Here is a 72,089-nt window from a genome sequence, read left to right as displayed (position 1 = left end):
TTTGTAGTTGTTTCTCAAGATTAAGGGCATGTTTTTCAAAAGTTGCTTTACTCGAACAGTTATGTTGTATCCTGAGGAACTGGCCATAAGGTAAATTATTCCTCAATGACCGCGGATGACAGCTCTCATAACTGAGAAGCGAATTGCGGGCCATCGGCTTCTTGTATAATAATGACGCTGAACATCCTGTGATTCTGGGCAAATCACTTAATCTCCCTGTGCTCAACAAAAACAGATGTGTCCTTGTGTAATGTAACTGTTGCTCATGTAAAACACTCTAATACCTGATACCGTCGGGTCAAGTTCGCGTTATATAAAACTCCAAAAATAAATAAATAAATAAAATTCACACTTACATAACAAATGAAAATAATAAATTGTGCGGCAGGTTCTTCCACCCTCTCGAGTGGAAGCTGCAAGTGACTCACCTCAACAATTTCACAAATCTGCATAAAATGAGATATGATGTCATAGAGGTCCATGTAGCTGCACTACGCGTTTCCCTGGCACTACTGAATAAAGGGCAGGATGACGATTTTGTGATGGTGGTTGTTGCGCTTAACATACATTTCTATCCCCCAAATACCATGAGCGATTACTGCTGCAAGAGGGCGGACAAGAGTTGGGGGGGCATCAAGGCGCTTCATGGGCACAAAATAACGAAGCCCTTGTAATGAGGTCCTCCACGGGTGACACCGGGAACTCGGTTACGCCGCCAATATGGCGGTTGTGCCGGTCCCCGGTGTACTTTCCCGGTGAGGTAGGGGTAGTCGGGGCCCGCGCTGGTGACGTGCGGAGGTCCCGCTCTCGGCCATTGGCTGAGAGGGTTTTGCCCTGGAAGCAGTTCAAGTGCTTCCAGGGCAAACGTAAGGCAAATGGGTACCGTGTCTCACCAGGATCTGTTTCAATTGGGTTGGGGGTAGGACCCCGTTAAGAGCACCATCTGAGCGGCGAGAGAGCCTCTTCCTTCTACCCACTCTGCCAGTAATCACCGCCCACCCGACTGCTCATGGAGGACTCCAGGAAGCCTCTGTGTGTTTTTTTTTCTTTCCCCACCCACCATACCCCGAGGCAGCAATGTTTAGAAAATGTTATGTCCGGCTTGTGTAAAGGCTTTGCTTATCAGATCTCAAGCGAAAAGGGTTAGTCATGTTTCCACAGAATGTCATCTATTATGCTTCCGTTACAGGAAATATCGATTTTGTTGTGTTTGTGTCTCTGAGCATCCTTGGTCTGCGGTAAGATCACGATTGCTAGAACATATTTACTTCCCCTAATGGGCATCCCATTGTTTAACGGGAAACCTGGGGGGACAGTGGTCCCTCATCACCCTCCAGGGGCCCTTACGGCTGGTAAGCTGAAGGGTACGGCTGGTAGGAAGTCCCGCTTCCGGTTGGCCGCTTGGGCCAACCTCTGCGCAGGCGCATTGGGAGACAACCTGGCACAACACCAGCCCCTGGGAGGTACGATGGAAGGGCGAGGAGGGCACCCGCAGAATCTGGTGGGCACACAGGCCTCCTGCGCAAGGTCACTCCAGTAAAGGGGGACCTGGCAACTAGTTGGGAACAGTCATGACCTTACACGTCAGCTCATCCAGGATACGCAGAAAACAAACTGTACATATTCCAGTTTTAGGTTAGGTAAGGCTTTGTATTAGACTCTTGTTAAGGTTAGCCATAAAAACGTATCAATCTCTGTTTTGCAAAATGGAATTGGATGGGTTTTGGGTTTTCTGCGTACATGTTAAAAAATCGTTAGAGTATGAATTTTTAATGATTTTTATTAATTTGTAATAAGTACGGCCGGGGATATATGACCCCTAATCCAAAGAACTGGTGTTGGATATTATTACTGATGCTGCCAGGGTGGCGGAGGTTTGGGGACAGAGTTTAACTGATCATGTCTAGGGAGGGGACTCAGCTATACCAGGCCATATCCACAGGCGACACTGGGATCTCGGTTACGCCGCTAATATGGCGGTTGTGCTGGTCCCCGGTGTACTTTCTTGGCGAGGTATGGGGAGGCGGGGCCCGCGCTGGTGACGCCCGGGGGTCCCGCCCTCCCTGCCCTTGCCCATTGGCTGAGAGGGGTATGCCCCGGAACCAGTTCAAGTGCTTCCGGGGCAAACGTACGGCAAACGGGTCCCGGATCTCGCCGGGACGTGTTTAAACTGGTTCAGGGAGTAGGACCCCTTTAAGAGCACCAGCAGAGCGGCGAGAGAGCCTCTTCCTTCTACCCGCTCTGCCAGTGATCACCGCCCACCCGACTGCTCATGGAGGGCTCCAGGAAGCCTCTGTTTGTTTTTTTCTTTCCCCACCCACCATACCCTGAGGCAGCAATGTTTTGAAAACGTTATGTCCGGCTTGCGTAAAGGTTTTGCTTATCAGATCTCAAGCGAAAAGGATTAGCCCCATTTCCACAGAATGTCATCTATTTTGCTTCCATTACGGGAAATATCGATTTTGTTGTGTTTATGTCTTCGAGTATCTTTGGTTTGCAGGTAAAGTCATGATTGCTAGAAAATATTTGCTTCTCTTAGTAGGCATCCCATTGTTTAACGGGGAGGCCTGTGGGGGGAACAGTGGTCCCTCATCTCACTCCAGGGGGCACTTACAGCCGGTAGGCTGAAGCGTACGGGGTAGGAAGTCCCGCTTCCGGTAGGCCGCTTCAGCCAACCCCTGCGCAGGTGCATTGGGCGACAACCTGGCACAACATCAGCCCCTGGGAGGTACGATGGCAGGGCGTGGGAGGCACCCACGGAATCTGGTGGGCACACGGGCCTCCTGCGCAAGGTCACTCCGGTAAAGAGGGACCTGGCAACTAGTTGGAAACAGTCATGACCTTGCACGGCGGCTCATCCAGGATACGCAGAAAACAAATTGTACACATTCCAGTTTTGGGTTAGGTATGGCTTTGTATTAGAGTCTTGTTAAGGTTAGCCATAAAAATGTATCAATCTCTGTATTGCAAAATGGAATTGGATGGGTTTTGGGTTTTCTGTGTACATGTTCAAAAATCTACCACCCTGAAAGCACCTGATCTCGTATATGTTCAAAAATCGTTTGAGTATGAATTGTTAATAATGTTTTTTATTAATTTGTAATAAATACGGCCGGGGATATACGACCCCTAATGCAAAGAACTGGTGTTGGATATTATTACTGAGGCTTCGTGAGGGGAGAGGGGGGGGGGCAGTGTTTAACTGATCGTGTCAAGGGAGGGGACTCGGCTATACCAGGCCATATCAGTGCGGGAGTGGTAGGGGTCCTTGACCTCTGATTCAGGGTGGTATCCCTGCTCCAAATAACGGGCATTACAAGGTCTCTGAAATGGGGAATAACACTCAGACCCTGGAATAACAGTTCCTTTTCGAATTATGACTCCCCATTCCATATGGGCCTGTTGCCGCAACCATTACCCACCTGCTTTGAAGCATGGCAGCAGGGGAGGCTGTGGGGAAGGCACCGGGGGTCCGGGCAAAGCTGGGGAGAGCGCTATCTGCAGTTTCCCAGAATGCCATCATCCCTAACCTAACCCGACTCTGCCCTCCTGACAACTCTGATGAGGCCCTTCTGCCGCACCGAGTATTATACCTAGACGAAATTTAAATTACACCAACATAATTCAGGTAATTTTCTGAAATCCACATTACACATAAAGAAGAATCCCCAAATTACGCCATTACTCCGCACTGCTTAATTGCGTCTCTGTTTGCAGAAAAATGACGGTGCGTGAATGCAGGACCAATGGAACCCACCAGAACATGAGCGGTTTATCTCAGCAGTTGTATTTCCTGTGCTCTTTTTTAGCATGAAATGCATTCTCACATCAAAAATTGACACGTGAAAGCATTTTGCAAATACATATAAAGCTAAATGACAGATTTGCATTTTGCATAATTATGCATCACTTTGATTACATTTTCCCACAAATTTAGCGTAATTACGTCTAAGCAAAGTGCGTAAGTTTTGCACACCACGGCTGATAATCCACTGGCACACGAAGAAGTGCCCTGTAGCCTCGGTACATGTACATGCAGCTCTCTGTGGCTGGCGAATTTCTGTCCTGAACTATCTATTTCGGATTGGAGCTTGTGTCCTGTATAACGGCTGCATTTACCCCCAAAGGTATCTTACTGGCACTCAAACAGACCTGCCGCATACAGCTGCCTTGGCCAGGTGCATTGACTTCTTCAGCTATCTTACTGGAGGTGGAGCATGTGACCTGGGGATCGCTTACAGCAGTGGTTCCCAAACTTTTTGACCCGTGGCTCCCCTGACCCACCGGGCATAGGCTGTGGCTCCCCACTGCGTCCATGATAGGTGGAGAGATGCAAGCCCGGCCCCAGGAGCACCTCCACCCCTCTCCCCGAAAACAGCTGGGATGAAGCTGATGAAGGTATCACAACCCTACAGCGTCCCTCCGGCCCACAGCCCTCACAGTGCCAGCAGTGTGCACATCCATGGATGCAGGCTCCAGGCCCTCCCCTCCAGTTCCCACTGGACACTGCGTGCTATCAGCGCTCTCACAGCATCTCACAGATGAGGCAGCCACCCTTGGCTTCACTGCAGAACGTCTGCAGGGCACGTGGGGCAGCAGTCACCCTGGGCCCACTCTTGCTTCTCCACCAAAGCTCATTCCTCAAGCAGCAGCACCCACTCTTTATCCCAGTGCAGAGGGACCCCACCCCTTGTCCGGCACTCTGTCTCCCCTCAAGGCCCATCGGTCAATCCAGGGAAGGAGGGGACCATGCTGGAACTGCTGCCCCATGCACACTCCATTCCTCACACAGTGCTGGCAGCACTCCTTCAATGCCGCAGCAAGAGGGGCCCACCCTGTGCCCACCCTGTGCCCGCTGCCACCTCCTCTCCCTGGCAGAAGACTGCAAGAGCCCCAGGCAAACGATAGGAATCTGTGTCCAGGAGCTGAACCTGGAAAACAGAATCCAAGGGAGTCCAGTGGCACCAAAAACACACAATCACAAATGCAAAGGCGCAAAACATTCAGACAGGTCTGGGCCTGCGACCTGGACGAACACCAGCACTTCTCTGTCTTTGTTCTTGCCCCCTCCCTGCTCTCCCTTACTCTGAGTTGGTCTTATTCGAGGGGCAGTGATACTCGGAGCGAAATGGACTGTGAGACAAGTTCACTATTGTATACTGTAGATGACGTTCTTTTTTTGGGTCAGGTTTGCTCTCAAACACATCTATTGCTACCAATATAATATATATAGAGACCCGTGACCCACTTTCCTTCCCACCCCTGACCAACCTAATTTTGGGTTGACTCAGACAGGACAGACAATTGTGACAGTAACAATTGGTCTCCAGACAGTATAGGAAATTATAGGCCTTCATGCATAACTCACTCCTCATTACCAGGTGGAACCAGAAACTTACATGGACTGTGCATGTATAAATGTGGTAATTTGAAAAGTATATGAAGTATGTCCATGTATCTGATTTAATTTATTTAAATTATAATTTGGGTTTATTTTAAACCTCTGATTACAGTTATGTAATTTGCCTAAGACCGTGTTTCTTTGAAGTCTGTCTTCTACCTCATTTGTAGTTCACATGAAATGTAGTCATGACTAAAATTGTGGTCCTACCTCAGTTTCATTTACCACTTTGAGCACTGTTTTAAGTATAAAATGGTGATTGTGTTTATGTGTGGGTGGCTATCGAAGAAGACCGTTTGGTCGAAACGCGTCGCCAATAAACGCAATTTGAACACGGACCCTGGTGTGCGAGTCGTTTGTGTGGTTCCTGGGAGGAAGAAACTCTGTTTGGGAGCCCTTTCAATCATATATATATATACTGTGGGGGGAAAGGGAAAGAATCTGTTGAAGCCAAAGACACACAGAATAAAGTTAGGGGGAATACTGTTATAGTGGCACCAGTAGAGCCTGATAGACCTAATATATTGGATGCCCCAGTGGTATCAGCCCCGCAGTCACAACCATCTATAACATCTCAAAACAGTAGAACCCTCAGACCCCCAAGGCACAATCGCTACTTAAACTTACCACCTGACTGTGCTCCATATGTGGCAGTGTTAACTAATGTCCCTCCTTGCGGCACGCATCCTGCATCTCCTTATGATGAATCCCACAATTCACTGAAAAACAAGACTGTAGCGTGGCTTAACAAAAATTGTGGTTTTCCGATAGCATATTCAGACCAGATAATGGTAGTCAGATGCGTAAATTGGGTGGGACCTTCTAAAAAATCTAGCTCTGGAGACTGTATAGTCATCAATTTCAAACACCCTCAGCATGTGGCAACTGTTCTCTTGAGAGCTTCTTCACTGGTCTATAATGAAAATAGTATCTGTGTACGCCCGCTAGGCTACTTTTATGCGCATCTCTGTAAACCTACACCACAACAGAGCTTAACCAGGCGGGCGTTTGAACCATATACCCCTGTTCAAGATTCTCAATTCTTATATAACATCATGAATCCTTGTAGGTCAGACGGACCCTTTGATGTTTATAACAGGAGTAATAGTGTTGGTCCTTATCGTTATGGCACGGATCTAATTACACAGAACAGGTATGAAGCATTATCTGGCCTTGAGATGTGCGTCTGACGGATGGCACCTGCGGCTCAGGATACTGTGGCTACAGGTGAACTTACAAATATAAATTCAGATATCCCGGAGGTTACTAACCCAGGATACCAGGCTGTTTCTTGGAATATTGCAGGTCTTGCGGTGAAAATGTGTGATGAAAATTGGGTGACTTATATCAAACAGTTTTCGATCATCTGTTTACAAGAAACCTGGGAGGTGGGCTGTAACCTTTTCCTGGAAGGTTACAAGGCTTTTTATGTACCCGCTTTGCCATATTTAAGGGGTAGGCCGAAGGGGGGCCTTGTAACTTTTATCTCCATATTAATACCTTGCGGAGTACGTAGAGTTGAAGCCAAGCGCACAGGTGTATTGGGCTTGGTCTTATCTGGAGGAAATGTCAGTGTGGGTTTGGTGAATTTCTACAATGCTACTTATGACAGTGAGCCCAGGAATGACATTTTTATTCTACATTCTTTTGTTTCTAATAATATGAAAGACCTAGGTCATAATTTGTTGATTATGGGGGATTTTAATTTGCATCCCTGTATAGATCCTTTACACAAATGCTTACCAGAAATGTCTTGTGAACGTGCATGTTATCTCCATATGGAACACACTAAGGAGGGGGAATTGTGTAACAATCTGATGGATGATCTTGACCTTTCATTGGCGATGTCTTTTAAAGACCCTTTGTATTGTTTTGATATCCCAACCTTTAAGTGACATGGTAGGGGTACCTTTATAGACCATATACTGGCCTCTCAGACGATGCAAATTTATTTAGACTCTTTTTGCATTGTCTCGAGCGAATTCAGTGACCATAATCCCTTAACAATCTGCTTGAAATGCCCTTGGGCAAAGAAGGGAAATAAGACCATTAGTCAAGGCAGTTTGGGAACAACTGACGGGAGGAGGAGGTTAAGATGGTCATTGGAATCTGCAGATATCCTCTATAAAAATATTGTTGAAAGCTGTACAGAGGACCTCAAAGTCTGCATGATTGAGGGGGGCGACCCCAGGCTAGTGTTAGAATCCTATCAAAATGTGTCGGAGAAGGTGTCAGCGATTCTTACTGTCCCTAATAAAAATCAGGCTAAAATAGGCCCGAAATGGTTCAGCCATGACTGTACCAAAGCTGCTCGCAATTTAAGGATCGCTTTGGCAGCCTCACCGAGGAATCAGGAGGAGGTAAAAGCCTGTAGGAAAGAATATAAGGCTATTACTGTCGCCCAAAAGGAGCTCCTTAGGAAGGAGGCTTGGCAGGAATTACTTGATCCCTCCACCCTGAAGAGCAGCACCAAGTTCTGGGCACTGGTTAAAAAACCTTTTTTGACCGATGACCCGTGTGATGGACTCGCTTGTTGTATAACAAAAGATGAATGGGAAAGTCACTTTAAAAGCTTGTATTTTTTAGAGGGTGTTGGAACTAGTGCTGCTGCCCCCCTTGTGGCAAGCAGTAATATAACATTTGAAATAAGCGAGGTTCGGGTTGCCATTATGGGCCTTGCAGCAAATAAAGCGCCCGGTCCTGATGGAATTCCGCCGGACCTTTACAAATATGATCCAGTTTTCTGGGCTCCAATTCTGGCTACCGTATTTAATGCTGCGGCCAGAGTAGGTTGTCCGGGAACGTGGGGATTATCAACCATAGTCCCTGTTTTTAAGAAAGGTGACAGGGGAAGTCCTCTTTGTTATCGACCAATATCCCTGATCGATTCAATGGTTAAAATTATGGGGAGAGTTTTACTTCAACGTTTAGTAAGCTGGGCGACTGATAATAATATTATGTCGACTTGCCAATATGGTTTCTGGGAAGGCCGCTCTACCATAACCCAATGCCTTAATTTGTTTCTTATTTTGAATAAATATACTGTTGTACAAAAAGGAGCAATTCACCTAGCCTTCATGGATCTGTCGTCAGCCTTCGACTGTGTCAACAGGGGGAGGCTGTGGCAGACCATGAGGGACAAAGGCGTTGACAGGGGGATTGTGGATTTCCTTGCGGACCTACATAATGACACAAGAGCCAATGTGAGGTTCTCAGCGAATGGGGAAACCACAGGCAAGTTTAGTACTAATAAAGGAGTACGGCAGGGGTGTATCTTGGCCCCATTTCTTTTTATCTTTTATATAAATGACCTAGAGTCTGAATTGCAAAAGATAAAATCAGATTGTCCTAGAGCTGGAGCGAGGGGCATTCCTTTACTTTTATACGCGGATGACGCGGTTTTAATATCACGAACAGAGAAGGGTCTCCAAGCACTGCTGAATGCTTTTAACAATTTTATGTTTGACAGGGACCTTATGGTCAATAATTCGAAATCTTACATTATGCATGTTGGCCGCCAACCAAAAAAGAAGTTCGTTTTTAAATTAAATGATGTTGTGATCCCTGTTACTAATACGTTCTCATATTTGGGTGTTTTATTTGATACTAAGCTCAGTTGGGCTCCGCATCTGGCCAGAAAGAAGGGTGAAATGACCAGAGTGAATGCCTCGATTTTTAATTTTGCCAGTAAACTGGGGAAAAAGCCGTTGGTGGCCATGATGCAACTATATAGCGCTAAATCCATATCCACCGTAGTTTATGGCAGCGAGATATGGGGTTACACAAATGGTGAACAAATACAAATAACCGAAAATAATTTCTTAAAGCGCCTGTTGTGTGTCCCAGGTAGTACTCCGAATTTAGCTGCACATGAAGAGCTTGGCTGTCAGTATGTTTCAGACATTGTTGGTTTGAAACCACTGTTATGCTGGATCAAATTATGGCTAAGCCAGGATATTCCCTTAACCCATCAGATACTGGAAGATCTTGTTTCAATGGATTATGCCATGTGTGTACCCTGGCTCAAATATCTGAAGTCACAATTTTTGAAGCTTGGGCGCCCAAACATGTTTGAAAATCCGGGGGATATAGTCAAGGGTGATGTTGCAGCAATTAAGAGGGCCTTTTTTATGAACCGTAGTGCCCTAAGAGATGAAGTTGAGCTTTTGAAACCAAATGTTAGAAAGTATATCATGTTGAGAACATGTGACACTATGGAATTGTACCTAACAGGCTCCTTTACTTCCCATGACAAGTTTTTGCTGACTCGATTTAGATTCAACATCTTCCATCACATTTTAATCAGACCTAAGCTGGACATTTTTAAAAAATCTGCAGCACCCTGTGGCTGCGACGGGAAGTCTCCACAGGACATGCTGCATTTTATATTTTTATGTACATTTTATGAGTACCCCCGTAGGCGGTATCTTGTTACTCTTTTAAGGAAATTAAATTTTAAACAAATTAGACCCGCCCTTGTATACTTACAGCTACTGCATTCTGATTGTGTTCTCCAGGTGTTAGAATATCTAAAATTATCTGTGAGAATAAGAAAATGCCTAGATGAATAACTGTGATTTTCTGCCTGAAGTATTTTTTTGCATTTTTGTATATGGGCTCGACTTGCACTTGCACTTTCTTCGTATCGATCTTGTCTACTCACTCTGTTAAGAAATTCATATGTCTTATGCACTTATTTTTTATTGACTGTGTAATTCTGTGATGTTTTTAAATGAAATGTATAATGTACTGTACTTTTATGGATTGCAATATATCCGAAATAAAGTCAATTTGATTTGATTTGATTTATATATATATATATATATATATATATATATAGGTCCACCATGTTTCACCTTTGCCTTTTCGACAACCAGCTTCCTTCAGCCATTGGCTACAAGACTTAGTCAATCAAGGCTTCGCTAAGCCGGTGGAGTATTCATCTCTCACCTAATGGTATTTGCTGTTTCTGCCTCTACTTCAGTGTTTGCTTTGCACTGCACAAGAGACGGTTTTACAACTACAGGCCTCTCTGTTGATTCCTGCTGGCTCCCACTCAAATGCCTCACTCTAATGTGCCGCATGTGTTAGACCTGTTGGATTTGCCAGTGCTTGTTTACACTACTTCGTACCTGCGCATATTTAACTTTGCTTGGAGTCAACGATATTAGAGGCTTGACCTAAATCACACGTCTCACTTCTTTTTTCTTGTCTGAGATCTGTTTAAACAGCTTAGTAAGATGCACCAGCTAAACTGGAGGGCTACAGAGTAGGATACAGGAAGTTATAAAACAAAATGTAATGAACTCACGCTGACTACATTCTTGTATATTATTGCAAACTGGCCCAGAGCTTGGGGAATTACTACATTATGAGGTCTGTTCATCATCAAAGCACTCGCACATCTGCAGTAAAAGGCCAGAAGCCCAATTGCTCCTTTCCACGACAGATATTTCTTCATTACAACTAATAGGAGTAGCCTATATCCAGATAAGCAGTGAGTACAAAAAGATTGTGCATGCAAATATTTTAATGAAAAACATAACTTTTCAATTCCACTTGTTAAGAAAACAGCTCTACGTGTGTTTTGAGAGCTGGGAAACAGAATAGAAATCCCACCAAACCTCAGCAGACTGTTTAAAGATAAAGAAAACACTACTTATTATTATACAAAGAATAACAGATACCAGATCTAAATGAAATGGAAGCCCTTTTGGTGAGGCGAGCGTTGTCCACGCCCGCTGTGAGACAGGTCTGGGCATGGGACGTGGACGAACAAGTCACCAGCACTTATCTACCTCCAGACCTCCCCAAGTGTCTCAACGATCGAGTGAAAACAATGCAGTGTGTATTCCAATCAACGAACAGCAACCTAATCTAGTGCTGCAGGGGGGAGCGCCTAGCAGTCCGTTCACAACAAACAACGGGTGCATGAATACGGACCACAGAAAACCGATCAGACACAGCGGGTCCCAAACTGGTGCACATCTATTGGCGGCGCCCCAGACAAGTTTTGATGGCGCACAGATTGGGAACCACTGGCTTACAGGAATGTACAGTAAGTGCACCAACCCCCTGAGCTATCTCAGGGCCTTTGGTTCTTATGAGCTGCTCGGTGCACACAGGCCTCCCTCTGTGGCAAGCGCCCAAACGCTGGAGGTGACCCGAGCCTCCCTGGAGCGCTGGAGGGGCCCGGCCCGGCCTGGGGGCAGAGAGGGGCCATCTCTCGCGGCCCCCGGGTTATTGAGTAACCGGTATTGAATTCACGGAGGGCCTTTGGACCCTCTCCCTCCAGGAAACAAAAGCTGGGAGGGGAGGGCTCTTCGGCCCTTTGTCAGGAGGGGGGGTGCAGGGGTTCTGGGCTCATGTTTCCCCTGCTCAGTCTCTGCTCGCGTGGGGTGGGGTTCAGACTCCTGTTCTCTTTGCCTTCTGGTGGCCCTGCTGACCATGAGGGGGCTCCATCTGTCCCTTCCTTGCCTCGGTCCTTACCGCGTGACAGGCTCCGGGAATGGATCCTGGACTGTGCGACAGGCTGGTGGGGCTGGGGCGAGCAGAGTGGGGTGGACAGGCGTGACACCTTCCAACACAGGGGTACGCACCAGGTGACCCCGCGTCACCAGGACACAACCTTTCCAAAGGGCCCTTTCCCGCCACAATCTTTCTCCTCCGGTGTGTTACCTGTGAACCCAATGGGTCCATTAACAGTAAACCAGGACTTCAGCTCTCAGAATAAACTGATTTGTTTAAGGAAACTTCGGGAATAGGACACCCGCGCACCTTTTAACGGCGAAGAGCCAGGCGGCCATCTACTTCGGCGCTGTTGCTTCTCTTCGGGTATTAATCTAGCGCCTCACGGGGCACCCAGGCGCTGCCTTTACCCAGCATAATTACAAAAAAACGATTTTTTAAAAATATATATAGTGCTCCATACCACACGTCTGCTGATTCTAAGCACTGTAGATAAGAAGTGTCATTAATGCCTAATTTAACAACCATTAGCAGTGCGACAATCAGCCTCGCTAATGTTTAATCTCATGACCTGCTGACCTCCCCAGCAGCAAACACTCACTCACTGGGCTGTCTCCGAGGGGGCGGGGGGGGGGGGGGGGGGCTGGTGTAAACACATCATCTGGCGACCTTTTCACCCTACGCACAACTTACTCCGCTTTGATCTACGTAATTTGCAGATTTTCTCTCAGCTGCTCCTGTTCAACTACTTCAAAAGTAGAAGAAAAACATCAGGCGCGGAAGTGTAATCGACCCTTCTCAAGAATGAACCGCTGGTTGTGGACTTTCGCTGCCTCTGAGCCGCCCTTGTTTCAATCTAGAGGGAAGTCGGGTTTTCGAAGATTTACCTGCTGAATCTGAAAGCGCCTTCTAGTGAGACACGTACTACATATCTATAAAGGCGCTATACTGGCGCCCTGCATGGAGGAGTCCTGTGCCCATGCCTGGCTCGACTCAGGTCGGGGTTTTCTTTACTTTCTCCGACTTTCAGCGCGGGTTACATAATGGGATAAACACGACTACAAGTCCCAGAATGCAGACGAAAAGACACGTGCGCAGCTCAGCTTCTTTACGTACGGACGTGTGATGCGTCACACGGCTGTGCGTGGCTGTTCCTTACTGGACACTGGTGCTTCCCGATGCCACATAGTATGCACACAGACAGGGCCGGTTCTAGGGCCGTGCGATCGGTGCCACTGCACCGGGCTCTGACTTTGGGGGGCACCATTTTTTTCAAGTACAATGTGGTAATAAAAGCACCTGCTGCTGGGTTCCTTGCCTCCAGCAATTTGTAGGCAACAATAAAAATGTAAGATAACTCTGGTGATTAATGACCCTGCTGCAGAGAGAGGCGAGTTTCGTCCAGTGGAAGTTTTGACTCATCATAAAGTTGCACAGGAGGATAACATGCCTGAAGCAAAGCACGTGTGCCATGCAGACCATAATGTGCACACAATGTACATAGGAGCATCTGTCAGAAAAACCCTTTTGTTACTTGAAGTTTAAAAGTTTAAATACTAATATAGGACAGTGAGCTAGTAACTGTCATCTAAGAGCTGCATGCAAACTGCAAAGTATAGGTTAGAGCAGTATGATTTTTCCTCCAGTTTTTTTATCCTAATGTTGCAGAAAAAGTTCACTTGGGTAGAAATCCATTCTTATGAGTAAAGCCAACCCCCAAACATGGTGTTACGATTGAAATTCTGAGTTTGTGCTTCTCCAGACCAAGCACTCTTAACCTATACTGTCTACATGTGACGCCTGTACCTTGTATTCCTCTGTCTTATGTAACATTTCCTATACATTGATTTACACACATGTGATTGATTGTCTCTCTAATGTGTATGACTGGTGCTATAAAAAAAATTTATAAGAAAAAGAGTGGTTAGGGAGACTTGAGGGGCGCTGTTAAAGGGCGGTGGTGGCCAACAAACATTGTCGCACCGGGCACCACCAGCGCTAAAGCCGGCCCTGCATACAGAACAAACCAGAAACTGGAGACAAGTTTTCGAGCATAACTGGACCTTTGGCGCGTCTCATAGGACTTGCTGTGAAATGCCAGTTTTGGTTCATTTTTCTCCTTTTTACCTTGACTTACATCCTTAGGAGGACACTGCCAGCCTCTCGCCCATCTGCGTAGCTAACCGCGTTGCAACATGTGCGGTGGCACCGGAGCCCACAGGCCCGAGGGGTCCCTCGATTCAAGGCCGGACTGGGCATCGGGCGTTTCCTCTGGAGCAGTGCTTTAAGTGGGCCAGTACTCACGGGTACTGACTACCGGCACTTCTCAGTGTTCTCCCATTGAGTGCCTGGACTTCGCCTTGTGTCAGGAGAGTACTGGTACTCACAGTGGCATGCTGGGCCCAGACTCTGGGGTATGGGTAGGTGCAGCGCAGGTGCTGGTGAATGCGCTGCGTCTGTGAGGCGCTCTGATAGTTAATTACAAGTGTCTCCCAGCGCTAGGTTGCTCCTGCAGCCTTACACTCAGAGGCGGCATTTGTTAAGATAGCGCCTTGGGTGGAAGGAAATTAGGCGCTCTGGCTGATGGTAGTGAATTAAATGAGGCAGCAGGGGGTCACTTTGAGTTCACGGGTCAGTACGTGGATGAGCAGGGAAGGGTCCCTAAACACAAACATCCCTGAACCTCCACAGCTCCCCTAAATCACCCCTAGCTGAGCTGCCTCACGATGATGATGTTTAAGGGTTTTGTGGGCGTGTGTCAGATGGGGTCAGCGGGTGAAGGGAGGGCAAGGAGGGAGCAGTGAAGTGCCCAAATTATGATCATGATGGATTAAAACTAACCCTGGGCAAAGAACTACGCTACGCTCACATAGTTTGCGAAGTTTGCGCTACTTTGCACTATGCGAATTGCACGTAGCACAGTGCAAACACACGTAGCGTAGCATAGTGCAGTGGTAATTTTTTTCTTGCTCGCGGTCCTCAACGGCAAGTTGGCGACAGCGAGGGTGCAAAATGACATCCCGGCGAGACTTTTTCCTTGTTCGCGATCGGCAACATCAAGTTGCCGATCAGGAGCGTGGAAAAAAAACTCCTGGCGAGATTCTGAACGCGGGAAGGTCAGGTTTCTTATTGCAAGTGGTCGTGTATGCTCGCGACCGCTCACGATGAGAAACTACCAGTCCGCGTTGAGAAAGCTGCCGCTCGAGTAGAAATCTACTTGAGCGGCAGAAAACGACCGCTTGCACTGTGAAAGATGCAGTTTGCATTGATTGCACAGTGCGGACAAGCATCCATCAGTGCGAACAGCATTTTGCACAGTGTACTACGCAGTTCGAGTAGTGCGAAGTGCACCGCGTGTAGCTACGCGTAGCGCTAGTACGCGAACTATGCCCAGGGTTCATTAAAACCACTTTAAACTGGCAAATCAGACAGAAGCAGGGACACGAACAAGGCTGTAGCCAGATGACAGGGGTTCTGCTGTTGGCATTGCCCGAATGCACACAACTCTGCATGCCCCTCAGAATATTGGTGCCCTGCTCACACTCTGACAGCGCAACAGGAATAATGAGATGCGACTTGATGCCTAGACATTGGAACTGTCACACTGTCAGTTATAGGACCCGTACCCTCCAGATATGCCCCCGCCTCCCCCTAATCTGACATAGACATGCAAGATCCCCACATTGAAATCACCAAGAGATTCAGGTGGGGTAAAAACAGCCATGTTTAATCACAACACTGTATAAACATGACAAGCAAATAACATGCATATCTGATATTTACAATTACACTTTAAAACATATCTTGCTCCTCTCACGTTCCCAGCCCTAAGGGAGGAGCCCCATCCGGCTTGCATCTCGCAACTGGGTATCCTACGCCAGGTGCCGCGCACCTGCCCCTTAGAGTGGTGGGCCCGCACCTCTGGTCCTTGTCCGCCATTACCAGGGCCCACCCCTCGACCACCAGGCTGCCCAGGGACGCCCAGGAGGCTCGAAATCTGTCGCCCTAGCCTCCCCAGCCAGTGGTCACTACCTCCCAGCAGAGAGCTTACCATATCCCCCCTCAGGCTGGCCTATGGAGTCCGCCAGGCGGCCTCCCATCCATTGTGTTAGTCACTGTTTACTGATCGCAGGTCTCTTTTCCGCAAAAACGCCCCTCAAACCATTATAACTAAGGGAAGGGTGGGTGGGAGTTTCAGAAGGCCGGCCTGGATCACGGTGAATGGCTTCGGTGCCGGCTTGTGCAGTCAGGTATCCTGGAGTGGTAGCGGGAACAGAGACCCCGGTCACAGGGAGTTGACCCTAAATAGCCCAAAGGTCTCTGCCCCCTACCACTCAGGATACGTGTCACTCCCTGACCCAGAAGTGGAGGCGGCCGGCTGCCGATTGGGCCACCCGGCCGCCCAACCACCAGTGACCAGGGGCGAGGTCCGGAGGAGCCGGGTCCTAAGTGCGCGCGTCCTGATTCTCTGCGCTTGTCATAGTGAAAGTTTGCAGCGCTGTAATACACTCGCAATTGTCTGTCAGAGCGGCTAATGCTCTTCGGCCAAGTTCGGCTTGTGTATGTTGAGCACAATTGGTGCTTTTATGTTATGTAGAGCGCAAACTTGGCAGGAGGGCATTAAAGTGCTTTTCATGAGAAGCACACATTCTACATGAAAGTATGCTTTTTGTTTTTATGGCACAGGGAGGTGAAATCCCAGCATCTGATCAACATCCTGTGATTCTGGGCAAATCTCTTAAATCTTCCCCATGCTGTAAAAACAAAAAGTGCCCTTTCACGTCAAACTTCTGCTTCTCATGTAAAGCGACTTAATGCCCTCGCGCCACGTTCACGCTATATAAAACTATAATAAAATACCAATTACGCCCAGCGCCGATGAGCTGAACTTGGCCGAAGGGCACCAGGGCACTTTCCATTGCAGAAGAAAATGCTGATACTGTACATGCCTGCTTTGAAGCCACGCCCCTTCCAGCCCCCCACCACTCATCCCCCCCCCAAACAATTTAGCGAGTACCGCACTGCCCGGGAGGTTGGAAGGGTGGCTGTCGGTTTTGTTACCGAGGGTCGGTTTTGTAGCAGTGCAGCAGTTTTAAAGTACACACCGCACTGTTCCTTGTAAATCCAGCAGTTTCCATGCATCAATAAAAGAGTTAAGATAACTCTAATGATCAATGTACCTGCGGGAGAGAGATAAAAGTTTTGTCTAGTGGCAGTTTTGACTCATGTACAGTAGCACCGAGGTTAATGTGCCTGCTGCAAAGAGCGTCAATCGTAATCTAGCACAGCGAGCTATGAACGGCCGTCAAAGAGCTGTATTCAAATTGCATGTTACAGGTTTAAAAAAGTTATGTTTTTCCCCATTTTTTCATTATCCTTATGTTGCTAGAAAGAGTTTGTGTAGAAATAAATTCTTATAAGCAAAGCCACCCCAAACCACTGTGTTACATTTATTTGAATCCTCAAATTGTGTTTCTACAGACCAAGGACTCTTAAAAAATGCCTCCCAGTAAGGATGACACGTAAACCCTACACCTTGTAGTCCCCTTTGTGACATGTAACTTTGTATACCCTGATTTAGACTCATATGATTCATTGTCTGTATGTGTGTGTGATGTAAAGTGCCTCGACACCCTACACTGGTATGAGAAGCGCTATAAAACAAATAAAATACATGTAAGAGGCATGTCTGTTGGAGGGCGATAGTGAGGGAATCATAGACGAGCCCCAATAAAGATTGTTGTACCCTGGGGCCCTGAAAAGCCACCATTTACTATGCTTTAAAAGCTAATACGATTGAATATATAGTGAAAAAAGTGTTATAGAACGCTCCATTTTGCCATTGTTTCCCCAATTTTCTTGATGGGAGACCCCCGCCCCGCCTCCCAATGGCCTTTGTCGTAGGCAGGCTCGCTTGTTATTCACTGTACGGTAACTGGTCTGACAAAAATAGCCAGGGCTGCTTTCTTTGGGTTTCCAGTCCGGCTCTGCCATGAATCCCTGAGTTTTTCTGTACTGTGCTACCAGGTTCAGAGCTTTAAGTGGGCCGGGTCCTGGCGGTGCTCAGCACCAGCAGTTCTAAAAAGCAGGTGCTGAGACGGGTCCCTCTCGGTGTCTCCCTGTCTGCCCTCACCCTCAGGGTTCTTAAAGTAAAAAGCTGACAGCGCCGTCTGAAGGTCCGCCCGCGGCCTCCCAGTATCAACATGAAAACAGAGAACAGGCAGCGCTCCAAACACGTGCTGATGTAGTGACGTAAGGTTTGTTTCAGTTGCAACAACCGGGAAATAATTTGCGTAAATAGTGAAATGACTGGGAAATAAATATAAACAGAGATCACGTTTGCATAATTATACACATTTCAATTACATAAAAAATGATGCGGTTACTTCATCTACAAAGAAATGCCCGACGAAATCTTTTTTGCTCTCATAAATTCTGAATTTCCAGATTGTACGTGGTTAGAGAAGGGAAGGTAGCAAGGCTCTGTGCGCGTGCGCGGTGCCATTCAATAAAAGGATGACTGAGGACTATATGCGAATATTTATGACCATCCATACAGAAGAATAGAATTGGCACAAAAGAGAATGCAGGAAAACCATACTGTCCATTTTACATCGTGTTCATGATGATTTCAGAAAGAAGCGTATAGGGAGACAATATGACATCACAAGGCAGCTTTTCATGGCGCAGCTCCAGCTGTATTCAGGTGCAATCTCCTGATGCACTATGGCGCGGTATTAATTTATTTTAGACATTTAAAAGATGCAGAGCTTTTATATTGGGCATTTAAAAGATGCAGAGCTTTTATCTTGGGCATTTAAAAGACGCAGATTGTTGCCTGGGGGGCACTTTAGAGAGTGAGTCTTTCAGTGTTACTTGATATATTATGTGCCTGGATGCAATGACAAAAGCAGCAAAATTCAGGGTATCACCACTCATCAGCCAGGCTAGCTTGAATCCAGTGACGCAGTGAGCACAAGACCCACGTCTGGGCATACCCTTTCCAAATGTGTCACCCGAGTGGGACGGGTGTGCCCAGACGTGGGTTTCGTGCTCTCCATGCCACTGGCTGATGAGTGGTGATACCCCCAAATCTGTTTCCATTCCAGGGAGGACCAGGCCTGGCAGTTCGGAGTAGGGTCGCGACTGATTTCTATATGGCTGGGGGTGAATGTTTGCATTGTTCAGCATTCCGTCCATCATTTGTTTTTTTTATCCCTTGGAACGGAAATATGGGCAAAGGTTGGAACATTTAGCAAATGGTTTGAATGTGGCGTCCGGGCTGCAACAGCGTGATGGGCGATGTTAATGGCTGAAAAAAACAAAAAAAACGATCTATTGAACATAAAGGCAGCATGTTCCTTTGTAAATGTAGGTCTACAAGTCCCACAATGCATCTGAGTTGACAACAGAGCTGATGGAACAACTCCGTCAAGACCTGCTCTGCTTTAGTGGCCCGCTGGGTGGCGCACAGCCCTGGAGCCTGCATTCCTCTAGCCCGGGTTCACATCTTGTCGCAGCAGAGGCCAGGCGCAAACAAGGACTCCACAGGTGTGCCAGGACCCGGGGGCGGGGCCTGGGCCTCGGCCACGCCCACCTCCTCACCTATGAGCCCCGCCTCTGCTGACTCACAGGGAGGTGCCCCACATACACAGCAACAGCCGAGCGCCCAGGAAGTGCCCGCACAGGCTCTGGCCTCCCAGAGCAGGAGGGTATAAAGGGGACCCCCTGGGAGCCGGGGGCGCATAACCCTCTGTGGATCTGTACCGTCGCCTTCCCTGGACTGTGAGCGCATCTGTCTGAACCCTGGCTCCGTGGTGGCTATCTCCAGGTGAGTGCAGCGGGGGGGGGTTGGATCTTGGGGTACCCCTCAGGCCTGTGGGTTACAGTTCTTCATGGCTGGACTGGCACCGGACACTGCGGGGTACGCACCCACCTCCGCAGCAGGCGCGTTAACCCGCCGGACAACATTCTTGTGGAGCTTACTGCACATCTAGAGGGTAGAGCCCTCGTGCCAGGCGCCTGCAGGTGCCAGGAGTGTGGGCCGCGGCTGGTGCCAGGGAAGCGGCTTTCAGTGGGAGATGACCCCGCCGGGCACGGGCCGGCCGCCGACTCACTGGAGACGACACGGCCAGGATTTTTGTAAAGCGCTTCTGGACAAAGGGAGTGTTAGGTGCTAGAGCGCCTTGGAATGCAGTGACGTGAGAGCCATTTCAAGCGCTACGGCTGACTTGAAGAATTGAGTGGCTTCAAAACTCAAGTGACGCGCTTTGCAATCTCGTATGCATGAGACGCGTGTAATGAAATGCGCTCCAATGTACTGTGTATTGAAGGTGTATGTAAAGTGATCTGGGGTGCAATGCATTCATGGTGTATGTAAAGTGATCTGGGGTACTGTGTTTACAAGGGCTTGTAAAGTGATCTGGGGTACTGTGTATACAAGGGCTTGTACAGTGCTTTGGGGTACTGTGTATACAAGGGGCTTGTACAGTGCTCTGGGGTTCGTTGTATACAAGGGGCTTGTACAGTGCTCTGGGGTACTGTGCATACAAGGGGCTTGCACAGTGCTTTGGGGTACTGTGTATGCAAGGGTTTGTAAAGGACTCTGGGGTACGGTGTATACAAGGGGCTTGTACAGTGCTCTGGGGTACTGTGTATGCAAGGGGCTTGTGCAGTGCTCTAGGGTACTGTGCATACAAGGGGCTTGTACAGTGATCTGAGGTACTGTGTATACAAGGGCTTGTAAAGTGATCTGGGGTACTGTGTATACAAGGGCGTGTACAGTGCTCTGGGGTACTGTGTATACAAGGGGCTTGTACAGTGCTCTGGGGTACTGTGTATGCAAGGGGCTTGTGCAGTGCTCTGGGGTACTGTGCATACAAGGGGCTTGTACAGTGCTCTGGGGTACTGTGCATACAAGGGGCTTGTACAGTGCTCTGGGGTACAGTGTATACAAGGGTTTGTAAAGGACTCTGGGGTACAGTGTATGCAAGGGGCTTGTAAAGTGCTCTGGGGTTCGTTGTATACAAGGGGCTTGTACAGTGCAAGGGGTTCGTTGTATACAAGGGGCTTGCACAGTGCTCTGGGGTACAGTGTATACAAGGGTTTGTTAAGTGCTCTGGGGTACTGTGCATACAAGGGGCTTGCACAGTGCTCTGGGGTACTGTGCATACAAGAGCTTGTACAGTGCTCTGGGATAACTGTGTATACAAGGGGCTTGCACAGTGCTTTGGGGAACTGTGTATGCAAGAGGCTTGTACAGTGATCTGGGGTTCGTTGTATACAAGGGGCTTGTACAGTGCTCTGGGGTACGGTGTATACAAGGGTTTGTAAAGTGCTCTGGGGTACTGTGTATACAAGGGTTTGTAAAGTGCTCTAGGGTACAGTGCATACAAGGGGCTTGCACAGTGCTCTGGGGTACGGTGTATACAAGGGGCTTGCACAGTGCTTTGGGGAACTGTGTATACAAGGGGCTTGCACAGTGCTTTGGGGAACTGTGTATACAAGGGGGTTGTACAGTGCTCTGGGGTACGGTGTATACAAGGGGCTTGCACAGTGCTTTGGGGAACTGTGTATACAAGGGGCTTGCACAGTGCTCTGGGGTACGGTGTATACAAGGGGGTTGCACAGTGCTTTGGGGAACTGTGTATACAAGGGGCTTGCACAGTGCTTTGGGGAACTGTGTATACAAGGGGGTTGTACAGTGCTCTGGGGTACTGTGTATACAAGGGGCTTGTACAGTGCTTTGGGGAACTGTGTATACAAGGGGGTTGTACAGTGCTCTGGGGTACTGTGTATACAAGGGGCTTGTGATGTGATATTTTTGCAAGGCGCTTTTGGACACAGGCTATGTTAGGCGCTCTTGGGGTGCAGTGATTGCGTGACAGGCTTGTGCCCTGCAGTGAGGTCAAGATATGATGAACCCGTCGCGTGCTCTCGCAGTCTGCACGAGTGACTGGGAAAGTGCTCTGGGCAGAAAGTGTGTAAGTGTCTTGCAAAGTGCTTGTTTGTACACTGCAAGGGGGGCTTGGAACCTGTTCTAAGGTGCTGTGAGAGAGTGTCTTGTAAAGTGCTCTGGGCACAGTGTATGTGAGTGCCATGTAAAGTGCTTTGTGGTACCCTGCATGGGGCGACGTAAAGTGCTGGGTTGTACACCGCAAGGGGCTTGTAAAGTGTTCTAGGGTGCTGTGTGTGAGTGTCTTGTAAAGTGCTTATGAGATTACTGTAGGAAAGTCCTGTAAAGTGCTCTGGTCTATAGTGCCTCGTTCTTGTTTGTTGAGCTCAGTGAGCTGCCACGGGGGGTGGGTTGAGTTCATATGGCGCACGGGGGGCTGTGACGCACTCTGCCATACAACGTCCCAGCTGTGTTGCCTTTAGAGTAGCGGCCCGTCTGCGGGGCGCTGTGTTTTAGGGCCTTGTTTTAGGTCAGGAGGGGACTCCCCGGAGAGGGTGGGGGCTCATGACCCTGATGTGTTTTTTGGGCGGGCCCCCCCATTGTCTCCTGCGGCCGGTGGTGGCTTTTCTCACTCGCTCACAATGTGTTTTATCTCCCGTTCACACGTCCTCCGTGGGTTAATTATCACCCTGAGATGAGCACCGCAGGGGTCCCAGCCGCCTCCGGCCTCCGCATACAACCAGTTGCGACCCCACCCCCCCAATCTGGCGTCTTCCTGAAGCTGCTAATGTCTAGGGGGAGGGGGGGGGGGGTGTTCACTGAGGGCACAGAGTGTACAAGACACAGCACAGCCTGGCCACTAGAATTATGCAATTGTCACTTGTGGTGCCATGGTATTTTTTGCATACTTATTAATTCGCCGCATCACCCGTCCTCTGCCGCTTGATCTGCAGATCTTAATTTAAAACATATTGTTTTTTTGCTCAAACGGACCAAAAGTTACTAAACGCGCAGTGCCGTGAGCCGCGCAGCGAGAGGCCCTTTGCAAGGGTTGGCTGGGCATATATCTGTGTCTAATTGCTGTATTTGGGAGATAAAGTGGTACTAGTGAGGCGAACCCTTTACTCAGACAGCACTAGGAAGTGTATAATTAACACTATGATGAAGTAATGCTATCCTAAATGTGCTGCATTACGCCGCATAATAACCCTTGCATAATTTAGCCAACCCTGCCACATAATTTGGTTATCCTTTGCCGCATAATTCCAGAAGCCTTGCCTATGCTAGGCACATCAGTTTCTGCACTTCGGGTACATAGTACATTAGAGACGGCAGAGCCTGTCCCTTTGGGCACAGGGTACAGGCACTGCATAGGCGTGTCATACTTATTGTGAAGTGCACAATCATGCGCGAAGATACCTTGGCGCTGTCACTGCGGGAGCAGGGTACAGAGGCAGAATGCAGCCTGTCTCTGTAAATACGTGCTTTATAAGAGACAGCACAGCCCGTCTCTGTAGATTCCTGCTGTGCAATAACCCCTGCACTCCCCCAAACCGTGGGGAAGTATCTACCCCAAGACCCATACCCCAGGCATCCCAATAACTTAGCCAACCAGGTCGTAGTTGTTGTGGTGGTTGTTGGCCGCAGTTTTATTGGGATCATAAATCATATCTCGGTCATATACATGTCAACCCAATATCCCATAAATTATATCTGGGTCATAAACATGTCATACAACATATCTGGTCATAAATCATACATGCCATTGCCGTGGTCATAAATCATATCTGGGTCATAAATCATACATGTCATCATCATTGTCATAAATCATATCTGGGTCATAAATCATACATGTCATCATCATTGTCATAAATCATATCTGGGTCATAAATCATACATGTCGTCATCATTTCCATAAATCATATCTGGGTCATAAATCATACATGTCGTTTTCATTGTCATAAATCATATCTGGGTCATAAACATGCCAATCATCATATTGTGCAGATCAATATCGTGGTACATTCAGTTCGTAGATGGCACGCCTACCAAACCAGTTCTTTCGTTGATCCTAGGTAGTCCTCATTGTCGTGTTACCTCTGGGACCACCATTTGGCTGGTCACCCACGCCCTTTGCGTGTAGGGAGGGGTAGCATCTCCAAGGAGTTAGGCCCAACTCGCTACCTTTTTGTGCCCTGCCGTCCGGCCGGGTCTGGGCCGCGAGCGCCGTCTCCGTTCGCTACTCCCCTCCTTGGCCCGGCCACCTCACCCTGCCGTGCGGCATCCCAAAATGAGTGGCCTACTTCTACACACCGCCCTGTTGGTGTGTCTCCTTAGCCATCCGTTGTAACCATTTCCGCCGATGCTTGTGTTGCTGTCCAGCACTGCGACAACTGCTGGTTCCTAGGTGCGGGTGGGTGGGTCCAAAAATTCAGGTGCGCCGCTTCCCCCGCTCCACGAAAATTAGGAGCTATCTGGGGGAAGGGGTGGCTTATATCCCCCCCATCTGCTCGTCCGTTCCGTGCAGCTGGTCCCCCATTGGGGGGTTTGTACCATGCTGTACCCCCTATTGGCTGGGGGTTCCTTGGTGCCAACAGGATGCTCCCCTGTGATGTGTTAAGTCTTCCTGCCGCTTCTGGGCGCCCAGAACCGGTTCTCCCACTGGGGCTCGGCGTGGGTTAAGGCGCCGGCCCTTGAGCCTCGCCCCCCGGACCCCCCCCCCGGTGCGGCGGCCTCTGCAAGAGACAGCACAGCCTGTCACCTTAGAGTGTGGGATAGTAGTTTATTGTACGGTTAATAAGAACCTTAACAAACAGACGTGAGGAACAAAGGCATTCCGCGTACACAGTTACAAGGACCCATAAGAAGGCGCGGGCCTGGGTTCGGAGAAGAAAGGTTCGGCTGAACCATTGTTACAGCGGAAGAACAGGATCGGCCGCATTTCGAAGGCTAAAAGGCACTGAGCACAATCACAGAAGCAGCACAGACAATACCGGCCCGTTTGGGCACACCGCGCGGGCAGTGGTGCCCTGGGCGACGGAATGTTGAACCTTTGACACGTAACATGCATCAGAAATGTTTGCACGCGCAGGCCAGCAGTATCCGCTGCACGGGTGACAACATTTTAAAGACAACATCCAGCGTGCAGGAGAGAATAGAAGGGGGGCTTAAGCCGCGCCCCTGGATGTTGGGTGGTTCGATGCACGGATGGGAGAAGCATGCAGAAACTTTACAGTTTTAACGTTTAATAAAGAGTTCACAGGGTCCGGGCTGGCTGTCACTGCCCATCAGCAGGGAGGCGAATAAAGTCGGCGCGGAGAAGGGTTTTCCTCTGCTGCAGCGAAAAAGGGCCGGTGCATAGGATATGGATTAAAGTTTGTTTTTCCTGACCACAGAGACATCATCTTATATCGTGGGGATGTGAGTGACGTCATGCTGGAAAGTGACCTCGCAAGTTCCGCTCACCCAGCCTTAATGCCACTGACGGCCTTACTCCACAGGGGGCATGTGCAAGGAATGCTGTTCTGCTGCTCACTAGAGGAGCCTGTCATTGTGGCGACGAGGCTAACCAGACACAGCACAGCCTGCCACTGGGTGTATCAGTCGCAGCACAGCCCGTCGCTGCAGACTGCTGCTACACCAGTCACAGTGCGCTTTATTGCTGCAGACACCTGGTACACAAGTTGCAGCACAGTCTGTCGCAGCAGACTCCTGGTGCACCAGTCGCGGCGCGGTCTGTCGCTGCAGACTTCTGGTGCACCAGTCGCGGCACGGTCTCTCGCTGCAGACTCCTGGTGCACCAGTCGCAGCACGGTCTGTCGCTGCAGACTCCTGGTGCACCAGTCGCAGCACGGTCTGTCGCTGCAGACTCCTGGTGCACCAGTCGCGGCACGGTCTGCTGCTGCAGACTCCTGGTGCACCAGTCGCAGCACGGTCTCTCGCTGCAGACTCCTGGTGCACCAGTCGCGGCGCTGTCTGTCGCTGCAGACTGCTGCTACACCAGTCGCGGCACGGTCTGTTGCTGCAGACTCCTGGTGCACCAGTCGCAGCACGGTCTGCCGCTGCAGACTGCTGCTACACCAGTCGCGGCACGGTCTGTCGCTGCAGACTCCTGGTGCACCAGTCGCAGCACGGTCTGTCGCTGCAGACTCCTGGTGCACCAGTCACAGCATGGTCTGTCGCTGCAGACTGCTGCTACACCAGTCGCAGCACGGTCTGTCGCTGCAGACTCCTGATGCACCAGTCGCAACACGGTCTGTCGCTGCAGACTCCTGGTAAACCAGTCGCGGCGCGGTATGTCACTGCAGACTGCTGTTACACCAGTCGCGGCACGGTCTGTTGCTGCAGACTCCTGGTGCCCCAGTCGCAGCACGGTCTGTCGCTGCAGACTGCTGCTACACCAGTCGCAGCACGGTCTGTCGCTGCAGACTCCTGGTGCACCAGTTGCAGCACGGTCTGTCGCTGCAGACTCCTGGTGCACCAGTCGCAGCACAGCCTGTCACCGCACAGTCTGTCACTGCTGACTCCTGGTGCACCAGTCGCAGCACAGCCTGTCGCTGCAGACTCCTGGTACACAAGTCCAGAGTACAGTACAGCCGGCACTTCAGTCTGCCAGTTCAGGCACAAGGGGTGCGGTCTGCTGCTGCAGAGACGGCAAACACAGAAAATACAGAGAGAGAGAGCAGAAAGAAAAACCATGTGCCGCGCCTGTAAAAGACACTGTCTCATGTAGAGTTTTAAGAGTCGCCTAGTGTCCGCCAGGCCTTTAAACTCCTCTCATGGATACAGACAGTGCCACGGAGAGGCATCAAGTGCCTTCAGCTGAAGTGCGTGTGCCGTGTGACGCACATTTAAAGGACTCTGGCACATAAATTGTGCTAGGAAACACTGTGCCAGAGTCCTGTAAAGTGCTGTGAGGCACGACTTCTCAGAAAGGTCAGAAAAGTGAATGCCTCTTTTCAGGCCACCCCTCCCAGCTCATCTGTAAAGGCGCAGCAAAGGGCATGTTTTCATGTTGTTGCTAGGGCGAGACTAAGCCAGCCTTCGAGGGTTGTTTTGTTTCATCTCCTGTACCGGCTGTGGCTTATAGAGGCTTGGATGGTGTTGGGGAGGTGGGATGCTCCATTCAGACTCGGCTGGTACTTGAGGCACCAGCAGGACTGCATTTGGCGATGCAGTGCGCGCAACGAAATTCGTTGCATTTATTTTTATGTTTACTTTCCTGTATTTGGCCGTATTCCGTAGTTTACTACCGCACACCCTGCCCCTCCTCCGCCCCACGTCAGCGCCCGGCAACATTCCCACCACTGACCGCTACTGGGCACAAGGTGAACTTAGCATGACCAAGAAGGAGGTTTTTCTTCTCCCGGAGACCCCTAAGTCTGCTCCCTTGGCTAAAACAAGTGATCCAGTGACTAAGCGTTTGTTTCAGTTCTGAGACCCGATGAAAGTATATTAGTCCTTTTATACGTGTTTTTAAACTTTCTTATTTTTATATTTTGTCGAGTTTCTCCGAGTTAAAGCGGTTCCATGCCATTTAGAAAGACTGAAAATATTGAATTCAATATTCATTGTGGGAGGTGAGCACAGGGCACACACAGGACTGTAGCAGATCTGGGGTGACGGGGCTTTCCTAGAACCCTTTCCCAGGCACTGGATCAAATTGCTCCTCCTAGATTTATCCGCCATAAGCAAGTGGGACTCTGGTCACCTCAAGCCGCCTGTAGGACATTGGAAAGATGGTGCATCTCAAATTCCCTCCCTGACAGAACCTCCTACAAATCAGCCTTGACTTCCTGTCATAAGAGTCTCAAAGGGGTCTGGAAACTACACCTCATTAACAGAATCGACAGCCCATGCGACCCGTCTAAAGAATTATATATGGTTCCTGAAGCCTTCGCTGCCTGCAGCTCACCAGGGCAGGCCTTCGAGGAGCTCTACAATTCACTGGCAGACCACTTTGAAGAATAAATCACTAGTGTATACAAAGATCTTACTCTGCCCACCCCTCTCTATCAATTCCAGTGCTGTTGTCCCCCCCCCCCCCCCCCCCCCCCCACCACCACCCCTCACCTCATGTGTACCCTGGAATACTTTGAACCCATCACCTCGGAACTTGTGCTGAAAACTATGAGTAGAATCAAATTGGGGATCTCCCTCGGACCCCGTTTTCCCTCATATCACGAGGTCCCTAGCTAGTACCCCCTCCCTGATATCACAGCATCGTTCAATCTTTCTTTCAACGCCGCAGCTGTACCTCATGCCTGGAAAACTGGACAGGTGAGGCCAGTACTAAAAACATGAATGCACAGCCTCTAAAACTTGTTATTGACAGGCCCGTTTCACTCCTTCCATTTGTCAGCAAAAATCTAGCCTGTCTAGTGAATCAACAACTGTCGAGTTACTTAGCCTCCAATTCCATCTAGATATTTCCCAGGGCGGCTTCAGAGCCTCTCCGAGCGGCCTTAGGTGGCATTAGACTCTCCCTCGGTGATGGCGACCCAGGCACCCAGGCCCACCTTGATCTGTCCGCCGCCTTTGACACCATCTCACACCCATAGTGGTCCAGAGACTGTCTGAGATTGATACCACCGGCAAAGCATTGGGGTGGCTACGTAGCGTCCTTAACCATGATACAGAGACCACACATGATCAACTTAGGATCACAGACGGTAAACTCAAGGCCATTTAAATCACCTGGCCTGTAGGTAGACAAAGGGGTAACTCAGGGCTCATCTTTGCGCCCCACGCTTTTTAACCTGTACATCACCCCCTTTGCCAGAGTCGTAAGATCCTGCAGTCTGGAGTTCATCGCCTACGCAGATGACACACAGCCGCACATATCAGTGGGTCCCAACCTGGATCTAACAAAAACTACATTTGGAGTCTCATGAGGAAACTTGGCTCCTGGGTGTCTCAGAACTGCCTGCAGCTAAATCAGGGAAAAACAGAGATTTCATTTTACTGCTTGACAATGCCTATTCCTCCTGGACAGACAATAGGTGGGCGCCCGAACAGGATGCACCCCTCAATCGAAAAAGGTTTAAAAATCCCTGGGCCTACAGATAGCTGATAACCTCTGGTGAAATGCGAACAAGCTTGAGAAGTGCCTGTCTCACTCAGAAAGCTCTGCATACGGGCAAACCTGCCTACCTGCCTCCAAACTCAACAATTGAAATTGACAGGAACCCCGTACACGGTGGAAATCTTTGGAGACTAAGGTAGGAAAGGAGATGGCTCCACGTAGCTTTCTTTAATACCGAGTAGAACGCATATGAGGTATTAAAACTATTGCGTTTTTTTGCCCAACAGATTGTTTCGCTTGAAGATAAGGTAAAAGCCCTTTCTTTCGTTGTCATTTACTTTATGACACATAGAATAGGTATCAACAGAAACGCCTCAGAATGTGTCTTACTTGTGACATATAGAACTTGTACGTGGTAATAATACCATTGCATCTTTTACCTAACAGATCGTTTCAATTTGAAGACAAGGTAGAGCATCACCTTATTTTGTAATTAACTCAATGGGATATAGGATAGTCATTTACTTGTTCTAATCCAACGCATTTCGTTTTTCGCAGCGAGCATAGATCATCTTTCACAGGTATGCTTTAACCTGGTATCCTTAATAACCAATTAAATACAAAGACATTTGTTGGAATTGCATAATCTAATGTGGGTCATTCACTGTTAACAGCTGAGAGTGAACACCTAACACAACGAGGGAGACGTAATCTAGTCATCTACAGACAGGTTAAAGATCAGGTACCACTTTTATATTTATCAACTTTCCCCCCATGAACTACACTGAACATAACTTCAGACCACAATTCTTACATATTTTCATATGTTTCATTTTTCAGACACGCCCCTGATGAAGGCACCGCAGAGGCGCCGAAATGCATAGGGCTCTTTTGTGAAAAAATGTTTGTATATTATTTGCAGTATTTATAAAGAACGAAGTAGAATTACTGAAAATGTTATCATGAACTGAAGTAAAATGATGAATTGAATCAAATGTTTTTTGTTATGATGAAAATGAATAACTTATGAAAGAAAAAATGAAAAAGTAACCAAGTTAAAAATTTAAAGAAATCAAAAATAAACACAAGCATAAAGTGAAAAAGTTGTTGAGAATATTTAAAGCGCGGAGCGCCACGTGAACAGTGCCCGATTTGACGTGCTTAAAAACTCGTCATAACCAACAGTAACACAACCAGGATTGACTACCCTGATAAATCGGAGCACCATTGGAATCAAGGATAATAAGGATAAATAACGGAGTGCTCCTTACAACCCTAATTTCTATTGTCCAAACTCAACAAGGCTGGTAAGACAAGGAATCTCAGGAGTACTAGCACTCTACTTCTCATCCCTCCGAAAACTCGAAAAAAAAACTTTTCCCCGCTCCATCTCAGGGAATGCACCCAAAGTCTGGAACGCCATCCCAGACTATATCAGGAGCAACCCCTCCTTCAAAAAATGTAAAAGCCGGCTCAAAGACCTCGACCTCAACCGGTCCTCTCCGAAGGGAGAGCTGTCGCCCAACGCAGTACCTGGCCCATTGGAGAATATAGTCCTGTCGAGATGAAGACTTTTACACCACCTACCTCTTGACTCGTGCCCCCCGCCCCTCATGGAACAGGACTCGTCACGAAGCGATTTCTCTCCCTCTGGATTCATCTTTGTACCCCGTCCCTGAGCCAGACTTGTTCACGATTTAATTTGTTTACTATTGTGTTTATATTGTTTTACGTTGGACTCGATTACTACATGACAATAAGGTTGTAAAGCGCTCCGATACCTCCGGGTCTGTTCAGCGCTATATAAAACCCTTTAAAATGAAAAAGAAAGAGGGGTTGAGTCTCTCCATCTTCGCGTCCTCGGCCTGCCTCTCCTCCCCTCATCCTTTTTCACACTCTCCATCTCCCTCCATTCTCTTTACCTCACTCGCCTTTCTTCACCGTAAATCGCGCACCCTGCCCCCCATTCTTGTCTCCCCTCTCTCATCTTTCCCACTTCCATATCTTCTCTTTAACACGCTGCCCCGCCCCTTCTCTCCATTGAAAGCCCTCCTTACTCCTCTCCCCTCACCCTCGCCTTTCTTTACCCCATACCTTACCCCCACTCCCCCATACTTTGCTCTCTCCCTCCCCTCCCTCCTTCCTGTCGCCTCTCAATCTTTCCTCTCACCACAGTCCGCCTTCCCCTCATCTTTACTTTCTCACTCTTGCCCCCGCCCCGTCTCTTTCCCGGTCTCTCCCTCTCCTCACTCTACCCTTTGCTCTCTCCCTTTTCTAAAACTGTATCCCCTGCCCTCCATCTTAAGGCTGTTGCGCCCCCTCCCGCTCCCTTTCTCTCCTTCTTTACTCCTTTCTCTCTCCCTTTTACTCCTTTCTCTATTCTTGTTTACCTCTTTCTCCTTTTTTAACTTTTCTCTCTCCCTTTTCACTCCTTTCTCCTTGTTTGCTGCTTTCTCTCACTTTTTTTTTTTACTTCTTTCTCTCCCCTCTTTATTTCTTTCTATCACTTTTGCTACCTTTCTTGCACTTTCACTCCTGTCTCTCGTCATCTGTTTTTCTCAGCGGGTTTCTTCGCCCCAGGGCCCTCCGCTTCTCCTCCCCCCTGACCTTTATCTGCGTTCCTCGGTGTCTCTGAACACGTCCCGTCCTCTGCCGGTCTCTTTCACTTTGAGCGCTCTCGCCTCTTGACTGCTCTTAACCCCCCCCCCCCCCCCCCCCCCCCCCAACACCACACACCTTACACACGGTGGTCCTCCCAGGACACCACCTCCGGCGGCCCCCTCTCATTCACCCTCCCTCCCACTTTTCTTTTTTTCTCGCGGTTTTCTCACTTTTCTTTCCGTGAAATATCGGTTTATTTATTTGCATATTCACCCCCCCCCACAGGCGTTTTACTCTCCTACCCACTCTGAGACTGCCCCGGGTCCCTCAAAACCTGTTCGCCCAGTTTGGAAAGCTTCTCTTCAGCGCTTCTCTCCTCTGCTTGCATCAACACGGGGGTGTCAGGGTGTCTGGTGGGGGGTGGGGGTGAGGCTGGGGAGAGGAGAGGTCTGCTTGTGACACCTACCAGGGCTGTCCACCAACGCCAAACAATAACACGCCCCTCTACCCCAAGGTCGCGTGATAGTTTAAAAAAAAAGATACGTTGGAAAATGCACTTTGAAACCCTGTGGAAGACGGTGGATTGAAACCCCCACACATGGATTGAAACCCCCCACAAAGGTGTCCCTTCCCCGTGGGCAGGTTTTGTGGCGCTGATACCCCGACCCCCCACCCCCCCCCCTCCCCTTCACTAAACTGCAAACCCCGGAGTAGGGGACTCCGATGAAGCGAGCGCCTTGACTCTGGCGTCCTGCTGTTCTGCTGTTCTTTTTAAGATTGTTAATGACGTTTCCAATCAATTTTATTTTTCGTTAATTCTTGTAAATAATTGTAGAAGTGATGGAGAGTTCTGCGCATGCGCCTTGCACTTCCTGCGCACTTGCCCTCGGCAGTAGTATGTTCCGTGTCTTGCCACACAGCACTGTCCCTTTTAGAATGAGAGTGCCCATGGCTGCCCTCGGATGGCACTTTAATCTCCCTGGCATCTGCAGTAACCGGCTCCCGGGCCTCCCCGTGCCACCCTGCCAAGGCGCATCACTCGGGCGTCTGCTGCCAAGCGTCGGGCAAGTCGGGGCATGGCAACAGGCGGGGGTTCATGGGGCTGGAGGCAGACCGTGCCGGTCGCTCCACTGAGGGCATAAACTGTGCCGGGGCTCCGTGCTGCCAGTACCCAGTACCCTACGGGTCTGCCACTCCTCGGGGTCACTCAGAGGGGCCAGGCAATTCATGGACTGAATGCAGAACCAATCAAAACATTCACCCAAGTCAAGAGATCTGGGTGAAATCTATCATTCTTTAGCTCACTTCGCCACCCCAGTTTAGACCCAGACATATGCAAATCAGTCTGACCCTGTGCCCCATGGGAACAGTCCAGCCCAAACTGCCAAGCCAGGTCCTCCCTGGACTGGAAACAAGCTTCCGAGGACCGGTTTCGGGGTTTCACCCCTCTTCAGCCAGGCCAGCTTGAATCCAGTGGCACGTGAGCCCGGGACCCACGTTTGGGCATTCCTGGCGCACTTAGGGCGAGGAAGGAAAGACACACAATTGATGGACAGAATACAGAACCAATCAAAACATTCACGCACACCAATGCCTGGGGTGCAGGGAGTTACAGGACACGTTGCTGTATGGGGTACACTGGGTTACCCCACTGGGTTTGATATGGCTCGAAAGTATGTGTGGGGTTTGTAAATCGCATAAAGCTGCCATGCTCTGTCCGTGAGGGTTGGGCGGCTTGGGAGGGGGAGGTGATAAAATGGTACTGCTGAAGAGGTGGTCTGGACAGAAGGGCGTGGTGTATTTGACTGGAAGGGCCGGGCCAGAGTACTGCTGGTACTGGTGGTTCTGACCCTTCTAATGTCAAGTGGACAACTGCGGTGGGGGTAGGTGGGGGGGATTTACAACCAAATGAGGTGTAGGGTAAATCAAGGGTTTGTTAAAGGGGCGGGTGACTCGCAAAACCAAAGACTTGATCTTTCTGGTGGTGGAGGGGGTCGAGCCCACCCCCCACTTTCTCCAGATCGATGTGTGCATGTGGACACTGTCCATACCAGCTGTGCGCTGTTGTTTCTATATGTAGTGGACGGGCACAGACCAGGTCTGCAGTTTCCAGAGTTATCAGTCATCGACGTTTCGGTCTCTAAGTGGTAAATCTCCATCAAACCTTCTTCAGAACTATATTTGTTCAGCATGGCCATCTTAGTGATTGGAGTCTCTATTCACTAGATTGTCTTTCTAGTCCAATATGGTCCTGAAGATGGTTTCACAGATGTTTTCTTGGAGACCAAATCATCAACAGTTTACAAGCATCAGCCTATATAAAGTAGAAATATTTGTATCGCAATCCTTTGTGTTTTTGCTCTTAAGATTTTTGGTTTTAGGCTGAGCTGTATCGTTAACCACATAGGACCGTTTGTGTCTTTAAATATGTCAGACACTTGTAAGTCTTATCTGGTGGATTTTTGTATATCTGTGACCTTTCATTTATTTGTTTGCACTTCCCGGTCTTGTATCGAATGTGTATATATCCATGTTTTTTAGTTGTAAGATATTCACAGAGATGACTATGACCATCTCATAGATGTGTGTTTAGTGGTTGGGGGCTGAGGCATCTACCCACCATGCGCTGCTGCCAGTATCTCACCGCCAGCTCTATCTCTCTTTGCCCCGTGCAGGCACCGGCATGATGCCCGAGGACAGCACCGAGTGGCTGCACCAGCTTCTGCGGGAGCTACAGTTGGACCAGTTCTACACCAAGATCCGCGATGACCTTAACGTCACACGCCTGTCTCACTTCGACTTCGTGCGGCCCCTGGACCTGGACCAGATTGGCATGGGCAAGCCGGGTAAGGAGGTTGCTGGCTAGACCGCCGGGGGCTTGGGTTTCACTCCTCTTCTTACTTTCCAACCTCTCCGGCCCAATGTGCTGTTGTGGATGGGTCTTGCCCTGGAGCGTTCTCACTCTCGTCCCCATTTTCCACAGTTTGAAACCCGACTTATTCAGTTTTGACCCTGGGTATTACCTGTATACACACTTAGCACCTGATTTAGAACTTGGCGGATGGGTTACTCCATCACAGTGGGGAGAGAATGTGGCCTAACGGCTAGAGCGGTCGACCTCGGAGCTGGGGAACCGGGTTCAAGTCTCGGCAGGGACGCTCCACATTCTTTGATTCTGGGCAAATCTCTACGTGCCTAACAAAAATGAATGTGTCCGTCTGTAATGCAACTGGTGCACATGTAAAGCGCTCTGATACCTTCCAGTCTAGGTAGCGCTATATACAACTCCACAAAAAAAATGGTGACCAACATGCTGTCCACTGAACAATAAATTCCATAGGATATAATGGGATTTATATTTCGGTGGATGGGATATCCATCACCGTTGGGCTGGAGTAAACCGTCCCCCGGGTTCTAAATCGGGCCCTTATGCATTTTATCATTTATCACAGTGTGTCCAACTCTTACATTTCTACGTAGGGTCATTTCTACAGCACTCTAATTCATTTCATCCAAGCTTGTGCAACAGAAACCACAGAAATAAACATTCAACAGGTGAAAACTAGGAGCGGGGCAGGATTGTTGTCTGTGATCCAGAGCTTAATTTGTACTGGTGTTTGCTGGTGCTCAGCACCAGCACTTATTTGCCAGAAGGTGGCGCGGTCTGTACATTTTTAGGCCGAGCACATCAGAAGAGTATATACAACTACAATAATATTACCTTGTCTGTACCATTCTTACAGGTTTGGGTCACATGGAATAGTCCAAATGGCCACATTTGTTGGAGTGTGGTTGTTAGTAGGTATCCGTGGCACTGGCATTGGGCAGCTGTAGCAGCGGCACTGGGTCGTGCAAGCTGCAGTGGCCTCCTGTGAAATACCCATTACAATTATAAATGGAATACTGCGTGGTCCACTTTCACCATCTGCCTTTTTCCTCCACTCCCTGCCACATGCCCCTCTCTTTGCCATCCATCGCTCCTGGGCACCAGGTCAACCTTCCCCCCAGGGAGGTGACTCGGTGGTACATTCCACCCGCCCTCACATGGACACGCATTTATTGTATTTTTTGCCACTTCCTTATAGGTATGTAAACAACTATTAATCTTCACCGTACAACCTGCCAATTTAATTCTGCGTCCCTCTGTCCTTCCAGCGCCTTTATAGCGCCCCACCCCATCCATGCACAGCCTCCCAGAGCACACACGAGTCTCCCGGGCTTTTTTAGCTGTGACCCAGACGGACAGAGAGGCCTGCCCCACCACTAAGGGGCCTCTGTGCTCCAGTTTTAAGGCTCCTGGCTCGTGCGCATGACGCAGCCGTCCACGTTCGTCACCTGGTGAGTGGCCCAGAGGACACCGAAACCGGCCTCGGTCACCGGCCTAGAATGTGGCTTGTGCTGGAATGTACTCCAAGGTGGCACTGTGCCAAGGCAGGCTGGCAGGGCAGGTATGCGGCTTCACCAGGGCACCTCAGGGCAGAGATGGCACTCGTTCATTTATTTATTAATTTAGAGGTTTATAGAACGCAAACTTGACTTGTTAGGGTATCGGAGCGCTTTACAGGAATCAAGCAGTGGTATACAAAAGACTTGGAATGGGGGAGGTGGGGGGGGGGGGCTGGATACAAAGGGATAAGAAGGGACAAAATACACTTTACATTTAACAAGAAACAAAGGTCCCCAGGTCCTTGTAGGGGTAATCCTCTTCAGCACTGGGTCCGGCAGGGGGCGCTGTCAGTAAACGTCAGCACTGGGTCCATCTCTACCAGTACATCTCAGGGTCCCGCAGGGGGCGCTGCCAGTACACCTCGGTACTGGGCCCGGCAGGGGGCGCTGATAGTACACCTGGGTACTGGATCCGGCAGGGGACTCTGACAGTACACCTGGGTACTGGGTCCGGCAGGGGGCGCTGATAGTACACCTCGGTACTGGATCCGGCAGGGGGCTCTGACAGTACACCTGGGTACCGGGTCCGGCAGGGGGCTCTGACAGTACACCTGGGTACTGGGTCCGGCAGGGGGCGCTGATAGTACACCTCGGTACTGGATCCGGCAGGGGGCTCTGACAGTACACCTGGGTACTGGGTCCGGCAGGGGGCGCTGATAGTACACCTGGGTACTGGGTCCGGCAGGGGGCGCTGCCAGTACACCTCGGTACTGGGTCCGGCAGGGGCTCTGCCAGTACACCTGGGTACTGGGTCCGTCAGGGGGCGCTGCCAGTACACCTCGGTACTGGGTCCGGCAGGGGGCTCTGCCAGTACACCTCGGTACTGGGTCCGGCAGGGGGCGCTGCCAGTACACGTCACTGCCCTGCAGAATGCACTGCTGTTCCACACCTGGAACCGCGCATCTCTGCTAGAGCCTCCATTCTTGATCCTTAGTCTGAGTTTTCGAGCGAGCAGAGACCCGCGCCCAGACGTCTCCGCGCTGTTTTCTTAAAAGAATCGTAAAAACACAGACTCATGATTGTTCTCTGCATTTTTTTCCGCAGCCCAGAGAAGATTGTTTGAAGCTATAAAACGCAGGAGACCGGCAGTGAAACCGAAGTCCTGGATGTACAAGGTGGGTGTCGCCTCTGAGGCCACAAAGACGTGTATGTAATGCTAGAGTGAGGCAGAACTACAACTCCCAGAATTCAGAGCACTGGCCTATGGATCCGACCCACTCTGCTCTCATGGATTCTGGGTTCGATAAGCACCCAGATGCTCTCTTCTGGCACGTGTAACATTTGAAATACCATACGAAACAAAAGCCATGGCCCGCTGGAGGGGGCATTCATTGGCACAGCCGAGTGTCTGGGTGTGGGCAGAGCTCGTTTCCCACCTACAGCGTCCATTCAAAGAGCTCTCATGTTGCTCAGACCCATGTATGTGTAGTCATCTATTCCAGGTTTGGCATTGCATTCTGGGAATTGTAGTTCATATTTGATAGCAGGGACTGTGAGTACCAGAAAGCACTGGATGAGCTTCTCACGCTTTGGCCCTGGAAACAGGAGGGCTGTGCACCCATTGGAGGGCACAGGCTGTCATGGAGTCCACGCCCACAAAAACAAGTCTAGGTGTTGTCATGGGAGGTGCTGGGACATTGTGTTCACCTAGTCTTTTAGGCACACCGGCCTCTGGAGGCACGTCCACAGGTGCACTCTGCCTGAAAATGTCCTGTTGATGGAGAAGGTGACAGTTTAACTTTTGGGCCCTAAAATGCATGGCCACGCCTGGACACAAGGAGAGAGTGAGGTGGGTCATATTTCTGCTTACCTTTAATTTGTACATTTTTTTCTCTTAACCAGATGTTTGTGGGGCGTGGCCCAGAGCAGACTGACTGCACCCTGTACCCTGAGGAGTCTCTGTCTACGTCGGTCGCCCGCACCGAAACGGAGTACCCGCTGAAGTGTCTGATCAACGAGCGGGACCTGGTGCTGAATGAAAAGCTGGGGGATGGCTGCTTTGGGGTGGTGCGACGCGGAGACTGGCGGGTGCCCAGCGGCAAAGTGGTGAGTGGCCTGAAGAGCCCTATGGGTGAGGTATAAAAACAGCACCAGCTGCACAATGCATCAACCTCACTTGTGTATATTGTGCAAGCCTGCCTCGCGCCCTGAACAATACCACCCGTCTCCTTCTGAACCACCCAGCCAACCCGGCTCATGAGGCCTCTTTTCATGCATTACTCTGCGTGAAAGGGGCGTTCCATGGGTGTTGCTATGGGTGCTCTGCGTGAAAGGGGCGTTCCATGGGTGTTGCTATGGGTGCTCTGCGTGAAAGGGGCGTTCCATGGGTGTTGCTATGGGTGCTCTGCGTGAAAGGGGCGTTCCATGGGTGTTGCTATGGGTGCTCTGCGTGAAAGGGGCGTTCCATGGGTGTTGCTAAGGGTGCTCTGCGTGAAAGGGGCGTTCCATGGGTGTTGCTATGGGTGCTCTGCGTGAAAGGGGCGTTCCATGGGTGTTGCTATGGGTGCTCTGCATGAAAGGGGCGTTCCATGGGTGTTGCTATGGGTGCTCTGCGTGAAAGGGGCGTTCCATGGGTGTTGCTATGCATGCTCTGCGTGAAAGGGGCGTTCCATGGGTGTTGCTATGGGTGCTCTGCGTGAAAGGGGCGTTCCATGGGTGTTGCTATGGGTGCTCTGCGTGAAAGGGGTGTTCCATTGGTGTTGCTATGGGTGCTCTGCGTGAAAGGGGCGTTCCATGGGTGTTGCTATGGGTGCTCTGCGTGAAAGGGTCGTTCCATGGGTGTTGCTATGGGTGCTCTGCATGAAAGGGGCGTTTCATGGGTGTTGCTATGGGTGCTCTGCGTGAAAGGGGCGTTCCATGGTTGTTGCTATGGGTGTTCCCAGGCAACATCCATGCAACCTGAAGCATTCCCAGATATACAAAGTTTTGTAAACCAGAGAATGCGTCAGAATCTTACTCCTCCCCACGGGAGCATAAGGGAGGGGCAACGAGGAGAAATACCTTCATTCCTCCGTGTTTTTCTTTTTATTCTGCAGCGCACATAGAAAGAGGAAAACACCTCTCATGAATTTTTGTGTGCAGGAAGGTGTCCCTTGCTGCACAGAAACAATCCCCACTACGACGCAGACACGGTTGCATCAGGGTTCCGATGTAGGTGCACGGCAGCCCGTTGTGCGCCAGTGCAGGGGAAAAGGACAGGAATGCACCATATCGTGTAGATGCGGCACATTCCGGCCCTTTTCTTTTAGCGCGCGGCAGAGCAGCAGGAAGGCTTGTGGCGCTGCCGTGCGTCAAAATATTGTAAATGAGGCCCTGGAGTATTTTAAAAGCCTCAATTTACATTGTTTATGCAATTTCAAATTATTTAGGCCATTTTGATTTTATCCCTTTTATTTTACTCTTGTTCCCACTTCAAAATACATGTTATTGTAAAATTTTAAGTTTAGTAACTTTAGAAAATCTGCAACGTTTACATGTTTTAAGCTGTCTTCACTCTACGTGAATCCCGAAGATAGCTGCTGGGTGTGCAGAATCTTGAGATTTATGGAACGAGGCATGCTTTAACCCCTTCGCTGCGGGGGTTATTCCCCTGCTGTGTTGGGGGGGGGGGGCGCACACAGCGCCTGCGTGCACATGACGAGCTGAGCTCGTCACAGGTGCATTGGCTCCCGTGGAACATTCAGCACAGCAGGAGAATTTTCCCTGCACCTGAGCGTTCCACGGCCCATGACGAGCTGAGCTCGTCATGAGCATGGGAGGGGTTAACTCTGGTCACTCCACTGACACCTCGTCTTATCTTGAGCACCTCGCTTTGTTAGCTGGCAGAGATTCACAAATGGATGAAAGCCTTGCGTTTGTCCCCTCTGACACTTGTCTCATCTGACACAACCTTTCCTCTCCCCTCCAGATCAGCGTAGCTGTGAAGTCTCTCCGCACGGACATGACGACGGACACCGAAGCCCTGAATGACTTCCTGCAGGAAGTGAACTCCATGTATGCCCTGGACCACCCCAACCTCATCCGACTCTACGGGGTGGTGCTGACCCAGCCGCTGAAAATGGTGAGTATGTGCCTGGAACCGTCTGGCGGGCTCGAGGCGCTACAAGACTGTTGGTGCTGGAAGGCGAAAAGCCTTTACAACGCAGTCGTTACAATTTGGTACATTTACATCACGTCATTACAATACAACGCAAGTCCTTACAACGACTTGCACTGGATGGCGCTATACACTAAGGAATAGTATGATTCACTATTCCAACACCTTCCCTACTGTTACGTAGGCTGGAATTGGAATAGTAAATCTTACTAGTCCCTAGTCCAGCACCCTCCAGCCCAAGTCGTTGTAACGACTAGTGTTGTAATAACTGCGATGTAACGTACCGCGTTGTAACGACCGCGTTGTAACAACACATATTCGTGCTGGAAAAGTTAGTCAATTCATAACTGTTGGTCTGTTCACCCTAAAATTCCCTCTTTTGCTTTGTAGGTGACCGAGCTGGCCCCAATGGGGGCTCTGCACGACTGCCTGCATGCGCGCTACGGGGCCTTCCCACTGCACCTCCTCTGGCAGTACTCCACACAGGTGGCAGCCGGCATGGCCTACCTGGAGTCCAAGAATTTCATCCACCGGGACCTTGCCACCCGCAACATCCTGCTGGCCTCCGAGGAGCAGGTGAAAATCGGAGACTTCGGCCTCATGAGGGCGCTCTCCAGCCACAACGACCACTACATCATGTCGGCGCATCGGAAGATGCCCTACGCATGGTGAGCAGGCGGGGGCTTAGGGGCAGCGGGGAGTGGGTGGACATGGGGATGTCTCAACAGGGAGAGGTGTATGGAGGGCTTGAGTTTTGGGGTACAGTAAACTGCGTGGGTGCTGGCGTGCCTGGGAGTGAAGGCTGGAAAACAAAGGATGCTTATTTTGTGGAAATACAGGCAGACCCAAGGGGGTTATGCAAATTTGTGGCATCTTTCACCTAATTATAGACTCGCCCTTTAACTCGTCATCTGCTGTATAATCTGCAGATTGTAACAAAATATAACATTTGTTTGTAGCTCAAACGGATGAAAAGTTACTAAATGAGGAAACACCTGTGGCTGCACAGTGGAGGGTTCTTCTCAAATATGGATTGATCGCCTTTCTGTTGCTTATTGCTGTGTTTGGGGGTCAGGCTGGTACTAATGAAGTGCAACTTTTGCCCCGATAGTGTGAACATCTGCAACAATGACAAAATAATAAAGTCATACAATCCCAAAGCGTGCCACATTATGCTGCATAATTTGTCTTTATTTTGCACATCATTTAGTAAGCCCTGCCTCCTATTTTGGTCTTCCCTACTATATAATTCCCTTGATATAGGTTGCAGCAGGTGAGTGGGGGAGGGGTGCGCCTGTAGGTAAAGTTGAGCCTGTGGGTGGGACTGACCAGGAGACACGTCTCCTCCAGTCGCATCCCTGTATGGAGCCTGCAGGGGGGCCATGATCTGGGGTTCAAAGCGGGCTGGGGTGGAGGATGAGGCGACAGTGACGCAGGGGTGACGTCTGGAGGTTCAGTAACAGGTATGCCTTGTCCTCCACAGGTGTGCTCCTGAGAGCCTGAAGATCGGGACCTTCTCGCACTCCTCGGACGTCTGGATGTTCGGGGTGACCCTCTGGGAGATGTTCTCCTACGGCCAGGAGCCCTGGCTGGGCCTGAGCGGGAGGCAGGTAAGGACCGGGGCAAACCAACCCCTGCTGCGGGGGGGAAGGGCAGCAGAGGCCTAACGAGGCGCAGGGATCCCTGGTGCTAGATGGGGGGTTTGGACCCCCAACACCTCCCAGGAGTGGGTAGGAAAGGCAGACATAGTTGGGGTGCAGTAGACTCCTAAAAGCCCCTGGTGGACTTGGTGCCACTAAACCTGTTGCCACCGTGCAAAAACAATAGTTGGACAGAATGCAGAACAATGTCATACATTCACCCCAGTACAGAGATCTGGGCCTAAAACCATCGTTTTTTTGCTCACCACACCACCCCAGTTCAGACATGGCCATATGCAAATCAGCCTTGACCCTGTGCCATCATGTCAGCTACCCCTCTAAAGGGTCAGACTGAGCCTGCTTGAAGCTTCATGGCAAGACTGGATGGTGGGTAGAGAGGCAGGAGAGCCGCCTCGCCATCTTTCGTCTACTTAGACTTATATTTTAATGGTTTTGGACCTGGTAAGACTAGAAACGGCAGCTCCAGTGCCCCCCTGGGAGCAGTCAGAATGCTTCTCATATGCTGGCTGGGCTGCAGTGTACAGTACCAGACAAAGCAATCTATGGCAGTGAAGCAATCTGACATCGTTGAAACAGCGCCACCAAGTGTTTTTTTGTAGTAAGGCAGGCTGAGTGCTTGGAAGGTGAAAGAAAGACTGTGGTTTCACAGTGCCATCTGGTGGAGTGTCAGGGTAAGGCTTCGTCTGAGACTTACATTCTGCAGGATATCTGAGTGTTTATTATAATTAAGGCTCCCTGTTTTCCCTTTTTACTGATTTTTTACAGATAAATACAGACAGAAAACATTTCCTTTCTTGCCTCTATTTATTTTTAAATGTAGATAAAAACGGAAATTGGGTGGCTTTTTGAGTAATTTTAAATACTGTGTCTCATCCCTGCCAGGCCAATATCTGTGTGGATTGATAGGTAAGCGGGTTAAAAAAGAAAGGAATTTTAGTAAAGAGGCTTTAACTGCAGTAGATGGGCACAAGGTTGATACTGAAATCTGCACATTTTCATATAAGTGCATTGATTTATCTTTTGCGGGTGTTCACAGCATTGAAACCTGTCAGGCAGTCAACCATGAGTGCATATTTTTCAGTTAAATAAATGTGGATACATACAGATAAAATTAGCAAAAAAAAAATATGGATAAATACAGACGGAAATATTAAAAAAATAAATGCAATAAAACCGGGAGCCTTAATTATAATTCATTGGTGTAGCAGAGAGAGTGCTGCTTGTCACAGTCGATCACATCGGTGCGCTAGCGCTTGGGTTTGTAGCTGTTCTCATCAGAGTGTCCCCTGATGCTGCTTTCGCTCATGGTACTTGTGTTTACCTTCAGATACTGATGAAGACGGACCGCAACGGAGATCGGTTGGAGCGCACGGAGGACTGCCCCAGGGCTATGTATAACATCATGCACAAGTGCTGGGCTCACCGGCCCGAAAACAGACCCTCCTTCGGGTCCCTGATATCACTGCTCTCGGAGGTGAGGCTCAATGCGAGGCAAGCTTCTACTATCTGCACTCCTATACAATGCCATAGGGAGACTTCACAGCCTGCGCTCCTGCACTGTTTACTACTGACTCTTCCAGTGCCAGCGCTCCTGCACTGTTCACTACTGCTTCTCCCAGAGCAAGCGCTCCTGCACTGTTCACTACTGACCCTCCTAGAGCCAGCGCCTCTGCACTACTCACTACTGACCCTCTTAGAGCCTGCGCTACTCACTACTGACCCTCCCAGAGCCTGCGCTCCTGCACTGTTCACTACTGAGCCTCTTAGAGCCTGCGCTACTCACTACTGACCCTCACAGAGCTTGCGCTCCTGCACTGTTCACTACTGAGCCTCTTAGAGCCTGCGCTACTCACTACTGACCCTCCCAGAGCCTGCACTCCTGCACTATTCACTACTGACCCTCCTAGAGCCAGAACCTCTGAACTACTCACTATTGACCCTCCTAGAGCCTGCGCTCCTGCACTATTCACTACTGAGCCTCTTAGAGCCTGCACTACTCACTATTGACCCTCCTAGAGCCTGCGCTCCTGCACTATTCATTACTGACCGTACTAAAGTTAGCAATTCTGCACTACTCACTACTGACCCTCTTAGAGCCAGCGCTCCTGCACTACTCACTTCTGACCCACCTAGAGCCAGTGCCTCTGCACTACTCACTACTTGCCCCCCCGAGCCTGCGCTACTCACATCTGACCCTCCCAGAATCAGCGCTCCTTCACTACTCACTACTGACCCCCTCCGAGCCTGCGCTCCTGCACTACTCACATCTGACCCTCCCAGAGTCAGCGCTCCTTCACTACTCACATCTGACCCTCCCAGAGTCAGTGCTCCTTCACTATTCACTACTGACCCTCCCAGAGTCAGCGCTCCTTCACTATTCACTTCTGACCCTCCCAGAGTCAGCGCTCCTTCTCTATTCACTACTGACCCTCCCAGGGATGGCGCTTCTGCATTATTCACCACTCACCCTCCCATTGTCGGTGCTCCTACACTATGCAATACCAATTCTCGCATGGCCAGCACTTCACCACAGCAGTACCACAGCCTGTTTATGGAGCTGCCACAGCTCGTGTGTGTGTGCACCACTGGGTGCAGAGATTGTACAGCCAGCTGCCCGCACCCTTTACCATCATCAGCACTCCTGCACCATCTCTACGGACTTTCTGTACTCTCTGTAGCCTTGGACACATCTAATACCCGTCTCCGCCCTTCTTTACCCGCAGGCCCGGCCTCAGGAGGTGAGATCCACTCAGGAGCTGAATGCACTGGGCTGGCTGCAGCTGGACGTGGGCGACCCCATCACGGTGATTGAAAGCAGGTGGGTGAGCAGCTGACACGGGACATAGTTTCAGGGCCCACCTGGGGAATAGTATGAGGAAAGGTTCTCCTTGCACCCCGATGCCGCGTGCCATGCGCTGAATGGGTGGTTAATACTACTAAACCCTACACAGATGGCATTAAATCTGTGCAATGAAATGAACATTCTTGGGCGAAGTGGTGCCCATAGGCCTATTAATAGGTCTCGCTGCCACAAGCCGCAGATGAAGGCCACTGAGGGCTACTGATTGCCTGTTATTTACGGTACCCTCTGAGGCAGGCCTCTCCTGGACCCAGGTGGGCCCGGAGAGCACCCACCCTCTGCAGATGTGGACTACAACCGTCCAAGGGCGCTTCTCACATAGCGCCTTAGGTCAGACATTTAACTTTTTGCCATTGTAGGTGATGCAGTCAGATTAACCTCTCAATTGTTTCTTTTTCTGGGGTCTTCAGCCTGGAGTCTCAAACCTGGCGAGGACAGAACAAAAAGACCCTGAAGGTGGGCCCGTTCCCGACATCTGTGTTGAGCGCCGAAGATGTCCCACTGGGAGCCCGGATCAGCTCACCTGTCCGCAGCACTCTGATGCACCTGAGCCATGGCGACTCGGATCCGGAGCGCAGCTGGGGCACCCCGGACTTGAGAAATGAGTAAGTCACACCGGCTGCTGTCCCTGTGTGTAGCTGGGACTGAAAGGCTGACTGGGGTGTTGGATACTTTGGGACAGGTGAACCCTACAAACAAACCAGAGTACTCAGCCATCTTGTAGGAGGTGAAAAAGGTCCTTGAAGACCAGCTCAAGCGGGCAGGTGTCTTCTATTGGTGTCCATAGGTCCAATGCATCATTTGCTATCCCCAAAGCTGTACAGATTAAATAACCTCTGGGTTGTTGGCGTCTCAGGAGCAAGTTTGAGTTTTGGAGGAGTAGGTGAAGAGTGGCAGGAAGGGGCCAGAAACCAATGTATAGGAAGGGCCACTAAAGTTGTGGTTGAGGGAACCATTGAGAATTGCTGAGGAGGATCCGGTATTGGAAATGGCAAGCACATGGTGACGTAGGGTGCAGACTCCAACATCTGTAGTTCGTGGGTAGAGGGTCCTAGAAGTTTGGGAGTAAGAGATTAAGGGTTCGAGGTATGCCAGGGTGGGCTGAGGGGCCAGGAGACTACTCTCTGGGCGGAGGAACCCTGAGGCTTGAGTTGTGGAGGGCCAGAAGCATGTGCTCGTTGTGCAGCGCAGTATGGCATTTTGTTCCAGTTTTGCATTTGCTCCTGTTTGTTGAGTTCATTCCATTTTTTTTCGGTCTGCTAATTCATACTGTTTCTCTTTCCAACTCCTTTCCCTCATTTTCTGTCTCTCCTTGATGCTCACCTTTATCGACCTGCTATAGAAGAAAAGCGCGTGCCCGTGAAGCGAATCGCAACAGAGCTGCAGGAAACCAGCTGCTGCGTATGGAAAGTAAGTATATGATGCTGAGGTTAGGGATGTCTGAAGAAAGCTGCATGATTAGGGTTACAAAAATTCTGAGTTGGCTGTCTGCGTTTATCACCATCACATTGAAGGTGTAGTGACATGGTTTCATGCTCACTTCATGGGTATCCGTGCACCAGGGTGATGCACCAAAATCAGTTGCTTCACGTGTAATGCTATAGATCCTTTGGCTGCTGCCCTGTGTGAGGTCTGGTTTCTAATTCTCCCATTTTATGCCACTTTAGGACTTTCGAAGAGCTTGGAGTCTATTTCTGAATTGGGTGTCATGGAGTCACCCCGCCGCCCGCAGGTGCGTGGTCAGGACCTAGAGAGCAGCGGTGTTCTTTCCTCCCGTCGAATGAGCGACCTGCCACCGGGGAACATCCTGGACAACATAAGGGAACGGACGAAGATACATGCACCCAACGCCTACGACGCGTCTAACTTCGTGAAACCGAAGCCGGTCCCGGGCCCCAGGGATCGCAACTCCGTACCAAGCACCGCTCCAGGACCATGGCTGGTCCCTCAGCAGCTGCCTAAAGTGGACTACCCTCCACTCCAGCGGCTGAACCCAGAGGACCGAGGACATGTCGGCGACGCGGGGCGCGTGAAGCGGATATCCGCCTCCACTCCCCAGCTGGGGCCTCCCGATGGTAGGAAGGAGCCGGGCCAGCTTAGGCCTCTCTCAGGACTTGTGGGCTCTACCGCAGACTTAATAAAGCCAGCATCGGGTGCACAGCGGATCGATGCAGCGATGATGCAGCGGAAGGTGAAGGAGGTACGGCCGCCATTTTGTTTTTTGATTGGACTGTTTTCTCTGCCACTGCTTTTTGGGGTTCAAAGCATTACTTATTTTGAGCCGGGTGGTTGCCGGGGGGGCACCACCAGAAAGTGCTTAATTAGTTTAAAAAAAAAAAGTTCTGGTGCCTGAAGCTGTCCTCGGAACTCCGGGAGGTACAATTAAATGTTGGAATTTCAAATATCAAGGCCAGTAGTTTTCAGTCCATGTCAGTCTCTTTAATCCACTGCCAGTCACTCCCTGCCCCTTCATCTCACTCTTGGAGGTTCCTGCTTTCTCCCTTTGTGACGGTTTCCCCATCTTTCTCTTTCTCCGTTTTTTTGATGAGTGGGTTTTTACCGCTGTTTCTCTTGGCGCGAAAAATTAAGTGCCGGTCCCCCAAAGTATATGCCCGTGCTTCCCGCCGGCTCAAATTAAGCACAACCGCCAGCAATCACATTTTCGGGCCGGGAAACTTTATATTTGGCCAGGGTATGGGAGTCCAGATTATAAAAGATTGTAAAGGGAAAAAGCTAATGATCTGGGTCTCTTATGAAAGCCTTGCACCATCTAGTGGCAGATTCAGATATTGCAACTTAGTATGTAAAAGAGGTAGAGTTGACACACGCCTTAACAATTAAACATTCATATAAATCTCCATATAATGTAACCGAAATGACGTCAGAAACAACTAAAGTACGCTTCGATCAAAATACCTGCAGGGTCCTAGGAATGAACGCCCACGTTGGGGCTGGAAGTTTGAACTCAGTACTGCTTTTTTCCTGCAAATGAGTTACCAGTTTAAAGGTTGTCTGAGCTGGTCTGGCCCTCCAAGGAGCCATAAGTTATTTCATAATATGATGGCATATTTTGACAGGTTTCCTTATTTCTTTTAGTATATTGTTTCGGTTTCACAAACAGTGGTATTAACCATCCTATATGCAGACACATGCTGGTTATGCTAAGGCAAAATTAGGGGAGTTACAGGCCAGCTTGGTGGGTTGGGGCAGGATCCGTCAAAAAGCTGCCCAGATATTGAGGTAGTCTAGTTCACCCTCGTGCAAACCTTTGCACGTGTGCAGGTCTCGTCTTTGCTTCTTCCAAGTTTTATTATTTTCTTGACAATACAAGTTCCATCTAGATTTTGCATGAGTTGCTTCTCCCTCCCTGTGAGACCTCTTTAGGTTTCCATGCTAATCAATCTGCGACCTAGTGGGCACACCGTTGTTTGCATTACATTATATATTTTTTTGCTGTGTGCTGATTATGAGTCGTAGAGAAGGGCAGCGGCGAACCACGCTGCTGATTAAATATGCGGTCCTGCAGTGCTTAATTTGAGCCAGTGGTTTCTGGCACTCTGCACCAGCACTTAATTCTCAGCACCGGCACTTGTGACAGTCTGCCACCAGGTGGTGCTGTTAGGCTAACTTAGAGATGACCACAACAACTTTTAATTAATAATTAATATACATTAAAAATGACTAATAAATGCCGCCCAAATCTTTCTTATATTTATTGGGGTTCTGGAATAGTCCCAATTGTCACACTTGTAGGAGTGTGATGGGTAGTAGTTGTGTTGTTACTATCATTGGCAGCGCTGGCAGGGGCAAGGTGTGGTGCAAAGTGTAGTGGCCCACTGATGATAACCCTATCACTTATATATTTTTTTTATACAAATTAAGCACTACTGTCCTGCATGCACTAACATCTTTCTTTCTTTCTGCTCTGGTTTCAGGTGGAGGAGCGCGTTCATGGAGTCACCACCGACGAGTGCCGGGAAGCTCTGCGCATGCATGGCTGGGACTTGATGAAATCGATCCACTACCTGAAGGTAAGGCCCCGTGCATCCCGGCGGTCTGTGAAATGGACTGACAAGTTACTGAACCTCACCCGCGTCCGAGGGCAGACGTCACGAAGCCGAGACTGAAAGAAAGGCAGGATCCCGGGGGTGGGCCCCCTTGACTTAAAGAAGCAGCCTCCTGGTCTTGTCAATGTCCTCAAGAGAGGCTAGTGCGGTGAGGTTGGCCACTGACCTCTCAAGCAAGGCCACCAGGCAGGGTTTCTTCTGCACGCGCACTCTTCACAGCCACATCTGCTTGGCTTGGATTGTGGTGGCTGCTTGCAACAGCAAGAAGGCTACTTGTTCCCTCAATGTGGCCAACTTGAATGTTAATCTGTGGTGGCCAGTGTTCGATGCAGAGTGTTTGCCACATATGTGAGACTTGACGGTACTGGCCGATGAACACAAGTCCAGGGTTCTGAGCCTCGACAGCGGCTGATACTGAAGGGTGAGTCTGTATCCTGTGCATAGACATCTGCACGTTGAGGTCTCTAGGCATGCACTCCATCACTTCCGAGGTATGGTCACTCCATAGGTGAAGATTATAAAAGAAGATGATTGTGGAACGCGTCACATGCTGATGAAATTCCTTCGACCATGGATCGGCCAGAAATTTGATCACAAGAAGTTCTTGAGGCCAACTCCAGAAAGTGTGCGGCTGACGACTGAAGCGAATTGGTGAGAAGAACACATGGGCTTTGCTGACACCACCTGCAGGACTTTGCAGACCGGTCAAAAGAAACTTTATGCAACTCTCCAGGTAGGCTTTGTGGAGAGCACCGAAGAGTATTTGTGGCGGCCACCAAAGGGTCTGCTGACACCAGCACTCCCCGAGCACCAGCTGCCACCAGACCCTGCACACTCGGAGGACCTCACATGCAAGTCTTCTTTGAGCCCCAGAGCAACAATGGTACTGAAAGATGGGACTTTGTTGATGTACCTGGGCCTTTCTCCGCCCCACCCGTACAAACACAAATTAACGAATATAAGACCGCAAGACCCCCTGGGACATTAAGGCTCGGATCAGAAGAGTCTGGAACTGAGGGAGTGTCCTGAACATTTCTGGAGGAGCGAGGGCATTCAGTCGCTCCAGGACTTGTTTGACGTCTGCTTTCATCTCTGTCGATGTGAACTCTTTAATTCCATGTATACTGTACTTGTATTGTACTTATATTTATTGTCAGTTTATTTATGGTCTATTTATTACCCGCATACATCATGAAAGATGCTGTGAAAATGTCATTTGTCAGATAAGATGCAGCTTCTTGGTGGGTGTGGAGACGTGTAGCCACATAATGAACTGTTGCAGGGTAAAATTGACACTGGGAGCAACCAATGGCAGAGCTGCTTTGGCCCCACCTGATTTGCTCTGTGGGCGGAGCATTTCTCCTATTGGTGCAAATACAAATAAGGCATAAATCGTAACTATTTATAAAGTTTTTTTTAAAAAACCAATAGACCTATAGCATTTTTGTGTTTTTACAGGATACTTTATACTTGAGGATATAGAGTGATGCTTTAGAATGTTATGTTAGCATTGTGGTGGTGAAGTAACATTATGTCAACTTATGCACCGGACTTGGCACGATTTGTGATTAGTATCGGTTCATTATTTTGCCATTTTTACAAATGTTATCACTGTCTGGGCAAAGGTTTCAACTCACTAGTCCCAGTTTTACACCCAAATTCAACAATAATAAGCCATTTAAAGGTTACCCGTCAATCTTTGTAAAAGGCACTCCACTGCGCCGCAATACAAGTTGTTGCTTTTTTAATGACTTTTAATGCTTTTCAGCTAGAAAATTATTTTTGCAAATTTTGTTACACACACGCATGCACACGTTCGTGATCAGGGCCTGCCCGCCAGTGGCTACGTTGTGAATTCACGTGATCTATGAATAAAATGAAATCTATTTATTCATCCACTATCTGTGTGTCTTTTTGGAGGGTTTTCTTTGCGACTGCTGGCTTTTCCATCCTACTCACTGTGCACGACTACTTGTGAACAAGAAAGCGGGAATGTTGAAAGTGATTGACCTGACATCAAGTCCTCGCTGGGGTGAGATGGTGAACGTTAGAGGGGGGCTCCAGGGCCCATGTGAGAGTGGTCTCTGGGTGGTGGGTGAGCATTATGAATGAATGTTTTGATGTTCACTCAGTTTAGGGATAGTTATGTCTACTTTTGCAAATACTAATACGGTGAACCGCTGCAGGAAATTGCCATGGTGATCTGTGCCTGCTCAGGGAGTGGTGTGATCGTGAAATGTGCTGGCTGTGATGGCTGTGGAACCAGTTCTTTTCACTTGACTGAATGTTGAAACTCATGGAAATCATGCTTCAAAGTCCTTTCCTCCCTAAAATTGGGAATGCTGGGAAACCAGATAAAATCCGTATTAAATGCAAAAAGACATTTGCATTCAACCAGTCATCCATTAAAACATGTCAGTCTAGAAGATTGTTTTTCTCCTGGGGGTCAGGGGGAATGTCCTGGTTTTCAGTTCCAGAATGTCTCTAAATCCCTGTTTTTGTTTTCCCTATCAGGTGGAGCAGCTCTACAACCTCAGCCGCCACTCGCGGGACGAGTGCCGACGCATCCTGGAGAAGTGCCATTGGAAGTTGGAAATGGCGTGCCGCTATGTCCTCCAGCGGCAGGTTCCCATGTGAGCGAAGCTTTGGTAGCCAGCATTCTTAACAGTGGGATCATGTGATCCGTCACATAAAGCTTATTGGTTTAAGGACTGACTAATCAGCCACTCAGAAGGTGCACTTCAGCTGAAGCCTTGAAGTGAAAAAGGGGAGGAGTTGACACCATTTGCAAGAGCCTATAGGAAGAGGCAGAGTTTCTTGGTGGCAAGGGATGGAGTTGGACACTTTCAAGGTGATGAGTTTGCAGAGTCGGCGTGCAAAGGTAGAACTGTGATGCATGCAGCATAACCAATCTGCACTCACCAACGGGTGATGGACGTTTGCGGCAGTCAAGAGAGCTTGAAAGACGTTATTGATGCGATGCCGCCATGATGGAACACTTACGCACAAATCTGCGGGTTTTACTGCACCATCCTTCTGCTTTCGTTGACTCTCTTTGAAAGAGCTGGTGCAGCACCGATGAAGGCAGTGTTAGGACACAAACGTTAGTGCAGACCTCGGTGCATCATAATAGTCTCCTGGGCATAAACTCGAAATCTTATCAGGAGAAAATTGATTGCAATAAGGGTTCACTAAAGTGTTTCCATTTACTTGGCATGGATTGGAGACCAGTTCCAGTCATGTCATAAGAGACACAATACCATGTAGAGTGTTCTTGGAGAAGGGAGCTTGACTCAGTTGATAAACAAATGATCCTCTTGAAACAGAAACTAGGGGATCCGGAAGCAGCGCCAAAGTGGTCAGATGGACAAGACCATGGCCAGGGTGCTCGGGACAAGCTGAAAAAGACTGAGCACCCAGGACTGCTATCAGTCTGTGAATGTGCGTACACGTCTAGGATTTTGTAAACAGTTATCAGAAGCACAACATTGATATGTAGCTAGGGGGGACGTTTGGAGAGATCCCAGAAGACTGGGGTCACCACACTGCAGCATCCATCTGGGTTATAGAAGATGGCTGCTAGGAACAGCCAGCTGGTTCGACCTGCTACCCTTGGGGTGCATTGATTTGTAGGTGGTGGGGGCTCTATATACCTAGCTCAGTGGGTGAAGAGACAGTCTACAGCTAATGGAAGCCTGCTGCCGGTCACCGCAAGGCTGGGTTTGCACACATTCATTGGGGCTATGGAAGGTGGGCCCTAGGAACAAGCAGCAGCTGCTTGCAGCTGCTGAATCCCCACCCATTCGTAGGTGGTTGGGTCTTGTACACATGTAGGTGGGTGAAGGGTTCGTCTCAGTCTTGCGGAGATCCTGCGGCGAGTTAGCAGGGGATTGGTACGCAGCTTCGAAGCAGGGGCCCAGGAAACAAACCCCAGGTGTAAGAGCCCCACAGAAGCCCTAGGTAACAACGTTGACCTACCTGTTGTAGGGCAACCACGGCAGCATGCCCACTGCAAAGAACTGGGCCGAAGAGATGGCGCTACAGGGAACAATATTACATGCATCTCAGGGTCCATAGCATCAAAAGGGTAATAACAAAATTATTGTATTCAGTGTTACATTAAACATGCTTCGGGTTTCTCTAATTGGCGCGTGGCCAGAGACACTCGTTTCCTCAGGACAGCTTCCTCGATTTTATTTTTTTATCAAATGTGTACAGGTATTTTTGTTTTTATGTATGAGGAATCCTGGGTCAGAGTATGGTTGCAGATGTCTTGGTGACTTTACATGCATCTTTTATCTGTACGAAGAAATAATGTATATAAAGGACTCAAAAATGTTCTGATTGGCTGGTTTCAATCTGTGTGTGTGTCTCTCTCTATGGCTTGTTATGAATGATGTGGTAAAGGGGGCAGATCACACATAGCTGACCATACAAGAACCACTGCAAAGAACAAGCAAGAAGAACAAACACCCATTGTTAAAGCCAACAACATTATTTGAACATATTTATTTTGCAGTGGTCATTAAAAGGGATAAAAAGTTAAATAGCCATGGTATAAAGGTGCCATTCATAAAATTAAGTAGAAAATGAACTTTTGCAAAGATAAATACATAAATAAAATGGGAAATAAAAGCAGAGCTTGGCCACAGCACAGAAGGAAATCACTTAGGGGAAGGTGCTCATACAAAATGCAGTCACTGATAGGAAAGGGAGCCAATCAATCAAATTGTCTTTGTTGGATTTTCCAAGGACCGATCATAAAAGATACACACAATAAAAACAAACTACATTGTCGACACGCATGTTAAAAAATGACAACCACATATTAAAAAAAGAAAGCGGGTCCTTGTGCAAGTACAGGTACAGGGGAAACAGTCCGAAGAAATGGAGTTCCAAGTGCGTCATGACTTGTAAGTTACAAACTACCACATTTTTAAACAAATTCCTTCTGTTGTTTTACATTGAATAAAGTGACCGTGCAAAAGTTCTAGATCCAAGGCGCCAAATAATGAAAAATTAGCATCAACAATGGACATTTAAAAAAATAATGCACGGGCAATGATTACTAAAAAACAATAAAATGCCTTTTTGTGAAAACCGCAAACTCCTTCTCTTAGCTAGAGAAACCTTCATAAAACGAGCAACTGCATAGCAAACGTTAGTCATTAAGTTGGGGTAAGTAGAGAGACGCTTTACACTTGGAGAATTTGTGTCTGCGCAATAGCGGTATTAAAAGTTTGCTAATTTACGGCAGATAAAATTGACAAAAAAAGACAAAGTGTAAAATAGTTTGACTAGACTGCTCATCACATGGACGAATGTCAACAGTGTCAGAGGAGTACTGTACAAGGGGAAAACTTATCATCCAGTGAAAAGAACCCAGCCTAAACCTTGCTAACAGATTTCTTTCATAAATGTTGGTAATGTATAACAAATAGGGAGCAATGGTTGGTGTCGCTTAAATAAGGCAATTATCTCTAACTGAGGGTTTGGCCACTTCGATAATTAGCTAGAGATTTGTTTATGCTTGCAAAAACTATCCCAGACCCACTTTCTGTCCTTTTTAGGTCGACGTAATATCCGGTCTGCCTAAGGCAGACCGGAAGTCCGAGAATTAATGTTTCTTAGTGGGACTACTAGTCCCGCCTCTGTTTTTGCCTCTCTCCCATTGGCTGGCTTCCTAAACGGAGGCCAGCCATTGGAGGAGAGAGCCATCCCTCCGAATAGGCTCCGTCTTTTTCGGATTTGGGGGCGTAAGTTTTGGTGTTCTTTAGACAGTGACGTCGTCCGTCACTCAGGACAGCAAAACCACTCCCCCCAAATCCCAAAAATTCAGAAGCTGGCGGGCGCCATTTTTTCTCGTCGCCCTGCGCTCTCGACTATTTCCATCCCTTCCCTCCAGTTCTCCTCAGTCCACCCCGCTATTTCGACCCCTCTTTCATTTGCGTTTCGTTGAAGACCGGGTGCGGCGTCTGATCTCAGGCCCTCAGCGCTCCCTCTCGTTTTCAGAGCTGACAGAGGTGCTGGAGGTGCCGAGAGGCTCTCGCGAGTGGTGTAGGCGCTGAGGCTCTCAGAGCGCGAAGCTCTGTATTCCTCCACCTGGAGCGGCTGCTCCGTTCCCGATCTATAATCTCGGTGTCTGTTCGTACAGTAAGTTCTTATGCTGTGCTGCTGCTGTTTCCCAAGGCCTTGTGTGCCGCCACACCCTGCGGCACGGGGTGTCCACTCCCGGCTAATTTTGGAAGCACCCATTATAACTCTGTGATATGAGCTGGAAGCACTGTGGCTATTTTTTAACCATTATTCACCACTTATTAAAAGCTGCATAAAAGTCACACATTGTTGTATTCTGGTATTGCTTCTAGACTTGCATATTGCAGTATGGGAACCCATGAGCATAGAGCTTTGCATATGGCAGAATGTCTGTGACTCACACTTGGATAATGCGGATCCGTCAGTCTGTGAATGCACACCATCATAAAAGGCTCGCGAGAAGCCACAGATGTTTTCGATACTCCTTAGACGAAACGCGCTCCGAGAAGGAAGCCAGCTTCGCATCCAGCGTACAAATGAAACCTCACGACATCGCCATTACTCCAACCGCCTTGTCGCCTTGGAAACAATATAGCGGCAGTGACATCAGCAACAATTATGTGCTTTAGTTTATTGCCTAGGTAACCAGAATGGGTCTCGCAGCTTGACATGTGTGTAATGTATTAGTCTTGTATAAATCTTGCCCCAGTGCAGCCTTTCCGCATCCTTGTGTGCGTGCGTGTCTGCAGAAACAGAGATAAGCTGCTCTCCTGGATGGGGAAGACGAGTCCGGAGTGGATGTGTCTCATTTCTTTTTTAAATTATGCACCTTTTGGCCTCGCCTCTAATATGAATTCTGCAAATCAATTTTAGGAGCAGCTGCAGGAACGTGTCGACGTCCATTGTTTTAAAACCAGCCAGTAGGAAAGGGAGAGGGGCGAGCGCTGGTTCATCTGACCGTAGCCTGCTGATATTATTCATTAAGTCCTTTAGAATACCCGGGGCCAGTAAGTTCTTATGCTGTGCTGCTGCTGTTTCCCGAGGCCTTGTGCGCCGCGACACCCTGCGGCACGGGGTGTCCACTCCCGGCTAATTTTGGAAGCATCCATTATAACTGTGATATGAACACGCTCATTTGGGGGCCAAACAATGCATACATTCCCGTCACGGTGTGCAGGTTGCACAAAAAGGCCTCCTTGCGCTGTGCAAAGGCACTGCATAGTTGTGAAATAATCAGAAAGCAGGCATAAAAAACATTCCCCTTCAGACATTTTCCGCAGTCTTTTCTTTCACCGAGTGCTGGGAGTAAAACGGACGCTCTGTTTTTGTTTTTTGGGGAGCGAGGGAGCGCACAGGGCCCTTTGTCAACGATCTCTGACTCAATTCTCGCCAAATGTATGTGGGTATTGTGAGTGCACTAGAGATCAGTGGGTGAATGCACCTTCAGCAGAGATGCGTGTGTGCTCTGCAGAGCAGCCTCACTCAGACTGTCATTGCTCCAAGAGAGACTCCATTGACGTCCAGTTGCTTATCGAGTGATTTTGTGCATAGTCTGGCTGCATATGTACTGCGCACATGTGTTTGGACTTGAGTACAGTCAAGATCCAGTCATAGCACCATTCCGCCCATCAAGCTATCCATTTCCTGGCCTTTCTCTTCTTAGATGGAATCCATCCTCATCACGTTTCAGAGGCCATATTTTTAGTCTAATCCATTTTTTGTATTGTAAATTTACTTTAACCCCTTCGCTGCTGATGACGAGCTCAGCTCGTCATCAGCCACGGTGGTCGTGTGCGGATGACGAGCTGAGCTCGTCATGTAAAGCTGCTTTTCGTAATTTGCTGCACACAGCGGGAAAAGCTGCCGCAGCGATGCGGTTAAGGCTACTATCAATGGTGTCCTCGAAGCACTTTGGGATGAGTACATATACAAGTTTCTGGGCCGCAGGGTGGTATTTTGTACAACTCAAGGATGGGTACCGGGTGTTGAAGAACCAGGTAGTCCACCAGCAGGGGAGTGACACACGAGGAATGCCCACCGTCCAGTATACCCCCAAAAAGATGGCAAAGCATTTAAAGAACAAGGCCCTGAAAGCCATATGGGAGAGCTCGCGCATACCCCAGAGTCTAACCATCCAGGACCGAAAGAGCCAACTGGGGTATCACAAAAGGAAAACAATAGCATTCATCAGATGTCAGGGAGAAGGAGTGACTCTTCAAAGACCTTCTGAGGTTAGTAAAGTCATTCATTTAATTTTGAAACTTTATTTTCGATTCATAAAAACAGAATCATAAAAGTATAACATAACATTGTACAATTTAAAAAATCCTACAATTGACTTCAGACCATTAAAAATGTTGTCAATACAGTAAATTACAAGTCAATTTAGGAAAAAACATGTATATAAAACACAATTTTCCAATACAAATACAATAAATAAATATTGGTGCCAATCTATGAGCTAATTACATTGATGAGGGTCAACAATCCATAACAGTAGTTAATTAATATCGGCTTCTAATACTGAGTGCTACTCTGATACAACTAAGAACAGCATTGCATATTACTGGGGTTGATAATGGTCTAATAAATCTATTCCTTGGATCTTTGTACAAGGAACAAAAAAGTATCAAATGAAGAGTGTTTTGGGAAACTTGATTGTTACAGGCACACATGGGTAAACTCTCACACCAACCCACCTGTTGTGGCAATGCAAATAAAAAGTGTAATGTATTAAGACGAAACCTGGTTAAATAAAAACGCCTTTGTGTCTGCCCTATATATGAAAGGTAAGGTTGGTAATGCAGCCTCCCCCTAAAAGTCATCCTAACGCCTCAGATGTGGAGGTACAGAGTTCTGCAGGAAGGAGCCCAGAACGTGAAGCGTTTGACAACCAAACCTTAGGTCTGGTATTAACAGGACAACAGGATGAACAGCAATGAGTGGAAGAAAGCCGTCAGTTTGTAGGGCTGCAAATAATCAAGAGGGAGGGATCACTTGTCCTGCGTGAACCAGGGTATGCAGGAGATCGAACAACGGTGTCTCCAAATTAAACCCTCATGCACGTGTAGGGTAGCGTGGTAAGCGGTATATCTTGATTCTCCGCTTTTCTGACACGTGTGTGCATAATCATCGGGTTTTCGGTATGCAGCCTCCACCAGGAGGATCTTACCCTAGGTAAAAACAGTAGTGACCCAGTGATGTGGAGGGAGTGTAGGATGATAAAAATCCCCTGGAGACCCAGTAGTCGGAATTTTATTAAGTCTGGGTTCGGGTGGATCCCATTAGGGGAATGCTCCAGTAGTGTGCGCTCTATTGAAAAAGTTAAGTTTTCAGGACGCACTAGCATTCAAAATAATTTAAAATGGCCAACATGTTTCAGCCCTCTATGCCGTGAATCGGACTTTAGGGCTTTCTTCAGGACCCGTGGTGAAAGGTGATAGTGATGCTCGACTACTATATTTATAGCAAGCAGGTGTGTAGAAGAAAGGGAATTTATCAACCTGTTTCTTTGTTCTCGAGGTCACGATGTACCTGAGATGTATATTAGTTACACCTCCTTCGGGTGTGGCAAGGGCTTCCAGGGGTCGCAAGAGGCAGCAGAAGCGCAACGCGAAGCGCGAGGACAGGAGCGTTAGCCCCCTCGAAGCCCTTGCCACACCCGAAGGAGGTGTAACTAATATACAAAGAAACAGGTTGATAAATTCCCTTTTTTCTACACACCTGCTTGCTATAAATATAGTAGTCGAGCATCACTATCACCTTTCACCACGGGTCCTGAAGAAAGCCCTAAAGTCCGATTCACGGCATAGAGGGCTGAAACATGTTGGCCATTTTAAATTATTTTGAATGCTAGTGCGTCCTGAAAACTTAACTTTTTCAATAGAGCGCACACTACTGGAGCATTCCCCTAATGGGATCCACCCGAACCCAGACTTAATAAAATTCCGACTACTGGGTCTCCAGGGGATTTTTATCGTCCTACACTCCCTCCACATCACTGGGTCACTACTGTTTTTACCGAGGGTAAGATCCTCCTGGTGGAGGCTGCATACCGAAAACCCGATGATTATGCACACACGTGTCAGAAAAGCAGAGAATCAAGATATACCGCTTACCACGCTACCCTACACGTGCATGAGGGTTTAATTTTGAGACACCGTTGTTCGATCTCCTGCATACCCTGGTTCACGCAGGACAAGTGATCCCTCCCTCTTGATTATTTGTAATTACCTAAGGAAACTGAGGGATCAGCACTTTCCTTCTCCCCCTTCCATTTGATTAGCATAGTTTGTAGGGCTGGACAGCAATGCAAGATATGTGTGCAACGAGGCCAGGAAGTCACAATGAGTCAAATTATCAATGAGATAAAGAGCACTATGCAATAAGGAGGAGAAAACTTCTAGAAACATCTGCATCCTAGAGCCACGTCTAGACACAATTAGCTGAGAGTGCAGCAGGTGTACAAGGCACACGGCAGCCAGGGAAAGTGCAAGCCTAATTGTATTTCTTGATGGTAGGTCAAAAAGCAACAAATCAGACATGCATAATTACGTGCATTACACTATTCTAAAGAAAGCCAAAGGATGGATATAGGATGAGTTCTAAGATCCTGTCACTGCTTCCGAGAACGTGTTCAGTTCAAATATGGATTTCCGTTTTCACCACTGTGTCACAGTAGTTTGATAGATAGGTTTTTATGGTGGTCTGTGTTACATCATGGCACGATATTTCGACACCTTTCTTCTCGCCATGAATGTGTATATGTATATATATATAATATCTATATCTATCACCAGCATTCAAGGGCCACTGTCGAGCTGGGATGTCCCTACCCCCCCAATCGGAAAAAGACGAGGCACCACACCACTCTCTTCCCCCACACCACTCTCTTCCCCCACACCTCTCACTACGTCACTCTCTCTCTCCCTAACTCTCTCACTAACACTCTCACTACATCTCTATCACTCACTACCTCACTATCACACACTATACTACACTCTCTCACTAACTCTCTAACTCACTACTCAACTCTCTCTTTCTCACAGCAACACAATATCACTACAACAGTAACTATCTCTCACTCCTAACACACTACTCAAAATTCACTCTCTCTCTATCTCACTACCTCTCTATCACTACATCACTCTATCTATTTCTATCTCACTCTCACTACCTCACAATATCACCACACACTCTCAAAAAATAACTACATCACTCTCTCACTACCTCACAACTTCACTCTCTCTTTTTTAAATTACTAATTCAAAATTACTAATTCACTCTATCTCACTACTTCACTCTCAAATACACTAAGTCACTTACACTCTCTTTCACTACCTCACTATCTCACTATATCACTCTGTTTCTATCTTAATACCTCACAACATCACTAACACTCACTACTTCACTTTCTCTTTCAATACATAAATCTTTCACTATCTCACTACCTCACAACATCACTCTCCATCACTACCTCACTCTCTCACTACATCACTCACTCTCTATTTCAATACCTCTCTATCTCGCTACCTCACTCTCTCTCTGCTAATGCAATATGTCTAATGCAATATGTAACACATATGCAAACACTTAAGCTATTGACAATAGAAATTACAATAACATTTACTTAGGGATAAAAAAAATAATAATAATAATAAGCAATGCCAATAGCTCTACCTATAATATTGCCGAGACCGTTGCATTGTAAATGCTTGTTTCCGATTGACTCTGGGTGCTCAAACAGTGAGGCACAGCCAGTGCTGAAAAGCCGTTTAAATATATTGAAGCCATGGGATGGTCAAGTCACGGGTGCAAGTTAAACAATCTCTAATAACAGCCCGGTTAAAATCGGCTTCTGGGTTGGATCAAATTGGCCGCAAAGAGCCCTGGGGGCAGCATTGCTCCATGCCTAACTCCAGATGAGGGAGAAATGCTGCGATGCGGGAGGGACGCCTAATAACCGGCGGCAGAATCTATTCTCCTCTATCTGGATTGCATGAACATCCCGGCAACCCCAGATTCCCATACCATATGTTAAGATCGGCAGGCATTTGCGGTTGTTTATCTCTAGTACAGGAGCAATGGGCTTTTTACCGATAGACATGGCAAGAGAGAAAGTAGTGCCTACAGCTTCAGTGCATCGGGTTATTCTATTTTTAATGCAAGGGAACCACGAATATCCTTCATCAAACTCCACGCCTAAATAGGAGAAGGAACTGACCCTTTCCAGGGGTTTCCCCATAATATTTAGGGTCCGGGTTGTAGTATTTTTTGGGCCACATCATTGTGAATTTATTCTTAAAATGTGGCTCCTGGCCCAGGTTTTTCATGAAGCTAACATAACTGATGATACATTAAGGCCGTTGGCAGTTTTTGCCAAGAGAACTGTATCGTCAGCATATAGCAGTGCGGGCACAACCTTTTTCTCCACCAAAGGAACGTCCGCCCCAACAGAAACCAACGTTTTCTCCAGGTCGCTCGTATAGAGAAGAAAAAGGATTGGGGCGAGGATGCAACCTTGGAGCACGCCACACTTCATGCTGAACGGCTCTGCGCATTCGCCAGCCCTCCCAAACCTGATTGAGGCTCAAAGGTCATGGTGGAGGTGCCTTACGAATGTAGCCAGCCCCACATCAACACCCATGCTCTCTAGAATGACCCACAGATTTGAGCAGGAGACGTAATCAAAGGCGCTTGACCGGTCCATAAACGCCAAATGGGTAGAAACACCCTTGGCGTATTTATAATTTGCCACAGTAAGGTGTAGATTGAGGCACTGTTTAATTGTCCCGAGCCCCTTTCTGAACCCGTACTGACTTGGAGCAAGTATACTGTTGGCATTAATCCAATCAAGTAGACGGTCCAGTACAACTCTCCCAAAAATGTTTGCTGAAGAATCCAAAAGGGATGTCGGGCGATAGCACTTAGCATCTTGCATGTTTTCTTTTTTAATAACGGGATATTATAGATGGACGCCCTAACCTTGGCACTCCCTGGCTGCACGCAGAGTTGAAAACTGAAGTGAGGACCGGGGTCCAGAGCACTGGGTCTTACCTGAATGAGTCCAGCGGAAGGCCATCCGGAGCTTTCTTGCATCTACCGTCTACAATTGCTTTAAAAACCTCCTCCTTTAAAAACAAGTTTTAGGCACATTGGACTCATCAGCCCTGGGGTATCGTTAGCCTTGCAGTCGGTAGAGGTAGAATACAACCCAGCCAAGTGGGCCAACCATGCCTCAGCCGAGATATGGGCTGTTACTTTATCTGGTGGTAATACGGGGATATAACAGGCCGCACTGCTTTCCCAAAGGCTTGTGGGTCTTTAGATTGGCAGGCACCCGCAATGGACTCCCATTTCTCCTCCTTCATGGCCGACTTCCTTCTTTTAATGGCTTGCTGATATGTCTTTCTACTTTCCAGGATCGCAGTCTGGTCTCTGGTTATTTGCTTTAAGGCCCTGTGTAAAGAATCCTTGGCTGCTCTACATGCTTTGTCAAGCCATGATTTGGCAGGGCGATGTGTCTGGGCAATGAGTTTAGAAAGCATCACCTTTATCCTTACTAGAAGTTTGAGAAATCAGTTAAAATGAGACCTGGATTGTGAGGTATGCGATTGCAACTATTCACCAGGGCAGTACTATTGCACACCACCGGACACCTAATGCTCCTCAAGTTCGCGGATCGCCATACAAACCTGCGTCCTTATTAGATAGGACCTGGGGAGGCAAAGACTTAAGCTTGTATTGCACATGTGGCAGCTGAATCTTTGCAGAAATGGGGTTGTGGTCGCTATAGGTCAGGGTGAAGACCTCACAATTAATAATAGCTGTGGATATACTCCAAGAGGTAAAGGTGAAGTCAATACTCACATTTAGCTTCAATTTGGGCTAGTCGATCAATAATGGGATGCAATAAGTTCACCTATACGCATACTCACTTTGCTTCAAGTATTTTCGTTAGCCGCAGACAGTGACCCAATTGATTCATCGTTGCAGACCCTGTTACCCGCAGCCGTTTTGCTATTTACAGCTGCATTTCTACTTTTTGTTGATACTGTGGTTTTCCTCCTGCGCTTGGCCTTTGGGCCACAGTCTAGATCAGTTTAAGAATGATGGTTGCCACCCTCTGTACCAGTAGGGCTAGGCTTGTCCCCCTTCCTGGCACTGAGGCCCCTGCCTCCAAACAAGCTGTGGTGACAGCGGGAATTTGTCCTGTCTCCAAGGGACAAACACGGCCCAATGAGCCATGTTTAAGAAAGGGTTCACCCAATATAAGTCCCTGGGACCTGGGTAATGATAGTACTGAGAAGAGGGTCCCAGCAATAAAGGAAGAAAGTAATCAAAATAGATAGCAATAATATTAGAAAATTAGTAAGGGAACAATCAATTGACTTACATTGTTGTTTATTCACAATGTAGACATGTATTGATTACCACAAAAGTTTCATAAATATATATTCAAAAAATGTTCAAAAGTGCCCCTGGGAGGAAGGGAAGTGGTATAGTGAAGGGTAGTGCGGGTATAGGATAGGGACATAAAAAACGGCCAAGCGGCCTCACTGTACTATGTATTTTCAGTCAAACATTGACATAAAGACCATCAGTGCAAAAATTAATTAAGTACATATCATGCTCCACATTATACAATCAATGTCACATTCATGGGGTAGAGCTGAGAAAACACACAAAGCTGTTGACGTTTCGACCCCCTGAAAATGGCAGACGCTAATTATTTCCTTGCAATGGGGTCTTCATCAGGATGGGGGCAGGGCAGAAGACCCAAGGGTTGTTTGTCTCCGGTAAGGTTGGAAGAGAGGAACACTTTTCAGAGAGGAAACTTCAAATCAAAAGTTGATGATGGTAGATCGGCCATCAGATTGTGGTAGTAATGGCAGGAGCGTTCAGAATCCGCCCGCAGGTCGGGCACATCGCGGTGATACCGCTGCAACGTAGACCGTCGTGATTTGGTACAACATCAGGAGAGGCTGGAGTTAATCCGTCTATGTACGAAGCGCGCTGACCGCGCTTCGTACATAGACGGATTAACTCCAGCCTGCCATTTTCTTGGGGTTGAAACGTCGACAGCTTTGTGGAGCAAATTGGTATGAGGCTGAATACATGAATTAGCTAAGCAGATGAAGAAACAACCGGAAGCCAACAGACCTCAGCCACTATTCTCAAAACAAGGAAATAAGTTAAGGGGGAACAAATACTGTACCTTTTGTCGTGGAATGCATTGGACTAGACCAATGGGTGAGGAGGGATGACAAGCAGTTCATGCAAGTATGGAAATGGACGCATTTTATTATGACTTTGTTGGAAAATATGAGTGGTGTGAGAGAACCAAAGCGGTGCCTAGGCCAGACCTAAAAAGGGCCCAGGTGGTGCCCACTGTCCGCAGAATGCTGCTGGCAAAGGCTGTACACACAGGAAAGGCGGCAACATGACCCCCGCCCTTCACCATCTGGTCGCATAGCCTATATTTGTTGTTCACTTGCTTCGGTCACTGGGGTGGGAACTCTGGCAAAGTTTATCATGGTCAAGAGTAGAGTCGAAGCTAGTGCTTTACGCCCACCCTTACTACTCACCACCCACCCGTAAATGTCCTGAATTAATGATGGGGCAATTCACAACCCCCCCCCCCCCCCCGCGTCTAGAGAAAGCAACAGAATCCTAAAATCCGAGCTGCGTTGAATGCACTTTCAAACCTGTAACTATTACTCGACTTGTTCGCTGAGATATCAAATTTGTAAGCGCTCGCTAGGAGGCCGATTAATCATGGTACTTATTGGCAAATATTAACAGAGCTGCACCCATGCCACGTGACGGCCACTGACTCAACATCCTGCCTACGTGGTGATGTGACACTCCTAAGCTAGCTCAGTGAGCTGATGGACTTGCTGCAGAGATCCGTGGGCAGCTGGCCGGTCTCAGTTTCAACAGACTCCCTCTCTGGTGAGGCAGACTCAGACGGTCATCCTTCCGGGGTCAATCTTTCCAGATCTATGGGTTCGGAGATCTTGGGTCCTCTATGGCTGAGCAGTGATGGTTTTAGAGTGTCCAAGATACTGGTCCAACCTCGAGGTTCTGGTGTCCAGTCAGGAGAGCTTCCAGGGCTGAGAGGTCTGTGCCAACAGGGCAGGAGGCCGCCTACTGCTCCAACCGGTCCCCAAAATGAGAGTTCAAGCAAAGAAACTACTGGTGCTGGACACTGGCAGGCCAGCCCCTCCTGGCGCACCCTCCCCTCCCTCTAGGGCAGGTGGATCGCCTGCCCTGATATTTAAATGTTTGTGTGACTGACCACTTTTATTAAATGTAAAACCAATGGCCCCTTCATTTATTTTATCCACAAGCCCCTATTTGACTTTTTCCACAGATAATTTTAAACATTTACATTTATTTAATCCCATTTTAGCACTAAGAGAAGCCCTGGCACTACTACACTGTGTTTCGGATTCCAATCTGTGCTTCACTGCACTAATGCCTCCCTATTCTAGCGCCTCTCTGCACTAGACCCTCTGTGCACTAGTACCTCTCTGCACTAATGCGCTCTGCACTAGTACCTCCCTGCAACAGTTCCTCTCTGCACTAGTGCCTCTGTGCACTAATACCTCCCTGCACTAGTTCCTATCTGCACTAATGCTTCTCTGCACTAGTACCTCGCTGCACTAGTTCCTATCTGTACTAGTGCCTCTGTGCACTAGTACCTCCCTGCACTAGTTCCTATCTGCACTAATGCTTCTCTGCATTAGTACCTCCCTGCACTCCTGCCTCCCTGCACTAGTTCCTCTCTGCACTAGTGCCTCTGTGCACTAGTACTGCTCTGCACTAGTACCTCCCTGCACTCCTTCCTCCCTGCACTAGTACCTCTGCACTAATGCTTCTCTGCACTAATACCTCCCTGCACTCCTGCCTCCTTGCACTAGTTCCTCTCTGCACTAGTGCCTCTCTGCACTAGTAATTCACTGCACTAATGCTTCTCTGCACTAGTACCTCCCTGCACTCCTGCCTCCTTGCACTAGTTCCTCTGTGCACTAGTACCTCACTGCACTAAGGTCAATCTTGGTGAGTACGCTATGGGGATGTACATGACTTTACACCCACGGTTTTAGTGTTGTTGAAGGGCGGGAACCCTCATGCTTACATTCCAGAGGTTTCTCAACACGCCTCTTTTGTTAGATGTGGAGGGAAAGTGTGACACCTCACTGCACAATCAACTCTTCGAAGAAAGTTTGCCCTCATTCCCTCCCATCTAGACTACTCTAACAGCCTGTATATGGGAGCTCCAGTGTATCTCCTACAACGGTTGCAGATTGTTCAGAATGCTGCGGCCAGGTTGATATGCAACGTTCCCAGCCGCCACTCCATCTCCCCCCACTTAAAGAACCTTCACTGGCTCCCGATATCCTCCCGCATCCAGTTAAAGCCCTGGTTCTTACTTTCAGGGCTCTGAAAGGGAAGGGTCCAGGGTATCTCAGACGTAGGCTGAAGCTAGTCCACTCATCTTGAGCTCTCAGATCCAACCATCTCCGTCTCCTGCTCCCCCCGCTTCCATTGATCCAGAAAAGGCGGCAGAGCTTTTGCGGTGGTCACGGCAAAACTATGGAATTCCCTCCCGTTAAGTCTTCGACTGATCGAATCAGAATCTCATTTCAGATGTAAACTGAAGACATGGCTGTTCTCCAGCTACTAACTTCTAGGTTCTATGCCGCTGCTGTCCTCCGTGCCGGGACACCCCCGTTGGGGGTAGCCGCACAGTAATAAATTTATTAAATAAATAAAATAAATAAGTAAAGTTGGCTGTTGTCCCAGGCCGCAGTGGCTTCTGCTTGATAGAGTCTGAGACCCAAACGGAATTAAGGGAAACAACGGCTCTTCATCCTTCCAAGGTGATGAATCATGCCCCTCTGCACACCTCCATCACATGCTTTCCTAACATTAACTACCAAAAATCCTCAATATTCTCAAATGCAGACACATTTGATTTTTGACGGATAACCCTTCAACGGATGCTTTTTGAAGCTTTTTCCAGTCCCTTCAATAGAGAGTAGAGAGGAGGGGTGCTCAGCTCCAGGACATCTTTTCGGTACATATTGGGGCGAATGCTTCGGATCTGACATCAAAGGCGTCTAAACAAGCGGCATCGCCTTTTGAGCTGCAAAACGCCGGGATGTATAATCTGTAATAGCATCACCCCCAGAATAATGCACTTTAGTCCAATCCCACAACATACGTTTGAGATTATCACTCGCCGTTCCTACACTCTTAACTCCCTGCATAATGCAAGAACTGCGATACTTCTTATGTCGGTGCCTTTTTACATCAAAAGGGTCGATTGATGGACCGGGGCCCTGTGTGAGTCTTTAAAGACAGGAGCCGAGACACATATTACAGTAAAACCCACAGAAACAAGCATTGGAAAATCCACACAGGAAAATGCTCAAGGTATGAACAACGAAGGTGTATTTAAAATTCAGAAAGCAAAAACATAATGGTTATTAGAACATTGGAAAGTTGGGAGCTCCATTGAAAACAATGGAGTGCTCTGGGCTTATAATGGCTGGTAGAAGCCTGGAGCTCCAACATTCCAATGTTTCTTTGTTCACAGCTCTGGCTGTGAACAAAGGTTTCAGGGAGCCTGAGGGGATTCCAATCCCCTCACGCTCCCAAAAGGCTTTGTTCTTTTTTGCTAGAACATTCTGTCCTCTAGTGGCAGAATGTTTTAATAGCCTTATAGCCCTTCGTAGATGGGCTATACCGCTATTAAAGTCCTTCTCCCTTGTTAAAGGCCCTCGCCTTCGGCTCGGGGCCTTTAACGCTGGAAAGGGCCTTTAATAGCCGGTATAGCCCTCTACGGTGGGCTATAAGGCTATATTATTGGAATGTTGGGAGCTCCATTGCAGACAATGGAGTGCTCCCTGCTTCTACGGGCCGGTAAAGGCCCGCAGAGCAACATTCCAATGTTCTACAAAGGCTTCTCGAAGTTCAAGGGGATTTATATCCCCTCGAGCTTCGAGAACCCTTTGTTTAATTTGTTAGAACATTCTGCCCTCTAGTAGCAGAATGTTTTAATAGCCTTATAGCCCTTCGTAGCAGGGCTATACCGGCTATTAAAGTCCCGCTGTTTCGTTAAAGTCCCTCGCCTTCGGATCGGGCCTTTAACGATTCAGCGGGCCTTTAATAGCTGGTATAGCCCGCTACGGCGGGCTATAAGGCTATAGTCAATCAATTCCGAGTACTCAAAATGCAAATAAATGCAGATCAGCATAGACCGTGGAAGCTGGTTCCTAATCTAGTAAATAGCCTGAACAGGTGATGGTCCGGCACACAGAAAATATTGAGATAATGCCCATTCCGTCAGAGGGGCTGCTCATTTCAGCAGGAGAGAAGAAGCATGGAAATATTCTTAAATACAGATTCGTAAACAGACTAACATGGAGTCTGCCCTCTCAGGAGACCAGGAAAGAACCTGGCTTGTCTCCCAAATGATGCGTCTCTATACACTTGAAGACCGAGACATTGTACAATTCCGGTGGGGTGAAACGAGATGCACTGAGCCATCTAATAATAAAACTGAAAACATATCACATGGTGTAACGACTCTCGCTTTACATCTATTGAATAACGCTGTATTATGCCTCACAATAGAAATGAAAGAACATTAAAAGATATAAAAAGCATCTCAGTTCGGCCCAGGGAAATGGCCTTTTATTGAAGGCAGTTGTATTTTGCTTCCTTCAGGTACATCACAAACGCACATGAGACACATTTGAATAACAAGGTGCAACCAGAACCATAAAGCCAACAGAATTTTGTACTTAGGAAGCTCGCAGAAGAAGTGATTACATTGTTCAAGAAGCTTGGTAAACAAGCAACCCCTGGCAGGCTACTGATGAAGGGACTGTTCTGCTGGAGAATGGAATTAGCAGCCAATCAGAACTCGAAGCCTGGTTGCGTGGTGACCGTCTCAAGCTGAAACAACTTGAGATGCAGGAAATATATAACCCACCCCCCTTTCCCAATACAAGAACAAAACACAAAAAAATTGAGAACTAAAACAACTATTTTCTTAATTTAGACAGCATCACAGTTCTATACTTTAATGTGAAAACCTAGTCTTTGTGCCAAACCAGTTTCCTCCTGATCGGCCTTTCCTTATTGTCCGTCTCCTCCGCACCGGTATTGTTCCTAGAAATCCTCCTTTTGGATTCCTTATCCAACCAGATTCTGCACTCTAGAGCATTGCACGATGTGACTTTTCTGTATTTCACATTTTATCATCATCCAACCACACACTGTTGCCCATTACTTTTTTTTAACTTCTTTGGGACTCGACCACCTTGACCTGTTTTTACATTTCCACCTGCTAGCACTCTTACCCAATCACCCACCACTTACTTACGTGCCTTGTTCCTTAATTTGTTGTTGTGTCTCCATGCATAGATAACTCACCACCCTCTCCTCAAGTTCAACCTTATCAACAACCCTCCTACACGATCTATTCATCAGTGCAGGTGTCACCTTGGTGCCTGCTTGTCTGCTTTTCAGGAGGAAGAAAGGTGATTCTCCCATAGCCGTATGTGGTGTATTCTTGTAACTCCACAACATTTCTTTGACTGCTCTCTTGCAATCAGCTCTGCTTTCCTCAGCCACTTGCACACACTCTTTCAATACCTGATTAAACCTCTCTACAAGACCATTTTCCTGCGGGTGATACACAGCACTTTTATGATGATGCACACCTTCCTCTTTCAAGAACTTCTTGAACTCCTTCGCAACAAATTGTGGCCCATTGCCAGAAATAACATCATTCAGGGTCACCTTCCTTTCTAAAAACCTCCTCGCAAAAGTTTATCATACAAGAATCTCTTGTATCTCTTACAAAATCCCCCTCTGGTCACTTGGATAAATAATCCACCGTAACCACAGCATACTTTCCATCCATCCCTCTCCAACTGAATGACCTGCAAATGTCAAGCGCAACTCTTTGCAAAGTTTCTCTGGGAGGTTGGTTGGTGTGGTGGTAGTCTCCTCAACCCTGTGGGACTTGTCACCACACATGCATGCTGTGGAATTGCGTACAAATCTCTCTATCTCCATGCCCAGCCACCAAAAGTCTATGCGTGCCCTTCTTTTCATGGCTGACGTGCCCCCGTGACTCGCATGCATAAGATTCAATAATCTGGACCCTAAACCGGTGGGCATCACCAGTTCTTCCATCCCTTCTCAAAACACCACCACCATTGACAATCCTGACCTCACCACCATGTAATCCCCAAAATCCTTACTCACTCTCTCTGACTGACTGGTCGTACTGGACAAACAAGATATAAGCGCCCTCAGTGTGTCCGCCTCCAACACGGCCTACTTCCACCCGTCCTCAGCTATGACACCTCCACAGGACTCATGCTGGCAGCCAGCCACTCCTCACTGCCATCCTCCTTTTCACCCTCTTTCTTCACCTGTGACGGTAGACGCGATAAACAATCTGCTGTCTGATTTTTGATACCCGGTACATACCTTTAAACATAACAGTTTTATTATAATATTGAAGGTCACATTTGAGGCTCTCTTTGCAGAGGCAGGGAGAGGGAAGGCGTTTCACTGAACACTTCACATCACACACAATTTAAAAGGGCAATTGAAAACACTCGTCCAACTCATCAACTTTAAAATGTCATCATTAAACACAATACAAAAATTACATATGTGTCTCCATTGAGTTAAAACACAGGATTCTTACCAGTGAAATCTGCTTCCATGCAGACATCTGTGCCAGATGTGGTTTGATTCTCAAACTTCAAGCAGATTCTGCCATACAAATTATGATGTCTTTACATGAACAAGATAGTTTTGGTGTTAACCCTATTAGATTGTCAGAAAGAGAACAGTTCGCAATTACTAAAGCAAAGTAGTCTATTTTTCTTATTTTTAACTAGTTCACATGCTTTCAACCTGCAGCATCTTAGATCCATAGATAAAGTAATTTCCTGTCGTGAAAAAAACGACTATTACTTTAATGTACGTTCATTTTACAGGCTTTTCACAGACTTTTTGTGTTATTTTACTGCAGAGTGCAATTTAATGTACTAATTTACCTTTTTATACGTGGATAGATGAGTGCAAATCTAGACATGTGTCCGTCAGCCAACAATGTAACCATAAAAGTACATCAAAAGCACATTATTAAAATAAAACTCAGGAAAAACCCTTACAAAGATTAAAAAAAGCATTATTAGCAAGCGCAGAACATTAATTCATACCTGGGATGGAGAGAGAACTGTATCCAGCCATTTGCAATGCTACCCTCTCTCCAGCACTGGATAATCAAATAAGTGCAAGATAAATAATTTACATATTTAGCATGTCAATTACCAAGAAGCATTAAAGAAAAAACACACACACACACACACACACACACACCCACACACACGCACACACACACACACACACACAGACACACACACACACATACGCACGCAGACACACACACACACCCACACGCATCCCATGTATTTATAAAGTGCTTAGTATTTAACCCCTTGTTTGTGTTTACTATGTTTGAGCGACTAGACTGCTAAACCTCTTCAACAAACATGGATCAATCCATCCACCATTTTGACATCATTTGTAAAGTACATTTTGGTGTCAAAAGGAGGGTGCAGGTGCAGGATAATTTTTTTTTCAAATGATAAATTTAAAACACAGAGCCGACATTTCATATGATTTTAAAAAAGGCCCTTTGGTGGCTGGAAGATTCTTATTCCATCATTCTTTAAGTCTATGTCCCCATATTCATTCAATGCATTTCGGATATCAAGATCAAATGTAAATACATGTCCTACATAGGAGGTCCACTATAAATCATATCTCATCAATTCATAGAATGATTAAAGGGTTCACCAAGTTAGGATCTATAAAATGTAAAATACAAGTTCAACATTCTTTTTAAACTTCATTAATGTTTTCTTCTGTTTATAATTAATCAGTGCAATCTATAAAGTGCAAAGTACAGTTTTAAGACCAAGATTAATTTAAAACATCATTGGAGTGGCCCTTCAAGAGAGATCTAGTATTCATGAATCCATCAGTTGTTCACATAAGGGGAGATAGAAAAACCAAGGTAGAATTAATATATATGATATGTGGCACTATTTCTTTTAAAAGAGCACTAATTCCCTTCTATTAGTAGAAAATCTTAAAAATGAACAAATATTTATACAATTCGGTGGGAGTCGAGCTGTTGCAGATAGACCGAGGTGGTCCTAATCCTCTGAAGCCCCTGATAATTGGAATTCAAAACTTTTTAGTAAAATCTGAATAACACTGACAAAAAAGAGTAAAGTGCAAAAGACTCTGGGGTGAAGTTTCATTCCAGAGGCACAACAATACTTTAGATGGATTGAAGTGACCGAGAGGAAAACCCAGGTCCACCTCATAAACCCAATCTAAAGCGGGCGAGTAACAATTCTATTGCACGTGTTGTCAGTCTGTTCCAGATACGCCTCCAAGGCAATAGTGCTACAGACCACAAC

The 72,089-nt window shown here is 48.1% G+C and overlaps 1 protein-coding gene across 1 annotated transcript; it reads left to right on the top strand.

Annotated features, from left to right (window-relative positions):
- The first annotated feature begins 19,506 nt into the window (after window positions 1-19,506).
- Window positions 19,507-52,858, top strand: TNK1 (tyrosine kinase non receptor 1). Its single transcript, XM_086946178.1, has 14 exons — window positions 19,507-19,700; window positions 34,065-34,235; window positions 36,880-36,950; window positions 37,678-37,881; window positions 39,743-39,895; window positions 40,322-40,599; window positions 41,415-41,541; window positions 42,920-43,066; window positions 44,316-44,410; window positions 44,863-45,057; window positions 45,795-45,862; window positions 46,120-46,652; window positions 48,388-48,483; window positions 51,034-52,858. The coding sequence occupies exons 2-14, from the start codon at window positions 34,073-34,075 to the stop codon at window positions 51,154-51,156; spliced, it is 2,253 nt and encodes a 750-aa protein (XP_086802304.1). The 5' UTR covers window positions 19,507-19,700; window positions 34,065-34,072; the 3' UTR covers window positions 51,157-52,858.
- Window positions 52,859-72,089: the final 19,231 nt, after the last annotated feature.

The sequence above is a fragment of the Lissotriton vulgaris genome, chromosome 12 (assembly GCF_964263255.1).
Source record: "Lissotriton vulgaris chromosome 12, aLisVul1.2, whole genome shotgun sequence".
In the NCBI taxonomy this organism is placed as follows: domain Eukaryota; kingdom Metazoa; phylum Chordata; class Amphibia; order Caudata; family Salamandridae; genus Lissotriton; species Lissotriton vulgaris.
Note: the sequence above shows the minus strand (reverse complement) of the source record. Positions and strands in the feature narration are given on the sequence as shown.

What these genes read in the sequence shown, in the direction of transcription:
- TNK1 (XM_086946178.1), top strand. Translation starts at nt 34,073, where the DNA reads ATGATGCCCGAGGACAGCACCGAGTGGCTGCACCAGCTTCTGCGGGAG. An exon ending in GGGTGCCCAGCGGCAAAGTG is followed by an intron (nt 37,882 to 39,742) that starts GTGAGTGGCCTG and finishes TCTCCCCTCCAG; the next exon opens with ATCAGCGTAGCTGTGAAGTC. An exon ending in CCAGCTGCTGCGTATGGAAA is followed by an intron (nt 45,863 to 46,119) that starts GTAAGTATATGA and finishes ATGCCACTTTAG; the next exon opens with GACTTTCGAAGAGCTTGGAG.